This window comes from Drosophila miranda (assembly GCF_003369915.1).
Source record: "Drosophila miranda strain MSH22 chromosome Y unlocalized genomic scaffold, D.miranda_PacBio2.1 Contig_Y1_pilon, whole genome shotgun sequence".
Lineage (NCBI taxonomy): Eukaryota > Metazoa > Arthropoda > Insecta > Diptera > Drosophilidae > Drosophila > Drosophila miranda.
Genome location: NW_022881603.1, coordinates 53,671,356 through 53,743,444, shown reverse-complemented (window position 1 = coordinate 53,743,444; position 72,089 = coordinate 53,671,356). Strand labels below are relative to the sequence as shown.

Here is a 72,089-nt window from a genome sequence, read left to right as displayed (position 1 = left end):
ACCAGACCATAAGGGAGCACCGTATTGATGTAGCAGTCATAAGCGAGCAATACCGGAATCGCAACTCGGGAGAGTGGATTGCTGACTCGAGCAAGAAGGCAGCGATATGGAGCTGTGCGAGTCCCACACAGCAACTACTGCAAACATACGTCGGAGACGGATTCGCCAGAGCCCGGATAAATGGAGTGCACATATATAGCTGCTACCTGCCCCCGAGCCTCAGCCTACAGCAGGCGACGCAGGCACTGGAAAGGATTGCTGAAGATGCGCGGGAGAAACACCCTACGCTCATAGCCGGCGATTTCAACGCTTGGGCGACGGAGTGGGGATGCCCGAGAACGAACCCAAGGGGACAGGCGCTCTTAGAATGCTTTGCGACGTTGGATGCCGTACTGCTGAACACAGGCACACAGCAGACGTTCGGCAGAGCTGGAACGGGGTCTATAATAGACCTCACGTTCGTGAGCAGCAGCCTCAGCCGCAGGACAACGTGGGAAGTTAGTGGCTTATACACCGTGAGTGACCACCATGCCCTAATATGTGAAATCCAGGAAACGGGCGCACCTAACCCGTTCATTGGTAAGCAGATCGGTTATAAGACCGAAACGCTAGAGCCGGATATGGTCCGGGCCATGTTTGAGGACTACGAGACCAACGGTACGGCTGACGAGAGAGCAAGCCAACTGGCTATACATACGCTGGAAGCATGTGATGCCTCCATGCTAAGGAAAAGAAGAAGCCTAAACAACCGCAGGCCAACGTATTGGTGGAACGCTGCAATAGGTAGCGCCAGGCAGGAGTGCCAGCGGAAAAGACGACTATACCAGCGTTCGAGAGGTTCCCCGGAATTCGAGAGGCTCCAAGGAGAATATAAGGAAAGCAGACGCTGCTTGAAGAGGCAGATCAAGGATGCCAAGCGCAAATGCTTCGAAAAGCTCAGCGATGACGCAGATGCGAACCCTTGGGGCTACGCATACAGTCTGGTAATGAAGAGACTGCGAGTGTTCAGTCCCCCGCCGCCAATGTGTGCAGATCTGCTGGTTAACATAGTAGAAACCCTATTTCCAGAGAAAGTGGCAGCCCAGAGGGTGATGGATAGAATACCGCCACCTGAAATAGAAGCCACCACGGGAGCAGAAGTCCTCGAAGCTCTACAACGGATCAAGAACGGCAAAGCACCAGGACCTGATGGGGTCCCAAATGCCGTTCTCCGCACGGCTATTGAGACCAATCCACAAATGTACGTGGATTTATTCAATGCGTGCATGTCCGAAGGGACCTTCCCCAGACCATGGAAGCGACAGCGGCTAGTCCTCTTACCCAAGGGGAACAAGCCGACCGAGGAGCCATCATCCTATAGACCACTCTGCATGCTCGACACAGTGGGTAAGATCCTCGAGCGCATAATCCACACCAGGCTGGAGAAGGCAGTAACGCGTCAGCTCTCACCGAGACAGCACGGGTTTCGCAAAGGCAGGTCCACGGTGGACGCAATCGGCGAGGTATGTGAGATAGCAAAGCGAGCTATCGATGGCACCCGATGGATGTACGGGACCAAAGAGTATTGCATAGTGGCAACACTCGATGTCCAAAATGCATTCAACTCTGCCAATTGGGATCACATACTAGAAGAATTGAGAAACTTTCAAATACCGCCGTATCTGCAGAATATCATCGCGGACTACCTAAGAGACCGAGTGCTCATATATGAGACGGATAAAGGGACACGTGAGCACCAAATCACTGGAGGAGTTCCCCAAGGATCGGTCCTCGGCCCGCTGCTGTGGAACATCATGTATGATGGAATCCTCAAGATGGATATGCCAATGGGCGCCACGGTGATAGGCTTTGCCGACGACATAGCAATAGTCGTAGTGGCAAAACAGAAAGAAGCGGCGGAAGAAATCTGCAACGACGCGGTAGAGAGAGCCAGAACATGGCTATCAGGGAGGGATCTCTCATTAGCCACCCACGAAACGGAGGCGGTGCTCATAAGCAGCAGGAAAGTAGTGGAGACGGCCACGATCCGAGTAGGAGACTGCACTATTAGCTCCAGTCCAAGCCTGAAGTACCTGGGGGTCATGATTGACCACAGACTCAGCTTCAAGCATCACATGGCGTATGCAAGCAGCAAAGCAGGAAAGACGGCAGTGGCCCTATCCCGCATCATGGCCAACACCGGAGGCCCGAAACAGCCAAGGCGAAAGCTACTAGCGAGCGTAGTTGGCTCAACGCTAATGTACGCTGCACCAATATGGGTTGATGCAATGAAGCATAAAACATATGCCCGAGAATGCAACGCAGTCCAGAGGCTGTGTGCCCTGAGGGTGTGTTGCGCATTCAGAACGGTATCCCAAGACGCCGCACTTGTGGTAGCAGGAATGATTCCCATCCATCTGCTGGCAAGAGAAGCCGCAGGAATCAGGGCACAGCGAACCCTGGGGACTATGGACCAGGACACCAGAGGTGCCTTAAAGCAGCGCACAATCCTGCAATGGCAAGATTCGTGGGATAACAGCAGCAAAGGGCGATGGACCCATAGGCTAATCCCAGACCTGAAGAGTTGGCTGAACCGTAGCCATGGACAAGTGGAGTATCACCTGACACAACTGCTGACAGGACACGGTTGCTTTAAAGCCTACCTGCATAAGTTTAAGCACGAGGACGACCCCTTCTGCGTGGTCTGCGCAGGGGTCATCGAAGACGCAGAGCACTGCTTCTTCGAATGTCCAAGATTTCGGCACGAACGAGAGGATCTAAGCAACAAGCTTGGAAGAATGCCAGCGGTGTCAAACCTGGCAGAATGCCTGCTGGAGTCGGAAGGAAACTGGGCCTCGATTAGATTCATGGCCGTAACTATGGCTACCAAACTGCGTCGCGAAGAAAGAGCACGCAATGCAAGGAGATAAAGGATAAAGGAGATTATTAAGAGAAGAGCCCTACGGGCATCTCCCCCGGCGAAGTAATATCTCGCGACAGTACCGCCGGGATCCGGGATAGGTGTGGTTGGTTTTAGAGCGGTTAGAGTCCCTCACTTCGGCTTCGGCTGAGTCGGCATGAAGCTTTCCTGTAGTCACACAACAAAAAAAAAAAAAAAAAAAAAAAAAAAAAAACACACACACTCACATCCATTTCACTTTGGCGGCCGGACCCGTGTCGCCACAGTAATATGTGTGCCGTCTACTCCTGGCTCCCAGCTGGTGGCCGGACCAGTGCCACTGGTTCTCCAAGAGGGCAGCCACAGCCACAACGACGACGAGGAGGTGCTAATTGCACCTACTTCTGACGACTTCGGATGACGCCAATTTCGACGACCAGGGGGGACGACGGGGTCGGCCGGTATGCAACGCAATGTCTTTACAAGCATTGTGTTTTGCTATGCCGGCCGATGCTCAGCTGTTTCTTGTCTTCCCTGCAATTATAGAAAAAAAAGATATAGACATTATTTTAAATTGTTATGTTTATTGTAATATTGTAAACGTAAATCAATTGTACCTGTTTTGTCTCGTCTATGTTCCAGTGTAGTATCTCTTTTATTACCTGTTTTGCCGTCGTCTTCACTCCAGTCTACTACTTATCTGTATTGTTATTTCTGCAAGTGCTTGTCTCTTTTTATCTTAGTGTATTTCCTCTTATTTTCCACGCAAAGCACCTGCATTGTTTACTTTTTTCTCTTTATCTGTTCCTTAATTGACTACGTGTTGCAACACTGCACTTTCTGAATTTTCGATCTCATTTCTTTAACCCCTTTCCCCCCCCCCCCCCCACATTGTTATTTTCGTAATTAGTGCGGTTCTCCGACACCCCACTACAAAATTATTACAATCTGTGATAAAAATCTTCGGCGGCAACGGTGCTGACAATTGATTATCGGTTTCAAATCGACTTTCAAATCAGCATCAGTTGCCGCCACACCACCACCACTACGGCCTAAATTAAGCCAAAAATGCTAGTCTTCGCATAAATCAACTACGCCCCTATAAACTGCCCGCCCACATGTACATGCTACATTCCTAGTCGTCTGCCCTCAGCAGGCGGCAAGGGTAGTAGAGGGGACTGAAGACCACATACCGCGTCACAGCCAACAAAACATCAAGTTGACGAACTCACAGGGGATTGCAAATCAAATTTTTAAGTTAGGGAGAATTACAAAGGGAAGAGACAGCATACTTTCGAGCGAGGCCCCACATTACTTTCTTGACTCACACCACACACACACACACACACACTTGACACACTATTACACACACTTGACGAGTCCCCCCTCCCCCCTCTTGACAATTCGTACTTTTGGAGCCTTTTGCCCCGATCGTGGAGTGGTCTCGAGTCTGGGTCTCTGTCCAAATGGAAAGTCGCGTCGTGAACGTTGTGGAGTCGAGACGTGTTCGAGGTTTAGTTTAGTCCCTCCGTCAAAGTGCCGAATATTTTGTGTCTCTCTTTTTCCATTTTCTCTTTATCTATTCCTCAATTGACTACGTGTTGCAACACAGCATTTTCTGAATTTTCGATCTCATTTCTTTAACCCCTTCTTCCCACCCCCCCCCCCCCCCCCCCCCCATTGTTATTTTCGTAATTAGTGCGGTTCTCCGACACCCCACTACAAAATTATTACAATCTGTGATAAAAATCTTCGGCGGCAACGGTGCTGACAATTGATTATCGGTTTCAAATCGACTTTCAAATCAGCATCAGTTGCCGCCACACCACCACCACTACGGCCTAAATTGAGCCAAAAATGCTAGTCTTCGCATAAATCAACTACGCCCCCTATAAACTGCCCGCCCACATGTACATGCTACATTCCTAGTCGTCTGCCCTCAGCAGGCGGCAAGGGTAGTAGAGGGGACTGAAGACCACATACCGCATCACAGCCAACAAAACATCAAGTTGACGAGCTCACAGGGGATTGCAAATCAAATTTTTAAGTTAGGGAGAATTACAAAGGGAAGAGACAGCATACTTTCGAGCGAGGCCCCACTTTACTTTCTTGACTCACACCACACACACACACACACACACACTTGACACACGGGAGTTTGAGTTTCCAAGCGCGGTCGTGTTTGCAAGCGAGCTCCGAGTTTTCTACAAACAAAATCCGTATCACGCCTGGAATCAAAACAGAAGACGCATCAAGTCAGGCTTTCAGCGTCCCGTACTCACTGCGCATGGTGGCTGGCGGCGGAGACTTCCCAGTTGGTTGCAGGGGCAAACGCAGACGTGCAGATAGGCCAGGGGGGGGTGATCGTTGGTTTTGGCGCATTTCTCTATCCATCGTGTTGGTGGTAGGAAAATAAAAACAACTTTCACTCAAACCGCTTCACTTGCCTCGATTTATATTCACGGATCAGCTGATCGAGCAGAGGTGCTTACAGCACGGAGTTGCCGGACAGCGTAGGACAGTCATAGGGTTGCCAGATAGGGCCATCCAGTTTGAAAGTTGAGCGCCAACCGGAAAATCGCGCGGGCCCCAAATTTTAAATTTTAAATTTTAAATTTCTAATTTCAAAATCGAGTATTTGGCAGTTACAAATAGGAAGAATGGAGGAGGAGGAAAAGCGGGTCTTTGAGAGGAGAACTAGCCTGCAGCGTTCCCCACCACAGTGGCAGACGCCCCGAGGCATTTGGCCCAGGGAGCAGGCAGTTGAGAAGCCGGCCCAGCTAAGCCTTGGTACCGGAACTCCACTTAAGGCGCCCCTTAGAGTGCTGCCAGCACTGACTGTGTCTGCACCAGCAGAAGTCCCTGTCAATCCGTTTGACTTCAGCAGTGCTTCCACAGACAAAAGCTGTACAGGACCAAAGGCCGACGGAGATCTGCGGTCGATCCTGGCTTCGCTGGTAGAAAAGTCGACGGAATTGTCGAAGATGCTGAGGGACGCCCGTTATCTCAACAAGGAGATGAAAGAGTTGGCGCAGAACGTGGTGAGGATGCAAAAGTCCGCGCTTCACAGCTTCGACGCAAAGTTGCAGAGGAAGGAGAGGGTGGAGCGGCGTGATCAGGAGACGCAGTGCTCCCCTCAACACGATGCGCCGAAAAGGAAGCTGGACAAGCCGACGAGGAGCTCGCCGAAGAGGAGAAACAATATGAGTGGCCATCCCACGTTGCAGTCCCGCGAACAACCGGCAAGGAAGACCGAATCAGCTGCACCTACCGAAGGTGAATGGGAGAAGGTGAAGAGCAGAGCGCACGCCCGGAAGCCAAGGCCCCGTCCGGATGTTATTATCATCGAGCCAAAAGGGGAAATGACTTACGCGGAGATCCTTAACCTCGTCACCCGCAACCAGAGCGAGAAGATGAAGAAGGTCGGCGAGAGTTTGAGCAGAGTGAAGCGAACAGCCAAAGGTGCTCTTCTATTGGAGCTCAAAGACGCCTCGAAGGAGACCGCGCAGCTGTTTCGCGAGGACATAGGCACTGTCCTAGGAGGCAAGGCGGAGGCGCGAGCACTCACCCAGCAGACGAGGCTAGAGATGCTCGACTTGGATGAGATGGCTACCTCGGAGGCCGTGAGGAAGGCCTTCAGCGAGCAAATGGGGATTACACTCGATGTGGACGCCATTAAGAGTTTGCGCCCAGGCTATGGAAGAGCCCAGCGGGCTATTATTTGCCTGCCGGCGACCCTTGCGACGAAGGCGCTATCCGTTGGTAAGGTTAAAGTGGCATGGTCCGTCTGCCGCATACGGGAGCGAAATCTGCCGTTAAAGTGCTTCAGGTGCCTTGAGATCGGCCACGTTGCACTTAATTGCAAAAGCTCTGTAGACAGAAGCGGGTGGTGCTTCCGCTGTGGGTCTGAGGAGCACAAGATAAGCGACTGCCACAATGAGGCAAAATGCTTCCTCTGTGTCGGAAAGGGCAAGCCCCACTCACACGTAGCTGGTAGCCACAGGTGCCCCATGGCACCCAAAGAGAAGGCAAGTCAAAACGCTGGACATGGTTAGGTTTTACCAAATAAACCTAAACCATTGCGAGGCTGCCACAGATCTGCTCTCTCAGTCGGTGCGTGAAATGAGATCGGACGTTGCAATAATTAGCGAACCATACATTTCCCCCGAGGATGGATTCTGGGTCCAAAGCTCCTCAGGAAAAGCAGCAATATGGGCTTGCGGTAAGCCTCCTCTGCGGCCCTCAGTGTGCGCTGAGTTCCGACATTTCGTCAGGGCAAAACTGGGGAACTTATGGATTTACAGCTGCTATCTCCCCCAAGCTTGAGCCGTCATAGCTTCGCTGCGGCGATGGACGAATTGGCCGACGACGCCAGGCACCAAAGGCACAAACCAAATGTGATTGCTGGCGACTTCAATGCTTGGGCCCAGGAGTGGGGCAGTGACATCTCCAGAAGCAGCAGCTCGGACGCCATATACAAGGGACACGTACTGCTTGAGGCCTTCGCTGCGTTGGACGTAGCATTGTTGAATCAGGGGACCGCGAATACCTTCAACAGGGGTGGCTCTGGGTCAGTCATCGACCTTACATTCGCCTCTAGCAGCCTTTCCCCTCTGTCCACCTGGCGCCTGGGGAACCACTATACGGCCAGCGACCACGAGGCAGTGGTGTTCTCGATAGGCGGAGAAGGTGGTTGCAGACTGACCAGGGCAACGCAGACAAACCGGAGAGCAGCCTACAATCCCGAATCAATGCGGATTCCAAGGTTCTTGGAGGCGCTGAGGAATATGGAGGTCGGAGGCTCAGCTCAACAGATGGTCAACCAGCTTCTGGAGTCCCTACTGCTCGCATGCGATGCCAGTATGAGTCGCAAGAGGCCATTCAAGGGTAAGCAATCGCCGACCTATTGGTGGAATGACGAGATCCAGGAGGCCAGACGCACTTGCCTGTCAGCTAGAAGGCGATATCAACGGGCTCGCAGAAGGAGTGGCACTAGCTGGCCAAGGCTACAGGCGGAGTACTGCGGAGCTAGAAAAGCCCTAAAGAACGCCATCAAGGAGAGCAAGAGGGAGTGCTTCCTGCAGCTTTGCGACTCAGCCGAGAAGGATCCGTGGGGACGTGCCTACAAGACGGTAATGAAGCGAATTCATGGCAGCAACGCGGGGTCGCCGTCTGACCCAGACCAGTTGCGGACGATTGTTGAGGCATTGTTCCCATCCGGGGCTCACGGTCTTGCCAGCAGTGCCGTCGCACACCAGCCTGCATACTCGGTCGAACCGGTCACGGAGGACGAAATCGTCGCCCTGGCCCAAAGCTTAAAGGCCAAGAGGGCTCCAGGCCCTGATGGAATCCCCAACCGTGCGGTAAAACTGGCGATGGCATACAACCCGCACGAGTTTGCTAAGGCATTCACGCAGTGCCTGCGGGAAGGACTATTTCCGCCGCAGTGGAAGTTGCAACACCTGGTGCTCTTGCCAAAGCCAGGAAAGCCGCCGGACGATCCCTCCTCGTTTCGACCGATTTGCTTAATCGACTCGCTGGGGAAGACTCTGGAACAGATAAGACTAGACAACGCCGTCGAGGATGCTGGGGGACTTTCACCAAACCAATACGGCTTCAGGAGTGGGAGGTCAACGGTGGACGCCATAGGCAGGGTAGTTGACATAGCCTCCAAGGCAGTGGAGGGAACTCGATGGAAGGGCGGCAAGAAGGAATACTGCCTGATTGTCACCCTAGACATCAGGAACGCCTTCAATACGGTGAAGTGGGAGTGCATCCTGGACTCACTTAACCGGCGCGGTGTACCCCAATACCTTCAGGCAATCGTAAGGAGCTACTTCGCGGGAAGACTGCTGGAGTATAATACGGAGGCCGGAGCGCAGACTCACGGCATAACGGCAGGAGTTCCCCAAGGATCAGTGATGGGTCCCCTATTATGGAACATTGCCTACGATGGAGTCATGAGATTAGCTCTTCCAGGCGGATGTCAGCTAACCTGCTACGCAGATGATGTCGCCCTGACGGTGGTGGCCAAGCACCTGGACGTCGTCGAAGCAAATTGTGACACCGCAATCCAGCTGATTGCAGACTGGCTCCGCTCTGCGGGACTAGAGATAGCCGCTCATAAAACCGAGGCAGTATTGGTGAGCACCCGTTCGACTGTGGAGACCGCTCACATCAGGGTTGGCGACCAGAGACTATCGTCGAAACGAGCCATTCGGTATCTGGGCGTGATGATCGACACCAGGCTCAGTTTCCGTGAACACCTAAGCTACGTCCAGGAGAAAGCGGCAAACACGAGTCGGGCGCTGTTCCGAATACTGCTGAACACCCGTGGCCCGAAGCAGGAGAGGAGGATTCTGCTGACCAGTGTAGTCCGCTCAGCCATGACCTATGCAGCAGACGTATGGGCGGATGGAATTAAAGTTGCCAGCTACGCTAGGGGCGTAAAAGCCACTCATCGCCTCTGCGCGCTCCGGATCTGCTGCGGCTTTCGGACCATATCCGACGACGCTGCCCTAGTCCTGGCGGGTGTCCTTCCAATTGACCTTCTGGTGCTTGAGGAGAGGGCCGTGGCCGAGGCCATCCGGGCCGGCGCGGCAAGGAGAGACGCGCGCAAGCAGGCCCGTGAAGGAAGCCTCAGAGCATGGCAAAGCCGCTGGGACGACTCTGATAAAGGACGGTGGACACACCGCCTGATTCCGGATGTCCGATATTGGATCGGCAGGCGACACGGTGTGGTCAATTTCCATTCCACACAGCTTCTGAGCGGACACGGCTGCTTCAGCCATTACCTTTGGAGGTTCGGCCACGAGAACTCGCCGAACTGCTCGTGGTGCGGCGACGCCACTGAAGACGCTGAGCACATCATTTTTCAATGTGGGCGCTTCTCACTTATTAGGGAGGAGTTGTGGCGAGCCGCCGGCGGGCAGCTCACGCCGAACAACCTGATCGAGAAGATTGTGGAAGACCCCATGGTATGGTCGGCCTGGAGCAACTTTTCAGCCGGCGCCATGAAGGAGCTGCGTAGGTGCGAGCGCCGAAGGAACGAGAGTGGCTAGGAGGAACCATGGTCCCTGCGAAGCAATGCTTTGCGGCCGTCCCGCAGAGACCCGGAACTTCCTGCCGGTCTCTCCAACTCAATACAGCTCCCTGTCTAGCTTTAGTTAAGTCCCAGGCTTATAAAATTTAATAAAATTAAGAGTTAATACAGAAAAAAAAAAAAAAAAAAAAAAAAAAAAAAAAAAACACTTGACACACTATTACACACACTTGACGAGTCCCCCTCCCCCCTCTTGACAATTCGTACTTTTGGAGCCTTTTGCCCCGATCGTGGAGTGGTCTCGAGTCTGGGTCTCTGTCCAAATGGAAAGTCGTGTCGTGAACGTTGTGGAGTCGAGACGTGTTCGAGGTTTAGTTTAGTCCCTCCGTCAAAGTGCCGAATATTTTGTGTCTCTCTTTTTCCATTTTCCCTTTCCCCCCCCCCCCCCCCCCACCCTGCTGGCTGCGGGCCTATTTCGAGGTTACAAGTGTTTCGTTGCTGCAGTATTATATGTTTGTAAAGTTTATTGTGCCATCAAATGTACTAGTGTGTTTGAAGTGTCGTTTAAAGTTGATTTGTAAAACAAACACAAAAATGTACATAAATTAAATTAAGACATATACTGCCCAAAAAAAAAAAAAAAAAAAAATATTAATAAAGCAACGCGCTTGGTTGCTGGCGGCTCACACCCCAGCCTCTCAGGCCCTCCCCTGTTGGAGCACTGAGAGCCCTCAACCCAAAGCGGGTATATATTGAAAAAAAATCCAATAAAAAACTGTGTGAATAATTTGGCTTGACAAAAACTCCACTCGCGTCGGTCGAAAAATTTATTACCAAATCCAACCAAAGCCAATCCAGCGCAGCTATGCCACGCGGATCCACTGCCAGAAGAGGACGACGACGACGAGGACCACACGGCGTCACAGCCAGGGATCGCCCCAAATCAGCCATTTCCACTGCCAGCTCCGACAGCGCCGCCGACGGCGAAGCCAGCGCCGACAGCGCAGCGACCGGCACCGTGGCAAACGCAGCGATACTGAGACGCCAATCCACCGACTCCGCCACCTGGTTGGAGGCACTTCCTCCAATTCCTGGACCGGCTCCAGCCACCATTACCGGGTATGTGAGGACCACAAATGCCGACACCACCATCACGGCCACTCCGGCCACAAGCCCCATCCCCGACCCCGACCTGCCCTGCCCCAACAGCTGGGCGGCCATTCCCAATCTCACCAGCCAGGAGCAGTTCCAGATCGGCGACTGGGTGGAGACGGTCCATACCCAGGAACGCCAGCAGCAGCAGCAGCAGACCATCAGCAGCAGCAGCAGACCATCAGCAGCAGCAGCGGTAGTCGCCGGCTTGAGGCATTGGCGGCGTCGGCAGCGGCAGCGGCGTCAGCCAAAGCACCGCAATGTCAAGCCAAGCCAAGCCAAGCGGTACCAAGCGCGCCAATAATTCCGCTTCCCACACTCCAACACACACAGACACGTATCGATGCACCGTATGCCGATGCATCGTGTGGAGAGAGCCGGAAACAGCAAGGAGCGAGAGAAGGCGCAAAGAGAGAGCGGGTAACGACCTCGTACCAGCGACAGTACGAGAGGGCACTCGAGCAGCCTCTGCACGAACAGCAGCCAACAAAAGATTCGTGTTCGAGTGCCCGTTCGGGAGCGAGTTCGAACTCGAACCACAGCCATGGCACAAACCCCGCTCGATCGGCCACAGCAGCGGTTCCAAATGCAATGCACACAGCCAATACCACAACCACAAATACAATGATGACATACATCAGCACACAAACAGCGACATCAAACACAAAAACGACAACTACAATTACGTCGGCAGCCAGACGACGATGCCTGTTAACAGCAAAGTTAACAGGCGGACCCCCCCCACCACCGCCGCCAGAGGAACATCAGCAGCAGCAGCAAACACATCAACAACAACAACATCAGCCAACGGCAACAAACACAGCCAATACCGACGATATCCCATCCACCTCTGCTGCAGCAGCGGCCCGTTCGCCACTGAAGCGCGTCCGCGCCGAGGTGGATGATGATGACGATGATGATGACAGTGATGTCATGGTTGTTGAGTTTGATGACGACGATGACGACGATGACGACGACAATTTGGATGGCAATCATGCATCGGCCAAACGACGACTCCGGGAAAGTACCAACCAACAGGCAAGCAAATCCCATATCCCCCAAATTCAAAACCATCCCCATCATCACCAACAATCAAACCAGCAACAACATCAGCGGACAATTACACAAAATGCCCCTGCCCCTGCCCCCGCCCCTGCCCCTGCCCATGCCACTGCCAATGCTCCACCAGCTCTACCTCACTCACCTGCAAATGCAACTAGTAGTTGCGGCACAGGAACCCACAGCAGCAGCAGCGGCGGCGGCGTTGGGCTGCTCCAGCTGCCCTCAATGAGTATGCCCAATGCCAGACAAATTCGGATGCTGCAGCGACAGCACCAACCAACGACAATTATCCCCCCCCCCCCATCATTCTGCCACCTGTCCCCGACATTATGCCCATTCTGGACAAGCTGCAGAATGACCCGAGGGTGGGCAACAGTAGCTATCACACTAAGCTCATCAGCCGCAATGGTGTCCGTATCCAGGCCCGCGACATGGCTACCAGAGATGCCATCATGGCAATCCTGGGCGATGGCGGCGGCAACGAGGTGATGACTGGCCACTACACACACCAGCACAAGAGTGACCGTGGGCTACAGATCGTCGTGCGAGATCTCCACCACTCCACAAGCACCCAACTAATAACAAATCAGATGGCCGAACTGGGCTATTCAGTTAAATTTATTAGAGCCATTAAAGCGAGATCCGATGGACAGCCACTCGACCAGTTCGAGTTGGAGATAGCCCCCAAGCCGGATGAAAGCCACCACGATGTCCTCCAATTAACCCAGCTGGGCAACCAGTTAGTGATCGTTGAGAGGCAGGCCAAGCCGGTGGACCCAGCCCAGTGCCACAGATGTCAGGCTTTTGGGCACACCCGCACCTACTGCAGGCGTTCATTCGTCTGTATGAAGTGTGCGGGTGCCCACGCGTCCACGGCATGTGCCAAGCCAAGGGCAGACGCCCCTAAATGCGCCAATTGCCAGGGCGCCCACATCAGCGCCTACAAGGGATGTCCGGCATTCAAGGCAGCAAGGGGCCGCCTTCTGTCGCACCGAGTGGCCATGCAGGAGTTGCGTCGCAAGCGCAGCTCGCTTCTGCAGCCATTGCCAGAGCAGCAGCCACCAGAAAAAACCACACCAGCACATCCAGGGCGCCGACAGCAGCAGCAGCAACAGCCAGCTCAAACGCCAGCCAATCCCTGGCGCGGACAGCAGCAGCAGCAGGCAGCATGGACGCCACTCAATGTCTCCTCTCCTGGGCGACGAAGAGGATAACAACAACAACATCAGCAGAAGCAGAATCAGCAGCAGCCAATACAGTTAAAAAAACAGACGCCTGCTGCCTCTGGCCCACGCACTGGGCGACGACGTCCAGAGCAGCCATTGAGCCGTTCCCAGGCACCACAACAGCAGCAGCTACAGCAGCTGCAACAGCAGCCGCAGCGCGAACAACAACAGCGACAGCAGCAGCAGCAGCAGTTTGCCAACAACCGCTCCCGGCAGAAGATGCAGCCGAAACGCCAATCTTTCGAGGGATCCTGCAGCCAGGCACTGTTGGAGAATACGCAGAGGATGACGCGATTGGAAAAGAGGCTGGAAGTGATGATGTCACTACTCACCTCGCTCATCCAATCCCAGGCAGTGACGGCAACTCCAGCAGCTCCAGAAACATCGGAAAATCCACCAACAATGGCAGCAGCAACAGTGGTTGCCCCAGCTCCAGCAGCCAGGCGGTCAAAGAAACCACCACGATCAGAGCCACCACAAAAAACGTTAGGGCCAACGCCAGCCGCCATTCCAGAGACGGATCCTGAAATGGATGAAGAAAATGATGACGATGAGATGTGGACAGATGACGACTCCATGGATGACATTAAGGCCTACGCCCGCAACATGAGGTACCATCTTGACAACCAGATATCCTGGAACGCTGTGTACTAATTGGACACATCTCTGCCACTGCATTGGATTAAATGACAAATGCATATCACTCGCATGCCACAACAAAAATGAACAACGGACGCTGCCGCCATCAAAGCATTCAGAGTGCCATGTGTACCTGGAATGGAAATACACACATACACACAAACATCCATTACACTTGGGCGGCCGGACCTGTGCCGTTCGAGTTATGTGTGTCGTGTCCGCCATCGTCCTTAGTTGGTGGCCGGATCCAGTGCCATGGCATTCAGAGTGCCCTATGGTCCTGGAAAACGAAAAAAATCCATCAGCCACACATACGAAAAAAAAGGGCTCTCAAAATACCTACCGCCAGCCATTCAGACACACACACACAAACACCCATTACACTTGGGCGGCCGGACCTGTGCCGTTCGAGTTATGTGTGTCGTTGTCCGCCATTGCCCACAGCTGGTGGCCGGACCAGTGCCACTCGCTCTACATTAGGGCCACAATTGCCGACGCACACACACACTCACATCCATTACACTTGGGCGGCCGGACCTGTGCCGTTCGAGTTATGTGTGTCGTTGTCCGCCATTGCCCACAGCTGGTGGCCGGACCAGTGCCACTCGCTCTACATTAGGGCCACAATTGCCGACGCACACACACACTCACATCCATTTCACTTTGGCGGCCGGACCCGTGTCGCCACAGTAATATGTGTGCCGTCTACTCCTGGCTCCCAGCTGGTGGCCGGACCAGTGCCACTGGTTCTCCAAGAGGGCAGCCACAGCCACAACGACGACGAGGAGGTGCTAATTGCACCTACTTCTGACGACTTCGGATGACGCCAATTTCGACGACCAGGGGGACGACGGGGTCGGCCGGTATGCAACGCAATGTCTTTACAAGCATTGTGTTTTGCTATGCCGGCCGATGCTCCTCTGTTTCTTGTCTTCCCTGTAATTATAGAAAAAGATATAGACATTATTTTAAATTGTTATGTTTATTGTAATATTGTAAACGTAAATCAATTGTACCTGTTTTGTCTCGTCTTTGTTCCAGTGTAGTATCTCTTTTATTACCTGTTTTTCCGTCGTCTTCACTCCAGTCTACTACTTATCAGTATTGTTATTTCTGCAAGTGCTTGTCTCTTTTTTTTATTTTCCACGCAAAGCACCTGCATTGTTTACCTTTTTCTCTTTATCTGTTCCTCAATTGACTACGTGTTGCAACACTGCACTTTCTGAATTTTCGATCTAATTTCTTTAATTCTTTCTTTAATTTCCCCTTCTTCCCCCTCATTGTTATTTTCGTAATTAGTGCGGTTCTCCGACACCCCACTACAAAATTATTACAATCTGTGATAAAAATCTTCGGCGGCAACGGTGCTGACAATTGATTATCGGTTTCAAATCGACTTTCAAATCAGCATCAGTTGCCGCCACACCACCATCACTACGGCCTAAATTGAGCCAAAAATGCTAGTCTTCGCATAAATCAACTACGCCCCCTATAAACTGCCCGCCCACATGTACATGCTACATTCCTAGTCGTCTGCCCTCAGCAGGCGGCAAGGGTAGTAGAGGGGACTGAAGACCACATACCGCATCACAGCCAACAAAACATCAAGTTGACGAACTCACAGGGGATTGCAAATCAAATTTTTAAGTTAGGGAGAATTACAAAGGGAAGAAACAGCATACTTTCGAGCGAGGCCCCACTTTACTTTCTTGACTCACACCACACACACACACACACACACTTGACACACTATTACACACACTTGACGAGTCCCCCTCCCCCCTCTTTACAATTCGTACTTTTGGAGCCTTTTGCCCCGATCGTGGAGTGGTCTCGAGTCTGGGTCTCTGTCCAAATGGAAAGTCGTGTCGTGAACGTTGTGGAGTCGAGACGTGTTCGAGGTTTAGTTTAGTCCCTCCGTCAAAGTGCCGAATATTTTGTGTCTCTCTTTTTCCATTTTCCCTTTCCCCCCCCCCCCCCCCACCCTGCTGGCTGCGGGCCTATTTCGAGGTTACAAGTGTTTCGTTGCTGCAGTATTATATGTTTGTAAAGTTTATTGTGCCATCAAATGTACTAGTGTGTTTGAAGTGTCGTTTAAAGTTGATTTGTAAAACAAACACAAAAATGTACATAAATTAAATTAAGACATATACTGCCCAAAAAAAAAAAAAATAAAAATATTAATTAAGCAACGCGCTTGGTTGCTGGCGGCTCACACCCCAGCCTCTCAGCCCCTCCCCTGTTGGAGCACTGAGAGCCCTCAACCCAAAGCGGGTATATATTGAAAAAAAAAAAAAAAATACAAGAACTGTGTGAATAATTTGGCTTGACAAAAACTCCACTCGCGTCGGGGGAAAAATGTATTACCAAATCCAACCAAAGCCAATCCAGCGCAGCTATGCCACGCGGATCCACTGCCAGAAGAGGACGACGACGACGAGGACCACACGGCGTCAAAGCCAGGGATTGCCCCAAATCAGCCATTTGGGCAACTGCCAGCTCCGACAGCGCCGCCGACGGCGAAGCCAGCGCCGACAGCGCAGCGACCGGCACCGTGGCAAACGCAGCGAAACTGAGACGCCAATCCACCGACTCCGCCACCTGGTTGGAGGCACTTCCTCCAATTCCTGGACCGGCTCCAGCCACCATTACCGGGTATGTGAGGACCTCAAATGCCGACACCACCATCACGGCCACTCCGGCCACAAGCCCCATCCCCGACCCCGACCTGCCCTGCCCCAACAGCTGGGCGGCCATTCCCAATCTCACCAGCCAGGAGCAGTTCCAGATCGGCGACTGGGTGGAGGCGGTCCATACCCAGCAGCAGCAGCAGCAGACCATCAGCAGCAGCAGCGGTAGTCGCCGGCTTGAGGCATTGGCGGCAGCGGCGTCAGCCAAAGCACCGCAATGTCAAGCCAAGCCAAGCCAAGCGGTACCAAGCGCGCCAATAATTCCGCTTCCCACACTCCAACACACACAGACACGTATCGATGCACCGTATGCCGATGCATCGTGTGGAGAGAGCCGGAAACAGCAAGGAGCGAGAGAAGGCGCAAAGAGAGAGCGGGTAACGACCTCGTACCAGCGACAGTACGAGAGGGCACTCGAGCAGCCTCTGCACGAACAGCAGCCAACAAAAGATTCGTGTTCGAGTGCCCGTTCGGGAGCGAGTTCGAACTCGTGTCCAAATGCAATGCACACAGCCAATACCACAACCACAACCACAAATACAACGAGGGGGAACGTTGTGAGTTGCTGCGTACACCGCAACTCTACAGTTATACCCGATACTAAGTCAGTATGGCTCTCCTGCGGCAGACGCCGCTAATATTGAACCACACGACAAAGAGTGCGTGCGAGAGAGACAGAAAATCAGTCTGAGCGTGACGTCGGGCGCTGCGTGGCCACTGCAAATTGATTTCTTGCTTTTGGCTACAAAAATGATCCGATCTGATCCAGATTCAGCAATCTGATAGATATAGTCATTATCTATGATTCTGCGTTTTTAGTTTTCTCGAATGTGCAATATTGCGGATGCAACAGATTTTCGTTCTTTGTGGGGGCGGAAGGGGGTGGGGCGAAATTCTGAGATATACGTTTTATAGTGAGATCTAACAGAAGTGCGGATATCAAATTTGGTTACTCTAGCCTTAATAGTCTCTGAGATTTGTGGATGCCCCAGATTTTCGTCCTTTGCGGGGGCGGAAGGGGGTGTGGCGAAATTTGGACACGAAACGGTCAAGGTCAGATATCACAGGAGTGTGGATACCAAATTTGGTTGCTCTGGCTCTTATAGGTTCTGAGATCCTTGAACTCATATTTTGCAATTGGCAAAGCCGACCATGAAACCTGTGTGTTAGAGAGAGACAGAGCGAGAAAGAACGAAATTGTTTTCTTGATTCTGGCTATAATAATTATACGATCTGGTTGAGATTTTACACTCTAGAACATATAGTCATCCTCTACGATTCTGCATTTTTGGTTTTATCGTATCTTTAAAAATGTGGATGCCACAGATTTTCGTTCTTTGTGGGGGCGGAAGTGGGCGGGGCAAAGTTTTGAAATATTTTTGTAGCAGTGACATATCACAGATGTCTGGATCCAAAACATCGTTGCTCTAGCTCTTATAGTCTTTGAGCACTAGGCGCTGAAGGGGACGGACGGACGGACGGACGGACGGACGGACGGACAGACGGACGGACGGACGGACGGACGGACGGACGGACGGACGGACAGACGGACAGACAGACAGGGCTCAATCGACTCGGCTATTGATGCTGATCAAGAATATATATACTTTATGGGGTCGGAAACGGTTCCTTCTGGACGTTACACACATCCACTTTTACCACAAATCTAATATACCCCAATACTCATTTTGAGTATCGGGTATAACAATGATGACATACATCAGCACACAAACAGCGACATCAAACACAAAAACGACAACTACAATTACGTCGGCAGCCAGACGACGATGCCTGCTAACAGCAATGTTAACAGGCGGACCCCCCCCATCACCGCCGCCAGAGGAACATCAGCAGCAGCAGCAAACACATCAACAACAACAACATCAGCCAACGGCAACAAACACAGCCAATACCGATGATATCCCATCCACCTCTGCTGCAGCGGCCCGTTCGCCACTGAAGCGCGTCCGCGCCGAGGTGGATGATGATGACGATGATGATGACAGTGATGTTATGGTTGTTGAGTTTGATGACGACGATGACGACGACAATTTGGATGCCAATCATGCATCGGCCAAACGACGACTCCGGGAAAGTAACCAACAGGCAAGCAAATCCCATATCCCCCAAATTCAAAACCATCCCCATCATCACCAACAATCAAACCAGCAACAACATCAGCGGACAATTACACAAAATGCCCCTGCCCCTGCCCCGCCCCTGCCCCTGCCCCTGCCACTGCCAATGCTCCACTAGCTCTACCTCACTCACCTGCAAATGCAACTAGTAGTTGCGGCACAGGAACCCACAGCAGCAGCAGCGGCGGCGGCGTTGGGCTGCTCCAGCTGCCCTCCCTGAGTATGCCCAATGCCAGACAAATTCGGATGCTGCAGCGACAGCACCAACCAACGACAATTATTCCCCCCCTATCATTCTGCCAGCTGTCCCCGACATTATGCCCATTCTGGACAAGCTGCAGAATGACCCGAGGGTGGGCAACAGTAGCTATCACACCAAGCTCATCAGCCGCAATGGTGTCCGTATCCAGGCCCGCGACATGGCTACCAGAGATGCCATCATGGCAATCCTGGGCGATGGCGGCGGCAACGAGGCGATGACTGGCCACTACACACACCAGCACAAGAGTGACCGTGGGCTACGGATCGTCGTGCGAGATCTCCATCACTCCACAAGCACCCAACTAATAACAAATCAGATGGCCGAACTGGGCTATTCAGTTAAATTTATTAGAGCCATTAAAGCGAGATCCGATGGACAGCCACTCGACCAGTTCGAGTTGGAGATAGCCCCCAAGCCGGATGAAAGCCACCACGATGTCCTCCAATTAACCCAGCTGGGCAACCAGTTAGTGATCGTTGAGAGGCAGGCCAAGCCGGTGGACCCAGCCCAGTGCCACAGATGTCAGGCTTTTGGGCACACCCGCACCTACTGCAGGCGTTCATTCGTCTGTATGAAGTGTGCGGGTGCCCACGCGTCCACGGCATGTGCCAAGCCAAGGGCAGACGCCCCTAAATGCGCCAATTGCCAGGGCGCCCACATCAGCGCCTACAAGGGATGTCCGGCATTCAAGGCAGCAAGGGGCCGCCTTCTGTCGCACCGAGTGGCCATGCAGGAGTTGCGTCGCAAGCGCAGCTCGCTTCTGCAGCCATTGCCAGAGCAGCAGCCACCAGCAAAAACAACACCAGCACATCCAGGGCGCCGACAGCAGCTGCAGCAACAGCCAGCTCAAACGCCAGCCAATCCCTGGCGCGGACATCAGCAGCAGCAGGCAGCATGGACGCCACTCAATGTCTCCTCTCCTGGGCGACGAAGAGGACAACAACATCAGCAGAAGCAGCAGCAGCCAATACAGACAAAAAAAACAGACGCCTGCTGCCTCTGGCCCACGCACTGGGCGACGACGTCCAGAGCAGCCATTGAGCCGTTCCCAGGCACCACAACAGCAGCAGCTACAGCAGCTGCAACAGCAGCCGCAGCGCGAACAACAACAGCGACAGCAGCAGCAGCAGCAGCTTGCCAACAACCGCTCCCGGCAGAAGATGCAGCCGAAACGCCAATCTTTGGAGGGATCCTGCAGCCAGGCACTGTTGGAGAATACGCAGAGGATGACGCGATTGGAAAAGAGGCTGGAAGTGATGATGTCACTACTCACCTCGCTCATCCAATCCCAGGCAGTGACGGCAACTCCAGCAGTTCCAGAAACATCGGAAAATCCACCAACAATGGCAGCAGCAACAGTGGTTGCCCCAGCTCCAGCAGCCAGGCGGTCAAAGAAACCACCACGATCAGAGCCACCACAAAAAACGTTAGGGCCAACGCCAGCCGCCATTCCAGAGACGGATCCTGAAATGGATGAAGAAAATGATGACGATGAGATGTGGGCAGATGACGACTCCATGGATGACATTAGGGCCTACGCCCGCAACATGAGGTACCATCTTGACAACCAGATATCCTGGAACGCTGTGTACTAATTGGACACATCTCTGCCACTGCATTGGATTAAATGACAAATGCATATCACTCGCATGCCACAACAAAAATGAACAACGGACGCTGCCGCCATCAAAGCATTCAGAGTGCCATGTGTACCTGGAATGGAAATACACACACACACACAAACATCCATTACACTTGGGCGGCCGGACCTGTGCCGTTCGAGTAGGTGTGTCGTTGTCCGCCATTGCCCACAGCTGGTGGCCGGACCAGTGCCACTCGCTCTACATTAGGGCCACAATTGCCGACGCACACACACACTCACATCCATTACACTTGGGCGGCCGGACCTGTGCCGTTCGAGTTATGTGTGTCGTTGTCCGCCATTGCCCACAGCTGGTGGCCGGACCAGTGCCACTCGCTCTACATTAGGGCCACAATTGCCGACGCACACACACACAAACATCCATTACACTTGGGCGGCCGTGTGTGTCGCCACAGTAAAATGTGTGCCATCTACTCCTGGCTCCCAGCTGGTGGCCGGACCAGTGCCACTCGCTCTACATTAGGGCCACAATTGCCGACGCACACACACACACTCACAGATGAGGCACATTGTGTATTCTAGTGAGTGCGGTCGTGTTTTTAAATCGTTCCGTATAATTCAGTGGAAAACGTCGGAAGTTAGCCTGGAAAAGAGGCAAAGAGTAGTTAGCGCGAGCCATAGTAGTGCTGCGTTACTTACCTGCGCGGAACGCAAGTCCGCAAGCAGAGAAGCGGCCACCTGGCCAATAGTACTGGCCGAAATCCCAGTGGGACGCCGTCGGGGGGGGAAGGAACAGCAAGTAAGTGCCTGTTTTCCTATTCTTCTTCGCTGTGATTCTTGGCGCCACTTGTTGGTTGCTGCCTTCTTTTTGTTTTTGGGCAAAATTGGCCAAGCACACCGCAAGTGGTGTTGGATAACGACGGAAGAACAGCTGACTAAGGGCACGGAGCTAAGTGCTGGAAAACGACAGCGTCTGGCCAATAGAGGGCGCGGACACAGCAACCGGAGTTGCCAGATCAACGGCCAGATCGGAGATGAGCGATCAGCGGGAACAAGCTGCGGCTTGCAGCACTCCACTGACAAGCTCATTCGCCTGGGATGAGGAGAATCCCTTTCGCCGGAAAAATGCTCTGGCGCGATCGCCAAACCAGCTGGCGGAAGCAGTGGAGGAGCGCGCAAGATCCTCTCCTCCAACGCTGCAGCGCCCCCCAAGAGGAGCAAGCAGACCAGAAGGAGAGGGCCATGGCGCATTTGGCGAGCTTGGGCCAAAAGGCCAGAGAGTTGAGGAAGCTGATGGTGCTCCCAAAGAGGTCCATCACGAACCCAATGAGGGATCTGGTGGATGAGATCGAATATCTGCAGCGAGAGTTGGAATCGTGCTGGCAGGCGATCTCTGCGGAGCAGGCTGTAGCCAAGGTTACACAGCCGGCAGTGACGGAGAGGGCGGGAAAGAGGGCACGGCCAGAGCCCAGGAACACCACCCACCCGTCCCCGTCCCCGTCCCCAAGGCCGAAGAAGCCAAAACATGGACCCAAAAAGTAAAAAAAAACGGAGAAGAAGCCGCAGGAAGGCCAAATGAGGGACGCCGTAGCTCGCAAGGGACCGGAGGACGCCCCAAAGGATCGAGAGGTGGGGTGGGTGAAGGTCGTAGCTAGGCAAAGGCCAAAGCCAAAGCAGCAGGAACGACCAAGACCGCCACGCAGCGATGCAATAGTCATCGCCGCCACCAGCACTGTCTCATATGCAGACATTCTAAGGAAGGTCAAGACAGAGCCAAGTCTTAAAAAGCTAGGGCAATCGGTGCAAGGGGTGCGACGCACGGCAAAAGGAGAGCTGTTGCTGATGCTGGAAAAATCGGCGGACCCGAGAACCCACGAGATGCAGGCAGCAGTCAAGGAAGCGCTAGGAAGCACGGTTGAAGTAAGGAGTCTTACCGAAACTGTCATCTTGGAGGTAAGGGACATAGACGAAGTGTCCACCCAAGAGGAAGTCCTAGCGGAACTCAAAGCGCAGGCAGGGGTGGAAATCTGCGAGGCCGCAGCCATCTCCATCAGACCAGCCTATAGGAGCACGCAGACCCTGACTCTGAAAGTTCCACCGGCTATAGCAAAGCCCCTCCTGGAGAAAGGAAGAATTCGCCTGGGGTGGGGGTATTGCAGAATACGACCCAAGTCAACTCCCCGAAGATGCTACAAGTGCATGGAATTTGGCCACATCGCGCCTAATTGTAAGAGCAGCCAAGACTTCACGAAGTGCTGCTACAATTGCGCAGGAGCCGACCACCAGGCCAAAGATTGCAAAGACGAACCAAGTTGCATTCTTTGCAAGCGCCACCGGGTGAAGGACCCGAAGCACCAAACGACGAGTTCGAGGTGCCCGCAGTACGAAAAGGCGATGCAGCAAATGAAGGATAGATGAAAATCATCCAACTAAACCTCAACCACTGCGAGATGGCACAGCAGCTGCTGGACCAGACCATAAGGGAGCACCGTATTGATGTAGCAGTCATAAGCGAGCAATACCGGAATCGCAACTCGGGAGAGTGGATTGCTGACTCGAGCAAGAAGGCAGCGATATGGAGCTGTGCGAGTCCCACACAGCAACTACTGCAAACATACGTCGGAGACGGATTCGCCAGAGCCCGGATAAATGGAGTGCACATATATAGCTGCTACCTGCCCCCGAGCCTCAGCCTACAGCAGGCGACGCAGGCACTGGAAAGGATTGCTGAAGATGCGCGGGAGAAACACCCTACGCTCATAGCCGGCGATTTCAACGCTTGGGCGACGGAGTGGGGATGCCCGAGAACGAACCCAAGGGGACAGGCGCTCTTAGAATGCTTTGCGACGTTGGATGCCGTACTGCTGAACACAGGCACACAGCAGACGTTCGGCAGAGCTGGAACGGGGTCTATAATAGACCTCACGTTCGTGAGCAGCAGCCTCAGCCGCAGGACAACGTGGGAAGTTAGTGGCTTATACACCGTGAGTGACCACCATGCCCTAATATGTGAAATCCAGGAAACGGGCGCACCTAACCCGTTCATTGGTAAGCAGATCGGTTATAAGACCGAAACGCTAGAGCCGGATATGGTCCGGGCCATGTTTGAAGACTACGAGACCAACGGTACGGCTGACGAGAGAGCAAGCCAACTGGCTATACATACGCTGGAAGCATGTGATGCCTCCATGCTAAGGAAAAGAAGAAGTCTAAACAACCGCAGGCCAACGTATTGGTGGAGCGCTGCAATAGGTAGCGCCAGGCAGGAGTGCCAGCGGAAAAGACGACTATACCAGCGTTCGAGAGGTTCCCCGGAATTCGAGAGGCTCCAAGGAGAATATAAGGAAAGCAGACGCTGCTTGAAGAGGCAGATCAAGGATGCCAAGCGCAAATGCTTCGAAAAGCTCTGCGATGACGCAGATGCGAACCCTTGGGGCTACGCATACAGTCTGGTAATGAAGAGACTGCGAGTGTTCAGTCCCCCGCCGCCAATGTGTGCAGATCTGCTGGTTAACATAGTAGAAACCCTATTTCCAGAGAAAGTGGCAGCCCAGAGGGTGATGGATAGAATACCGCCACCTGAAATAGAAGCCACCACGGGAGCAGAAGTCCTCGAAGCTCTACAACGGATCAAGAACGGCAAAGCACCAGGACCTGATGGGGTCCCAAATGCCGTTCTCCGCACGGCTATTGAGACCAATCCACAAATGTACGTGGATTTATTCAATGCGTGCATGTCCGAAGGGACCTTCCCCAGACCATGGAAGCGACAGCGGCTAGTCCTCTTACCCAAGGGGAACAAGCCGACCGAGGAGCCATCATCCTATAGACCACTCTGCATGCTCGACACAGTGGGTAAGATCCTCGAGCGCATAATCCACACCAGGCTGGAGAAGGCAGTAACGCGTCAGCTCTCACCGAGACAGCACGGGTTTCGCAAAGGCAGGTCCACGGTGGACGCAATCGGCGAGGTATGTGAGATAGCAAAGCGAGCTATCGATGGCACCCGATGGATGTACGGGACCAAAGAGTATTGCATAGTGGCAACACTCGATGTCCAAAATGCATTCAACTCTGCCAATTGGGATCACATACTAGAAGAATTGAGAAACTTTCAAATACCGCCGTATCTGCAGAATATCATCGCGGACTACCTAAGAGACCGAGTGCTCATATATGAGACGGATAAAGGAACACGTGAGCACCAAATCACTGGAGGAGTTTGTAGTGTCCAACTATTCGAAAATCAAAAGAAAAAAAAAAAAAAGAAAGGAAAAGGTCGAACAAGGTACACTTTAGGTACACTTTCTAGAAAGATTCTTTTCATACCGCCCTCGCTAGCATAGCTCGAAGAAATTGGTGGAATGCAGGAGATCCAGAAGATCATCCGATTGCACAGTTATGTTAAAGCTTAAAGCTCAGCTTAGGCATGCAATAGGTACAGGCGAATAGACTTTATTCATGTGAAATCATTCCCCTGCATAGTTTCACTTACGGCACACGTATATATAGATTTTCGTGATTTTCGCAATCGCAGAGTGAATGGTGAAGACACGTGGAGTTACATAACTTCCAATTTTTCACTATTATCTAATCATCCGCTGTTTATATGGATTAATAAATCCGAAGAGTGGCGTTAGCTGAACTACCCGAGGGAAAAGTGAAAATAAAGTGAAATTCTTGAAAGAAGCAAAGGTACGTTAGTCCACCGTGGAAAGATAAGGTTCTGACACAGTTTTATTTAGGGATAGGAGTACTGGAAAATCTTAATACAGCCAAGCCGGCCAACCAATCTACGGTATCAACTACTAAAACAACCAAGCTGACCGTTTGGGAGTTAGCGCAGTGCACATCCACGGCGGCAAAGTGAAGGCTGAACCGTTGACGTTGGGCTAGCTCAATATCGGAAATCATTTACGGCTCGTGAAAGACCAACCACCATACACCACTGCTGGACGTCCGAATATCAGTTTGAACCTGCCGATCTCGTAAAAAAAAAAAGCCGGAGGACATAATCGTCACCAACCTACGAAAACTTACAAAGGATTGAGTAATTAGGCTAGCCTAAACCACATTGCCTCAGAACCACTCTTGCTGTCAGCAGATTTGTGTTTATTTTGATTCCCGTGTTTCTCAAATTAAATTTCAAGTGCAAGTTCCCGTTTGCCTTTATCACTATCACATAAAAATCTATACGCTGCTGCTCTAAGAACCAGCTGATTAGATCCACATATTCATATCTCGTTTATCATTGTGTTGATTAATGTAGTAACTAAATAGCTTCCTCCAATGAGTAAATTTGTAACGTAACTGACGATTTTGAAAACTGAGCAATATGAGTTCGGGATAATGTGTTTCTCTTTATATATATACATACATTTATACTGACCAACCTCTAAATTACACAGTGCATACAAATGAATCCGTCAAAGTCATCTTGGGCCCAACGATACACCGATGAGTTTAACCAATTACTGTGAGTACCACTAGTGGCTGAAACCACAATGTCTATACACCAATGCAGGCGTAAGTTTGTTGAAGTAGATATATATATACTGATTTGAAAGAATATTACCCCCCTCAAATGCTCAAATAATTAAGTTTTTTTTTGCTGATCCAAGAAGAAGGAAGTCTGTATATTTTTGTTTATTTGTAAATGTAAGGAATCGGATTATATCTGTAATTAATGTAAAAAAAAAAAAAAAAAAAATATATACATATATATCAATACAATCTCACATGGTTAGGGACATTTAACATAAAAATAAAAGGAATTTGCAATCATGAATATGTCTGCCTAAACTAAATATTATCTCCGTCCGTCAAGTACTTATGCTTATCTCCCTCAAAATGCACTAGAAGATGTTGGATCTTTGAATTGGGACAACGCCCGAATGTAAACGCGTTTGTCATGGTTGGGTGGGTAAAGACTAGGGACATATATCACCGCTGTTCCCTCCATCAGACAGAAGACGAACTACACTTTTTCTAAGCGTTTTCTAAATGCGTATCGGCGCAGAGTGGAAATAAGTTTTTGTTATTGGTTATTGATATTAACGTCGAGATCCTGCTTATTTTTTTTTTTTGAAGCGCATTATATTGATTTGTGTCAGGAAAACTGTGTAGCTAGGGGAGAAAGAACCCCGACCAATCCGACGAGCTGGACCCGAGCACAGCAAGAATGCGCGCATTCGAACCTAGCTTCCTATTAACATGAGGTCAGAAAAAACCATCTATTGGCCACGGTCGGAGCTAGAGCCTAAATAGGCTCTGGCCCTAACTCACTGGCAAAGACTGAACACTACACAAACATGGCGCCCAACGTGGGGCCCGAAAAGTTTTCTTTAAGTCCCATTTAAGCTCTACAAATCCATCCATTTATTTCACATTTGCTGCACAACAAGTTGTTTTGTATTCGGCTGGAATCGATCGGTGGACTTAGCGATTGCAATTCGGATACCGGATTGATCGACCCTGATAGATCTATGCTGAGCAAAATAAACAATCTTGACAGGAAACAATCTCAAAGTGTTTTGGATTTACGATGCTCTGGAGAATTTCGGACATCGTCCAGCAATTTGAGATGGTTGTAGATGAATAACAACAATAGTTACTTAGTTAAAATAGAGGAATGCGCTGGAGGAGAGTTTTCGTTTTGTTGTCTGTTTTCTTGTATTTTGAGATATTGATGAGCTAAGGAAAGACGGACATTAGGGGATAAGCAATTTGTTTCGAGAAAGTTTTTTGTGTTAGTGAATTAACAATAAATGGCTAAAATGCCTGTTACTCATAGTAATGAAAATCTCGATGGCATTCGCGAACAAAGCGATCCGTTTTGCTTTATTTGTAATGAAGTAATCTTGGTCTCTGAGTTAGTTGCAAGTACTCCGTGTAATCATAGATTTCATAAATGTTGTATAATAGAAGCAATCACGACCACACCGGCTTGTCCGATATGTGCGGCATGCTGCCTTATTTCGCAACTACGTTATGGTAACAATACCCTAGCAGCGGAACTTGGTGACGCAGCCGAAGAGGCAGAGACAGGAATCAAAGATATTTCAGCTACAGACTCAGGAGCCCATACTCTGAGAAGAATGGGAGGCCTTTATAAGAACCGAGGCAGAGGTAGGCCCATCAGTTCGAAAGGAGGCGTGACCACTAGATCAAAATCGCGACTTACAGATCCTAGTCGGTCAGAGCAGGAAGAAAATTTATTGGGAAAATCGCCAGACGACATAGTAAGGTACATACAGAATGCCTTAAGTGTTCAACAAGAAAATATGATAGATGACATGGTGGATATTTTGAATAAAAACATCGAAGAGACAATTCAGAGACAACTGGCTACACTCAATCTAAACATCGCCACACAAGCAGTGGAAAATGTGGAGACTGGGAATAGGCAGTCCGGCGTACGTGCTTCGTTAGCAGGAAACATCTCAAGTCACAGTAGTAGTAGAAGTAGGTCAAATGCACAGTTAGCACCTGCAAAGGCAGCTAACATAATTCAAAATTGGCGGCTAAAGTTTGACGGATCGAAGAATGGTATGAGGATGGAAGATTTTATATATCGAATACGCTCTTTAACTGAACAGAACTTAAATAATGATTATCAAGTACTTTGTGATCACCTGTATCTCTTGTTCGCTAATAAGGCCAGTGATTGGTTTTGGAAATTCCACCGTAACCATACCAATTTTTCTTGGGAAACCTTTTGTTTTGAATTTCGCAAACGATTTGAGGACGCTGAAACTGACCTTGACATATGGGAAAAGATAAGGAAACGCAGACAAGGCGAAAATGAAGTTTTTGATGATTATCAGTGCGCAATAGAGGATTTAGCAGATAGACTTCAACAAGGCATGTCCGAAAGTCAATTAGTCGAGTTGCTGATTAGGAATGGTAAACCAAGTTTGCACCATGAGCTACTTCATTTAAGAATATCAAATAGGTCACAATTACGTGTCGAAGTGCGAAAACATGAACAATTCTACAATGACATAAAAGCTTGTAAGCCACGAACTTTGCGTTCCTATATTAACGAGCTAACTGACGCGTACGAGAAACAAACTCAGGTAGAATCGAATGCGCCAGATCCAGAAGTCCTCGCGATTCAACGGAAGCCATCAAACCTAACCTGTTGGAACTGTGAAAAACCTGGTCATCGATTTGATGATTGTCTAGAGCAGCGCTCTATATTTTGTTATGGTTGTGGCGCTAAGGAAACTTTCAAGCCGAAATGTCCCAGATGTAATCCAGCGGGAAACCGGCCGGCGGGTGTGTCGATCGACAAAACCTGGACGCACCCGAAACTGTGAAGACTCCTAGTATACCCGTAAAATTGTCAAATGAAACAAAGGCAAAAACTAGTTTAGAAAATAAGTTAGAAGAAGCCAAACCCCATTTCTCTACTATTCCATTACATGTAAGGATAGCTAATTACAATAAGCTTCGCGATAAATTGTTTGGCGAGACTATAAATTCCAAAATCCAGCTGACCCAAAGAAGGTCGACGAAGCGATTAAGACAGTATTGGAAATCGATTCGCTCTGACAGAAAAAAACTGGTAGCCGCGATTTTTAGTAAAACTGATAACAGACTGTACACAGAAGTATGCATTGAAGGGAATAACTACACTGCGCTCCTAGACTCTGGAGCAACCCTGAGTTGTGTCGGAGGCAAGGCAGCACTGGAGTTCCTAGCGTTAGGAAAAACCAAAAAGTGCTCCGGCAACATACGAACTGCTAACGGAACGCCAAGTAAGGTTGTGGGCAAATTACAAACTCAAATTCCTTATCGAAAGAAAACAGCATGGTTAGATCTTTTTATTATCCCAGGTCTCAAACAAGATATTTATCTCGGGATAGACTTTTGGCATCAGTTTGGATTAACAGATAGCATCAGCAACGCGCAGGTTTCCGAGCTAGATGTGGGTGGAGAGACTCATGACCAAGAACTCCCCAAGTGGCATCTTTTGTCAAATGAACAACAAAGTCGCCTAAAGGCCGTTGTAGAAGTTTTTCCATCATTTGCCAAGCAAGGTTTAGGCAGAACAAATTTGATAACGCATAAAATAGAAGTCGGATCCGCAACACCCATCAAGCAAAGACATTGGCCAGTGTCACCAGCAATAGAGAAACTAATGTTTGCCGAAGTCGATCATATGTTAGCCCTAGACGTAATTGAAGAGTCTTCAAGTCCATGGAGCAGTAATTGCGTGTTGGTGCGGAAAGGGGAAAAGAACAGGCTTTGCTTAGATTCGCGTGAGGTAAATAAGGTCACTATAAAGGATGCTTATCCGTTACCTCATATAGACGGTATTTTGAGTCGATTGCCGCCAGCTAGGTTCATAACAGGCCTAGATATGAAGCACGCCTTTTGGCAGATACCACTCGACGAAAAGTCACGGCAATGTACGGCCTTCACAGTGCCAAACAGGCCACTATATCAATATAAAACAATGCCGTTCGGGCTCTGCAATGCTGCGCAAACCCTCTGTCGACTAATGGACCAGGTTATACCGGCCCATCTAAGAAAATGCGTCTTTGTATATTTAGATGACTTACTTGTGCTGTCAGAGGATTTCGAGTCACATTTGGTCACGCTTCAGGAAATTTCGGTTTGCCTAAAAAAGGCTAATCTGACTATTAATATTGAGAAGTCCAAGTTTTGTATGCGCGAAATAAAGTATTTGGGATTCATCATTCGAGAAGGACAAATTCTGACTGATCCAGGGAAAATAAAGGCCGTCAATGAGTTTCCTGTTCCTACATCTATAAAACAGTTGCGTCGGTTCTTAGGATTGTCTGGTTGGTATCGGCGATTTGTCGAAAATTATGCCACCATAAGCTTTCCACTGACGGAATTGTTAAAGAACAAAAAGTCTATAATTTGGAATGATGATGCCGAAAAAGCTTTCAATCTTCTAAAATCGCGTTTAACATCAGCTCCGATTTTGATTACCCCAGACTTCACAAGCCAATTTATCTTACTGTGTGATGCAAATACCTACGGGATAGGTTGTGTCCTGGCGCAAGAGCGTGAGGGAGTGGAACTCCCAATCGCGTATATGTCGGAAAAATTATCGAAAGCCCAAAGGAACTACACCGTTAGCGAACTGGAATGCTTAGCCGTTATCAAGGGTATAAAAAAATTTCGTGCCTATATAGAAGGTCAAGATTTTGTGGTAGTAACGGATCATGCGTCTTTAAAATGGTTGATGAAGCAGAAAGATCTTTCTGGAAGACTAGCGAGGTGGTCGATGAAATTACAATCATTCAATTTTTCTATTACACATAGGCGAGGGTCAGAAAACGTTGTTGCTGACGCCCTGTCTCGACGTAACCAACCTGCTATAGAAGAATTCGTTGCCAGTGGTCCCATGATTGATTTACAGTCAAGTCATTTTAAGTCGCCGGAATATCTTAGCGTGATTCAACGAGTACAAGAGAATCAGTCAAAACTGCTTGATTTAAAAGTTATTGATGGGTATGTCTATAAAAGAACCGAGTTCAATAGAGACAATGACGGACACGAGGAATCCTGGAAACTTTGGGTACCCTCCGCGATGATCCCCGAAGTATTGCAACAAGCACATGATGCGCCAAGCTCTGCACATTGTGGTATGGCTAAGACGGTAGAAAAACTCAAAAGGTATTTCTTCTGGCCCCGAATGGTAAGCCAAATTCGAGAGTACATCTCAGAATGCCATATTTGTCGATCTACTAAGAGTCCGAACAAAATGTTAAAACCTCCGATGGGCCGACCATTAACATCAGACCGCCCCTTTCAGTGCTTGTATATGGATCTACTAGGTCCGTACCCCCGTACTAAAAATGGAAACATTGGGTTGTTTATAGTGGTAGACCATAACACGAAATTCCATTTTCTTAGCCCTCTAAAGAAATTCACGGCGCCAAAAATGTGTGAATACCTGGAAAGCTCCATATTCTACACCTTTGGAGTGCCGGAAGTTGTTCTAACGGATAATGGTTCGCAGTTCAAATCAAGTTGTTTCGAAGCTTTTCTTACAAGTTTTGGCATTACACATCGGGGTACGGCTATACATTCTCCTCAGGCCAATGCTAGTGAACGATTAAACAGATCGGTTCTGGCAGCCATCCGCGCTTATATTGGAAGTGACCATTCCAATTGGGACGCTAATTTGAACGCTATCAATGGTGCACTTAGAGCAGCGGTGCATCGAAGTACTGGTTATTCACCATATTTCCTTGTTTTTGGTCAGAACATGATTCTGAACGGAGGAGATTATACCCTATTGCGAAACGTGGATCTGCTAAGCAACGACGTCCGATTAGAACACTCCGATCTGTTACAACTGGCAAGACAAGACGCTAAGAAAAACATAAAGAAATCACATGAGCTTAACGCGAAGAAATATAATCTACGGAGTAGGAACGTACAACTTAAAACGGGTGACGAGGTTTTTGCTCGTAACTTTACCCAGAGCAACGCGAGTAAGAAGTTTAGTTCGAAGTTAGCTCCGGTTTTCATTTCTGCAAAGGTTCTCAAAAAAAGAAGCCCATATTATTATGAGTTGGTGAACCCAGCAGGGAAAAAGATTGGAGTTTTCCATCTCAAAGATATTCAGGTGAAGAATAAATAACAGCATTTTTTTCAGATAATGTACCTTCGAGCAGGTCTTGTTTCATTATCTGTGGTTGTAGTGTCCAACTATTCGAAAAACAAAAGAAAGAAAAAAAAAAAAGAAAGGAAAAGGTCGAACAAGGTACACTTTAGGTACACTTTCTAGAAAGATACTTTTCATACCGCCCTCGCTAGCATAGCTCGAAGAAATTGGTGGAATGCAGGAGATCCAGAAGATCATCCGATTGCACAGTTATGTTAAAGCTTAAAGCTCAGCTTAGGCATGCAATAGGTACAGGCGAATAGACTTTATTCATGTGAAATCATTCCCCTGCATAGTTTCACTTACGGCACACGTATATATAGATTTTCGTGATTTTCGCAATCGCAGAGTGAATGGTGAAGACACGTGGAGTTACATAACTTCCAATTTTTCACTATTATCTAATCGTCCGCTGTTTATATGGATTAATAAATCCGAAGAGTGGCGTTAGCTGAACTACCCGAGGGAAAAGTGAAAATAAAGTGAAATTCTTGAAAGAAGCAAAGGTACGTTAGTCCACCGTGGAAAGATAAGGTTCTGACACAGTTTTATTTAGGGATAGGAGTACTGGAAAATCTTAATACAGCCAAGCCGGCCAACCAATCTACGGTATCAACTACTAAAACAACCAAGCTGACCGTTTGGGAGTTAGCGCAGTGCACATCCACGGCGGCAAAGTGAAGGCTGAACCGTTGACGTTGGGCTAGCTCAATATCGGAAATCATTTACGGCTCGTGAAAGACCAACCACCATACACCACTGCTGGACGTCCGAATATCAGTTTGAACCTGCCGATCTCGAAAAAAAAAAGCCGGAGGACATAATCGTCACCAACCTACGAAAACTTACAAAGGATTGAGTAATTAGGCTAGCCTAAACCACATTGCCTCAGAACCACTCTTGCTGTCAGCAGATTTGTGTTTATTTTGATTCCCGTGTTTCTCAAATTAAATTTCAAGTGCAAGTTCCCGTTTGCCTTTATCACTATCACATAAAAATCTATACGCTGCTGCTCTAAGAACCAGCTGATTAGATCCACATATTCATATCTCGTTTATCATTGTGTTGATTAATGTAGTAACTAAATAGCTTCCTCCAATGAGTAAATTTGTAACGTAACTGACGATTTTGAAAACTGAGCAATATGAGTTCGGGATAATGTGTTTCTCTTTATATATATACATACATTTATACTGACCAACCTCTAAATTACACAGTGCATACAAATGAATCCGTCAAAGTCATCTTGGGCCCAACGATACACCGATGAGTTTAACCAATTACTGTGAGTACCACTAGTGGCTGAAACCACAATGTCTATACACCAATGCAGGCGTAAGTTTGTTGAAGTAGATATATATATACTGATTTGAAAGAATATTACCCCCCTCAAATGCTCAAATAATTAAGTTTTTTTTTTGCTGATCCAAGAAGAAGGAAGTCTGTATATTTTTGTTTATTTGTAAATGTAAGGAATCGGATTATATCTGTAATTAATGTAAAAAAAAAAAAAAAAAAAATAAATATATATATATATATCAATACAATCTCACATGGTTAGGGACATTTAACATAAAAATAAAAGGAATTTGCAATCATGAATATGTCTGCCTAAACTAAATATTATCTCCGTCCGTCAAGTACTTATGCTTATCTCCCTCAAAATGCACTAGAAGATGTTGGATCTTTGAATTGGGACAACGCCCGAATGTAAACGCGTTTGTCATGGTTGGGTGGGTAAAGACTAGGGACATATATCACCGCTGTTCCCTCCATCAGACAGAAGACGAACTACACTTTTTCTAAGCGTTTTCTAAATGCGTATCGGCGCAGAGTGGAAATAAGTTTTTGTTATTGGTTATTGATATTAACGTCGAGATCCTGCTTATTTTTTTTTTTTTAAGCGCATTATATTTATTTGTGTCAGGAAAACTGTGTAGCTAGGGGAGAAAGAACCCCGACCAATCCGACGAGCTGGACCCGAGCACAGCAAGAATGCGCGCATTCGAACCTAGCTTCCTATTAACATGAGGTCAGAAAAAACCATCTATTGGCCACGGTCGGAGCTAGAGCCTAAATAGGCTCTGGCCCTAACTCACTGGCAAAGACTGAACACTACAAGTTCCCCAAGGATCGGTCCTCGGCCCGCTGCTGTGGAACATCATGTATGATGGAATCCTCAAGATGGATATGCCAATGGGCGCCACGGTGATAGGCTTTGCCGACGACATAGCAATAGTCGTAGTGGCAAAACAGAAAGAAGCGGCGGAAGAAATCTGCAACGACGCGGTAGAGAGAGCCAGAACATGGCTATCAGGGAGGGATCTCTCATTAGCCACCCACGAAACGGAGGCGGTGCTCATAAGCAGCAGGAAAGTAGTGGAGACGGCCACGATCCGAGTAGGAGACTGCACTATTAGCTCCAGTCCAAGCCTGAAGTACCTGGGGGTCATGATTGACTACAGACTCAGCTTCAAGCATCACATGGCGTATGCAAGCAGCAAAGCAGGAAAGACGGCAGTGGCCCTATCCCGCATCATGGCCAACACCGGAGGCCCGAAACAGCCAAGGCGAAAGCTACTAGCGAGCGTAGTTGGCTCAACGCTAATGTACGCTGCACCAATATGGGTTGATGCAATGAAGCATAAAACATATGCCCTAGAATGCAACGCAGTCCAGAGGCTGTGTGCCCTGAGGGTGTGTTGCGCATTCAGAACGGTATCCCAAGACGCCGCACTTGTGGTAGCAGGAATGATTCCCATCCATCTGCTGGCAAGAGAAGCAGCAGGAATCAGGGCACAGCGAACCCTGGGGACTATGGACCAGGACACCAGAGGTGCCTTAAAGCAGCGCACAATCCTGCAATGGCAAGATTCGTGGGATAACAGCAGCAAAGGGCGATGGACCCATAGGCTAATCCCAGACCTGAAGAGTTGGCTGAACCGTAGCCATGGACAAGTGGAGTATCACCTGACACAACTGCTGACAGGACACGGTTGCTTTAAAGCCTACCTGCATAAGTTTAAGCACGAGGACGACCCCTTCTGCGTGGTCTGCGCAGGGGTCATCGAAGACGCAGAGCACTGCTTCTTCGAATGTCCAAGATTTCGGCACGAACGAGAGGATCTAAGCAACAAGCTTGGAAGAATGCCAGCGGTGTCAAACCTGGCAGAATGCCTGCTGGAGTCGGAAGGAAACTGGGCCTCGATTAGATTCATGGCCGTAACTATGGCTACCAAACTGCGTCGCGAAGAAAGAGCACGCAATGCAAGGAGATAAAGGATAAAGGAGATTATTAAGAGAAGAGGCCTTCGGGCATCTCCCCCGGCGAAGTAATATCTCGCGACAGTACCGCCGGGATCCGGGATAGGTGTGGTTGGTTTTAGAGCGGTTAGAGTCCCTCACTTCGGCTTCGGCTGAGTCGGCATGAAGCTCTCCTGTAGTCACACAACAAAAAAAAAAAAAAAAAAAAAAAAAAAAAAAACACACACACTCACATCCATTTCACTTTGGCGGCCGGACCCGTGTCGCCACAGTAATATGTGTGCCGTCTACTCCTGGCTCCCAGCTGGTGGCCGGACCAGTGCCACTGGTTCTCCAAGAGGGCAGCCACAGCCACAACGACGACGAGGAGGTGCTAATTGCACCTACTTCTGACGACTTCGGATGACGCCAATTTCGACGACCAGGGGGGACGACGGGGTCAGCCGGTATGCAACGCAATGTCTTTACAAGCATTGTGTTTTGCTATGCCGGCCGATGCTCAGCTGTTTCTTGTCTTCCCTGTAATTATAGAAAAAGATATAGACATTATTTTAAATTATTATGTTTATTGTAATATTGTAAACGTAAATCAATTGTACCTGTTTTGTCTCGTCTTTGTTCCAGTGTAGTATCTCTTTTATTACCTGTTTTTCCGTCGTCTTCACTCCAGTCTACTACTTATCTGTATTGTTATTTCTGCAAGTGCTTATCTCTTTTCATTTAGTGCATTTCCTCTTATTTTCCACGCAAAGCACCTGCATTGTTTACCTTTTTCTCTTTATCTTTACTTACCACGCTAGCTTCCAAACAAACCAATCAAAACCTGCAAATAAAATACAATCAAAATCAGCCAAAACAGATATAGACTCGCTTACCAAATTCAACGCAAACCTCCAAATAAACCAATTGAACCTGCAAATAAAATACAATTAAAATCAGTCAAAACACAAATTAATTTACTTACCACGCTAGCTTCCAAACAAACCAATCAAAACCTGCAAATAAAACACAATGAAAATCAGCCAAAACATAAATAGACTCGCTTACCAAATACAACGCAAACCTCCAAATATAACCAATTGAACCTGCAAATAAAATACAATTAAAATCAGTCAAAACACAAATTAATTTACTTACCACGCTAGCTTCCAAACAAACCAATCAAAACCTGCAAATAAAATACAATCAAAATCAGCCAAAACAGAAATAAACTGACTTACCAAATTCAACGCAAACCTCTAAATAAATTAATTTAGCATGCAAATAAAATGTAGCTGAAATTAACCAAAGGAAAAGCACAAATAGACTTACTTACCAAACTCAACGCAAACCTCCCAATGGACCAATCGAACCTGTAAATAGAAAATAATTAAAATCAGTCAAAACAAAGGTTAAAAATCCAATAAATATAACAACACAAATTACCTAACTGGATTCCTGACACTTGATCACCAAACCTACAAAAAATAAACCTGAAAATAAAATAATATTAAAATCAGCCAGGAGTTTCATATCATCCACAGAATGAAGCATATGCGCCGCCGTTCTTCTTAGAGTTGCATCGGTTGGATTCGGCCAGGAAAAGAGGGACGAGGCGATGCCGCGCTTGCGTTGCCGATGCTTGGAGGTCTCCCTGTCGTCCATACCTCCGTTTCGCACCGGATGAGGGGTCCAGGAGCGGCGTCACAAAATTTTTATGTCTAAGCCAGAAAAAAGAAAACACAAGCCGATCTTAACTTAACTTTTGTTTACAAGAGCAAATTGATAACTGTCTAGTATTTTTCGGTATCTTTTTATCAATGTTACCGTAATGTTAAAAAAATACCTAAATGTTAAATGTTTCCATAAATAATGTTATATGTTACTATTGAGTAATAAGAACATTAATAAAGAAAGCTTCAGGTCACTCTAAAGTGCCCTGAGCCAACCAAAAAAAAAAAAAAAAACGGGCATGTGTTCGCTGTGCAGATTGCGGCATAGTGGCAGGAGCGGCAACTGTGTTGGTGTTGGCTGTATTTGTTGTCCGTTTCTGCTGCCTCTGTTGTTGCTGCCGCAGCTCGTGCTGCCTCAAATGCTCCCAGACAATAGCCTCTAGCTCCTCCAGTGTCTGCCTTTTCTTCTTCGGCTTCCCAATTGGCAGCCGCTGCTGCCGCTGCTGGTGATGGCGGCCCCGTCGTCTGGCCTGCTTCCTCTCACCCTCACCCTCATCGTCACTCCCACTGTCGATGAGGGCGCGGCGTCGTTTTGGTGTTGGTGGGATTGACGGCATTTGTGCAGGCCAGCATTGGCCCGGATCGACCCGCTGCTCGAGCTCGAACCAGGTTCGACTCGCAACAGGTTCGATCCGGTCGTGTGTGTGTGTGTGGCGGCCCGTTGGCCCGCTCCTTCTCGACGGCTTGCCGGCTCTCCTCCGTCCTCTCCCTCTCCGTTACTCTCGAACTATTTTGTATGTCCGAGAGCGTGAGAGGCGGGAAAAGTGGTGTCTTGTTGGGCCTTTCTTTTGTGTTTGTCGCCTTTCTTTGGGTATTATTGGCAGGGGGGGGGGGGGGGAATGGCAATGCAAGTGGCGGGAATGGCTGTGTCTGTGTGTGTATTGGCGGCGTCTGCGTACTCACGATCGGTGCAGTCTGTGTTGGCGTTGTTATTGCTGCTGCTGATGCAGCCACCGTCGCTGTGGCGTCGGCGCTCTGCATTGGCTGGGGCGTTGGTGTTGGCGCCTGCGCAGAGGGCTCTGCTGTTGCTGCTGCTATTGGCGGTGTTGGTGTTGGTGTTGTTGGCTGCTGCTGCTGCTGCTAGGGCGCCTCTGCGGGCCGCTCTGCCGCCGTCGCTGTGGCGTCTGGTTGACCCTCGTCTGGCCATTCCTCTCGTCATAGTTGTTGTTAGTTTGTGTATTGGCGATTTGCTGTCTGTTTGTTGTTTTCCCTTACTGAAAAGTCTCTTGTGTGTGTGTGTTTGTGTTTAATGTATTTATTGGCACTTTCTGTCTCTTTACACAGTTTGTCTCTCGTTAGGTTTGTGTTTTTATAACTTAATGTTATTTATTGGCGTTTAAAATTAATCACATTTATTGGGGAGCAGAAAGTTTGTCGAGTGGAGGGAGCGGGGGCACGGCACCACAAAAAAGAAAACAAAGCACAACAGCAAGACAACGGAAAAACGGCGACACGAAAAAACGACACGAAACGGTTTTGGCACGTCCGACGATCGCGACCTCTCGAGCGGGTGGACGAGATGAGAGTGGCGGACGAGGTTCATGGTGGTACTCTCACATGTCCGCCAACTCCCATACTCTCCCCCTCAACTCGACTGACCCGATTGCCGATCGTCATTTACCGGTGCTCTCACCCCCGGTTCCACTTTCACTCACCCCAATATTGAGTGAGATGAAAGTGGTCCGAGGGCAGCAGCACCGATAAGTAGGCAATGGAGAATTGGAATAGCCGTTTGTTTTAGTGGCTGTGTGTGTTGTCGTTGTCGTTGGTTAGCGGCCAGTGTCTTATGTTTGTGCTGTGTGTAGTGGCTGCTCTGTTGTTGGGGGATGGGGGGGGGGGGGGGGGGGGGAATAAATGCCTGCTCCCGTATAACCGCCCGGATACTGTAAACTTCCGGATCTTTCGATCCGGGCGCGTGACGCTCCGAAGAGTCGACCGCATAGCATCATATGGGCGGTTGAAATGGCTTTATTGGGCTTTATTGGCAGAGTGGCGGAGGTTGGCAGTGTTAATTTTGCTCCTGCTCAACCGCATTTGGCATTTAGTGGCATTTGAAGTGGGTAGGGGATGGGGAGGAATTGGCTGGGCATAAATTGCCGAATTTGCGACCGATAACACACTGGGCATTGATAAATGCATTTTAAATTTGAAATGGCTTTTTGGTGTGTTATCGGTCATAGTCTGGTATTTGCGTGGTATTTTTGGTAATACCACGTGTCAAGGGGAATTATGGGAATGGCAGATAGGTTGGGAAGAAGAGTAAGAAGGTAAAACTAATTAGAAAACTACGAAAAATATACAATTATCTACAGAAAACTACATTAATTAACAAAAACTTATTCCTAATATCACAGGCAAGTACTAAAACTATGGACAAACTATCTACGGACATGCAAAAACTACAGAAACAACAGGATTGACATCTACAACAAATACATTGATGCAGACGAGGTAAAATAAACGATAATTGACATACATTTACAACATATAAACATATTAATTATATTTATTTTATTTCTAACAGGAGGACAACTACAACGAAGCACCGGCCGGCATAACAAACGCAATGCGAACATTACGCCGTATACCGGCCGGCTCTGTTGTCCCCCTGTGTGTTGTTTATTGGCTGGCTGGTTGTGAGTATTGGCGTGCATCGTGGGCGATGGCGAGCGGCTCTGGTCCGGCCGCCCACGTTGCATCTGTCTGTTGGTTTGGTGCAGCAGACCGAGTGGCACTGGTCCGGCCACCCGAAGATGCATTGTCCAGTGTGTTGGCATTGGCATCGAAAAGTGATGCCAACGAATCGTGATATTGGCCGCATCCAAGTGGCTGCTGGTCCGGCCACCAGGATACGTTGTCGATTGTATTGTTGTTGGCCGCATCCGAGTGGCTGCTGGTCCGGCCACCCAGGATGCGTTGTCAGGAGAATTGGCCTGGCCTCCTCGGCCACGTTCGTCGTCAATTTGTAACGGCGTTTTGAGTGGCTGGTGGTCCGGCCACCCAGTTGAGGAGGTGTTTGCTTTGGCGTGTGATTTTAATTTGTGTTTATTTGCAGGTACTTGTCGGCGTTTGGATGCTGTTGCTGGCGACCCTTGTCTGGTTTGTGTTGGCGTCAGAGGCGTTTGCAGGTGAGTATATGTGTTTATTGGCAGCCTCTCTCCTGATTCTCCTTCTTCTTTTGCAGGATTTGCTGGCGTCCGCCGGCCCAACACCAGGCCATCCCGCCCTCACATAATTGGCATGAGAGACGGGTGCGACCCAGTGGAGCGGCAACAGGCGCCAGCAATTGCGTCGTCGTTGGAAATGGCAGCTGTATGTTTGGAGTGGCGTGACGTCACGGCCATGGTCAGGCGGCAGCGTCATCAGAAAGGGGCCTCCTTTTCCTTCCCTTTGGCAGGAATTGTCAGTGTTGATGGCGAGGCAGCTTCCTGCTGGGCAGCTCTGTCTGGTGATTGGCAGGTAAGTGTGGATTTCATGTGTTTTGGCCGTTTTTCGTGTTGGCATGGCCATGGCATTCAGAGGGCCCTATGGTCCTGGAAAAGGAAAAAAATCCATCAGCCACACATACGAAAAAAAAGGGCTCTCAAAATACCTACCGCCCGCCATTCAGACACACACACACTCACATCCATTACACTTGGGCGGCCGGACCTGTGCCGTTCGAGTTATGTGTGTCGTTGTCCGCCATTGCCCACAGCTGGTGGCCGGACCAGTGCCACTCGCTCTACATTAGGGCCACAATTGCCGACGCACACACACACTCACATCCATTTCACTTTGGCGGCCGGACCCGTGTCGCCACAGTAATATGTGTGCCGTCTACTCCTGGCTCCCAGCTGGTGGCCGGACCAGTGCCACTGGTTCTCCAAGAGGGCAGCCACAGCCACAACGACGACGAGGAGGTGCTAATTGCACCTACTTCTGACGACTTCGGATGACGCCAATTTCGACGACCAGGGGGGACGACGGGGTCGGCCGGTATGCAACGCAATGTCTTTACAAGCATTGTGTTTTGCTATGCCGGCCGATGCTCCGCTGTTTCTTGTCTTCCCTGTAATTATAGAAAAAGATATAGACATTATTTTAAATTGTTATGTTTATTGTAATATTGTAAACGTAAATCAATTGTACCTGTTTTGTCTCGTCTTTGTTCCAGTGTAGTATCTCTTTTATTACCTGTTTTTCCGTCGTCTTCACTCCAGTCTACTACTTATCATTATTGTTATTTCTGCAAGTGCTTGTCTCTTCTCCGACACCCCACTACAAAATTATTACAATCTGTGATAAAAATCTTCGGCGGCAACGGTGCTGACAATTGATTATCGGTTTCAAATCGACTTTCAAATCAGCATCAGTTGCCGCCACACCACCATCACTACGGCCTAAATTGAGCCAAAAATGCTAGTCTTCGCATAAATCAACTACGCCCCCTATAAACTGCCCGCCCACATGTACATGCTACATTCCTAGTCGTCTGCCCTCAGCAGGCGGCAAGGGTAGTAGAGGGGACTGAAGACCACATACCGCATCACAGCCAACAAAACATCAAGTTGACGAACTCACAGGGGACTGCAAATCAAATTTTTAAGTTAGGGAGAATTACAAAGGGAAGAGACAGCATACTTTCGAGCGAGGCCCCACTTTACTTTCTTGACTCACACCACACACACACACACACACACTTGACACACTATTACACACACTTGACGAGTCCCCCCTTCCCCTCTTGACAATTCGTACTTTTGGAGCCTTTTGCCCCGATCGTGGAGTGGTCTCGAGTCTGGGTCTCTGTCCAAATGGAAAGTCGTGTCGTGAACTTTGTGGAGTCGAGACGTGTTCGAGGTTTAGTTTAGTCCCTCCGTCAAAGTGCCGAATATTTTGTGTCTCTCTATTTCCATTTTCCCTTCCCCCCCCCCCCCCCCCCCCCCCCCCCCTGCTGGCAGCGGGCCTATTTCGAGGTTACAAGTGTTTCGTTGCTGCAGTATTATATGTTTGTAAAGTTTATTGTGCCATCAAATGTACTAGTGTGTTTGAAGTGTCGTTTAAAGTTGATTTGTAAAACAAACACAAAAATGAACATAAATTAAATTAAGACATATACTGCCCAAAAAAAAAAAAAAAAAAATATTAATAAAGCAACGCGCTTGGTTGCTGGCGGCTCACACCCCAGCCTCTCAGCCCCTCCCCTGTTGGAGCACTGAGAGCCCTCAACCCTAAGCGGGTATATACTGAAAAAAAAAAATAAATAAAAAAACTGTGTGAATAATTTGGCTTGACAAAAACTCCACTCGCGTCGGTCGAAAAATTTATTACCAAATCCAACCAAAGCCAATCCAGCGCAGCTATGCCACGCGGATCCACTGCCAGAAGAGGACGACGACGACGAGGACCACACGGCGTCACAGCCAGGGATTGCCCCAAATCAGCCATTTCCACTGCCAGCTCCGACAGCGCAGCGACCGGCACCGTGTCAAACGCAGCGATACTGAGACGCCAATCCACCGACTCCGCCACCTGGTTGGAGGCACTTCCTCCAATTCCTGGACCGGCTCCAGCCACCATTACCGGGTATGTGAGGACCACAAATGCCGACACCACCATCACGGCCACTCCGGCCACAAGCCCCATCCCCGACCCCGACCTGCCCTGCCCCAACAGCTGGGCGGCCATTCCCAATCTCCCCACCCAGGAGCAGTTCCAGACCGGCGACTGGGTGGAGGCGGTCCATACCCAGCAGCAGCAGCAGCAGACCATCAGCAGCAGCAGCGGTAGTCGCCGGCTTGACGCATTGGCGGCAGCGGAAGCGGCAGCGGCGTCAGCCAAAGCACCGCAATGTCAAGCCAAGCCAAGCCAAGCGGTACCAAGCGCGCCAATAATTCCACTTCCCACACTCCAACACACACAGACACGTATCGATGCACCGTATGCCGATGCATCGTGTGGAGAGAGCCGGAAACAGCAAGGAGCGAGAGAAGGCGCAAAGAGAGAGCGGGTAACGACCTCGTACCAGCGACAGTACGAGAGGGCACTCGAGCAGCCTCTGCACGAACAGCAGCCAACAAAAGATTCGTGTTCGAGTGCCCGTTCGGGAGCGAGTTCGAACTCGTGTCCAAATGCAATGCACACAGCCAATACCACAACCACAACCACAAATACAACGAGGGGGAACGTTGTGAGTTGCTGCATACACCGCAACTCTACAGTTATACCCGATACTAAGTCAGTATGGCTCTCCTGCGGCAGACGCCGCTAATATTGAACCACACGACAAAGAGTGCGTGCGAGAGAGGCAGAAAATCAGTCTGAGCGTGACGTCGGGCGCTGCGTGGCCACTGCAAATTGATTTCTTGCTTTTGGCTACAAAAATGATCCGATCTGATCCAGATTCAGCAATCTGATAGATATAGTCATTATCTATGATTCTGCGTTTTTAGTTTTCTCGAATGTGCAATATTGTGGATGCAACAGATTTTCGTTCTTTGTGGGGGCGGAAGGGGGTGGGGCGAAATTCTGAGATATACGTTTTATAGTGAGATCTAACAGAAGTGCGGATACCAAATTTGGTTACTCTAGCCTTAATAGTCTCTGAGATTTGTGGATGCCCCAGATTTTCGTCCTTTGCGGGGGCGGAAGGGGGTGTGGCGAAATTTGGACACGAAACGGTCAAGGTCAGATATCACAGGAGTGTGGATACCAAATTTGGTTGCTCTGGCTCTTATAGGTTCTGAGATCCTTGAACTCATATTTTGCAATTGGCAAAGCCGGCCATGAAACCTGTGTGTTAGAGAGAGACAGAGCGAGAAAGAACGAAATTGTTTTCTTGATTCTGGCTATAATAATTATACGATCTGGTTGAGATTTTACACTCTAGAACATATAGTCATCCTCTACGATTCTGCATTTTTGGTTTTATCGTATCTTTAAAAATGTGGATGCCACAGATTTTCGTCCTTTGTGGGGGCGGAAGTGGGCGGGGCAAAGTTTTGAAATATTTTTGTAGCAGTGACATATCACAGATGTCTGGATCCAAAACATCGTTGCTCTAGCTCTTATAGTCTTTGAGCACTAGGCGCTGAAGGGGACGGACGGACGGACGGACGGACGGACGGACGGACAGACGGACGGACGGACGGACAGACGGACAGACAGACAGGGCTCAATCGACTCGGCTATTGATGCTGATCAAGAATATATATACTTTATGGGGTCGGAAACGATTCCTTCTGGACGTTACACACATCCACTTTTACCACAAATCTAATATACCCCAATACTCATTTTGAGTATCGGGTATAACAATGATGACGTACATCAGCACACAATCAGCGACATCAAACACAAAAACGACAACTACAATTACGTCGGCAGCCAGACGACGATGCCTGCTAACAGCAATGTTAACAGGCGGAATGATCGTTGAGAGGCAGGCCAAGCCGGTGGACCCAGCCCAGTGCCACAGATGTCAGGCTTTTGGGCACACCCGCACCTACTGCAGGCGTTCATTCGTCTGTATGAAGTGTGCGGGTGCCCACGCGTCCACGGCATGTGCCAAGCCAAGGGCAGACGCCCCTAAATGCGCCAATTGCCAGGGCGCCCACATCAGCGCCTACAAGGGATGTCCGGCATTCAAGGCAGCAAGGGGCCGCCTTCTGTCGCGTCGAGTGGCCATGCAGGAGTTGCGTCGCAAGCGCAGCTCGCTTCTGCAGCCATTGCCAGAGCAGCAGCCACCAGCAAAAACAACACCAGCACATCCAGGGCGCCGACAGCAGCAGCAGCAACAGCCAGCTCAAACGCCAGCCAATCCCTGGCGCGGACAGCAGCAGCAGCAGGCAGCATGGACGCCACTCAATGTCTCCTCTCCTGGGCGACGAAGAGGACAACAACATCAGCAGAAGCAGCAGCAGCCAATACAGACAAAAAAACAGACGCCTGCTGCCTCTGGCCCACGCACTGGGCGGCGCCGTCCAGAGCAGCCATTCAGCCGTTCCCAGGCACCACAACAGCAGCAGCTACAGCATCTGCAACAGCAGCCGCAGCGCGAACAACAACAGCGACAGCAGCAGCAGCAGCAGCTTGCCAACAACCGCTCCCGGCAGAAGATGCAGCCGAAACGCCAATCTTTGGAGGGATCCTGCAGCCAGGCACTGTTGGAGAATACGCAGAGGATGACGCGATTGGAAAAGAGGCTGGAAGTGATGATGTCACTACTCACCTCGCTCATCCAATCCCAGGCAGTGACGGCAACTCCAGCAGTTCCAGAAACATCGGAAAATCCACCAACAATGGCAGCAGCAACAGTGGTTGCCCCAGCTCCAGCAGCCAGGCGGTCAAAGAAACCACCACGATCAGAGCCACCACGAAAAACGTTAGGGCCAACGCCAGCCGCCATTCCAGAGACGGATCTTGAAATGGATGAAGAAAATGATGACGATGAGATGTGGGCAGATGACGACTCCATGGATGACATTAGGGCCTACGCCCGCAACATGAGGTACCATCTTGACAACCAGATATCCTGGAACGCTGTGTACTAATTGGACACATCTCTGCCACTGCATTGGATTAAATGACAAATGCATATCACTCGCATGCCACAACAAAAATGAACAACGGACGCTGCCGCCATCAAAGCATTCAGAGTGCCATGTGTACCTGGAATGGAAATACACACACACACACAAACATCCATTACACTTGGGCGGCCGGACCTGTGCCGTTCGAGTAGGTGTGTCGTTGTCCGCCATTGCCCACAGCTGGTGGCCGGACCAGTGCCACTCGCTCTACATTAGGGCCACAATTGCCGACGCACACACACACTCACATCCATTACACTTGGGCGGCCGGACCTGTGCCGTTCGAGTTATGTGTGTCGTTGTCCGCCATTGCCCACAGCTGGTGGCCGGACCAGTGCCACTCGCTCTACATTAGGGCCACAATTGCCGACGCACACACACACAAACATCCATTACACTTGGGCGGCCGTGTGTGTCGCCACAGTAAAATGTGTGCCATCTACTCCTGGCTCCCAGCTGGTGGCCGGACCAGTGCCACTCGTTCTACATTAGGGCCACAATTGCCGACGCACACACACACACTCACAGATGAGGCACATTGTGTATTCTAGTGAGTGCGGTCGTGTTTTTAAATCGTTCCGTATAATTCAGTGGAAAACGTCGGAAGTTAGCCTGGAAAAGAGGCAAAGAGTAGTTAGCGCGAGCCATAGTAGTGCTGCGTTACTTACCTGCGCGGAACGCAAGTCCGCAAGCAGAGAAGCGGCCACCTGGCCAATAGTACTGGCCGAAATCCCAGTGGGACGCCGTCGAGCCCTAGGCCGAAGGGGGGGGAAGGAACAGCAAGTAAGTGCCTGTTTTCCTATTCTTCTTCGCTGTGATTCTTGGCGCCACTTGTTGGTTGCTGCCTTCTTTTTGTTTTTGGGCAAAATTGGCCAAGCACACCGCAAGTGGTGTTGGATAACGACGGAAGAACAGCTGACTAAGGGCACGGAGCTAAGTGCTGGAAAACGACAGCGTCTGGCCAATAGAGGGCGCGGTCACAGCAACCGGAGTTGCCAGATCAACGGCCAGATCGGAGATGAGCGATCAGCGGGAACAAGCTGCGGCTTGCAGCACTCCACTGACAAGCTCATTCGCCTGGGATGAGGAGAATCCCTTTCGCCGGAAAAATGCTCTGGCGCGATCGCCAAACCAGCTGGCGGAAGCAGTGGAGGAGCGCGCAAGATCCTCTCCTCCAACGCTGCAGCGCCCCCCAAGAGGAGCAAGCAGACCAGAAGGAGAGGGCCATGGCGCATTTGGCGAGCTTGGGCCAAAAGGCCAGAGAGTTGAGGAAGCTGATGGTGCTCCCAAAGAGGTCCATCACGAAGGAAGGGACCTTCCCCAGACCATGGAAGCGACAGCGGCTAGTCCTCTTACCCAAGGGGAACAAGCCGACCGAGGAGCCATCATCCTATAGACCACTCTGCATGCTCGACACAGTGGGTAAGATCCTCGAGCGCATAATCCACACCAGGCTGGAGAAGGCAGTAACGCGTCAGCTCTCACCGAGACAGCACGGGTTTCGCAAAGGCAGGTCCACGGTGGACGCAATCGGCGAGGTATGTGAGATAGCAAAGCGAGCTATCGATGGCACCCGATGGATGTACGGGACCAAAGAGTATTGCATAGTGGCAACACTCGATGTCCAAAATGCATTCAACTCTGCCAATTGGGATCACATACTAGAAGAATTGAGAAACTTTCAAATACCGCCGTATCTGCAGAATATCATCGCGGACTACCTAAGAGACCGAGTGCTCATATATGAGACGGATAAAGGGACACGTGAGCACCAAATCACTGGAGGAGTTCCCCAAGGATCGGTCCTCGGCCCGCTGCTGTGGAACATCATGTATGATGGAATCCTCAAGATGGATATGCCAATGGGCGCCACGGTGATAGGCTTTGCCGACGACATAGCAATAGTCGTAGTGGCAAAACAGAAAGAAGCGGCGGAAGAAATCTGCAACGACGCGGTAGAGAGAGCCAGAACATGGCTATCAGGGAGGGATCTCTCATTAGCCACCCACGAAACGGAGGCGGTGCTCATAAGCAGCAGGAAAGTAGTGGAGACGGCCACGATCCGAGTAGGAGACTGCACAATTAGCTCCAGTCCAAGCCTGAAGTACCTGGGGGTCATGATTGACTACAGACTCAGCTTCAAGCATCACATGGCGTATGCAAGCAGCAAAGCAGGAAAGACGGCAGTGGCCCTATCCCGCATCATGGCCAACACCGGAGGCCCGAAACAGCCAAGGCGAAAGCTACTAGCGAGCGTAGTTGGCTCAACGCTAATGTACGCTGCACCAATATGGGTTGATGCAATGAAGCATAAAACATATGCCCGAGAATGCAACGCAGTCCAGAGGCTGTGTGCCCTGAGGGTGTGTTGCGCATTCAGAACGGTATCCCAAGACGCCGCACTTGTGGTAGCAGGAATGATTCCCATCCATCTGCTGGCAAGAGAAGCCGTAGGAATCAGGGCACAGCGAACCCTGGGGACTACGGACCAGGACACCAGAGGTGCCTTAAGGCAGCGCACAATCCTGCAATGGCAAGATTCGTGGGATAACAGCAGCAAAGGGCGATGGACCCATAGGCTAATCCCAGACCTGAAGAGTTGGCTGAACCGTAGCCATGGACAAGTGGAGTATCACCTGACACAACTGCTGACAGGACACGGTTGCTTTAAAGCCTACCTGCATAAGTTTAAGCACGAGGACGACCCCTTCTGCGTGGTCTGCGCAGGGGTCATCGAAGACGCAGAGCACTGCTTCTTCGAATGTCCAAGATTTCGGCACGAACGAGAGGATCTAAGCAACAAGCTTGGAAGAATGCCAGCGGTGTCAAACCTGGCAGAATGCCTGCTGGAGTCGGAAGGAAACTGGGCCTCGATTAGATTCATGGCAGTAACTATGGCTACCAAACTGCGTCGCGAAGAAAAAGCACGCAATGCAAGGAGATAAAGGATAAAGGAGATTATTAAGAGAAGAGCCCTACGGGCATCTCCCCCCGGCGAAGTAATATCTCGCGACAGTACCGCCGGGATCCGGGATAGGGGTGGTTGGTTTTAGAGCGGTTAGAGTCCCTCACTTCGGCTTCGGCTGAGTCGGCATGAAGCTTTCCTGTAGTCACACAACAAAAAAAAAAAAAAAAAAAAAAAACACACACACACACTCACATACATTTCACTTTGGCGGCCGGACCCGTGTCGCCACAGTAATATGTGTGCCGTCTACTCCTGGCTCCCAGCTGGTGGCCGGACCAGTGCCACTGGTTCTCCAAGAGGGCAGCCACAGCCACAACGACGACGAGGAGGTGCTAATTGCACCTACTTCTGACGACTTCGGATGACGCCAATTTCGACGACCAGGGGGGACGACGGGGTCGGCCGGTATGCAACGCAATGTCTTTACAAGCATTGTGTTTTGCTATGCCGGCCGATGCTCAGCTGTTTCTTGTCTTCCCTGTAATTATAGAAAAAGATATAGACATTATTTTAAATTGTTATGTTTATTGTAATATTGTTAACGTAAATCAATTGTACCTGTTTTGTCTCGTCTTTGTTCCAGTGTAGTATCTCTTTTATTACCTGTTTTTCCGTCGTCTTCACTCCAGTCTACTACTTATCTGTATTGTTATTTCTGCAAGTGCTTGTCTCTTTTCATTTAGTGTATTTCCTTTTATTTTCCACGCAAAGCACCTGCATTGTTTACCTTTTTCTCTTTATCTTTACTTACCACGCTAGCTTCCAAACAAACCAATCAAAACCTGCAAATAAAATACAATCAAAATCAGCCAAAACAGATATAGACTCGCTTACCAAATTCAACGCAAACCTCCAAATAAACAAATTGAACCTGCAAATAAAATACAATTAAAATCAGTCAAAACACAAATTAATTTACTTACCACGCTAGCTTCCAAACAAACCAATCAAAACCTGCAAATAAAACACAATGAAAATCAGCCAAAACATAAATAGACTCGCTTACCAAATACAACGCAAACCTCCAAATATAACCAATTGAACCTGCAAATAAAATACAATTAAAATCAGTCAAAACACAAATTAATTTACTTACCACGCTAGCTTCCAAACAAACCAATCAAAACCTGCAAATAAAATACAATCAAAATCAGCCAAAACAGAAATAAACTGACTTACCAAATTCAACGCAAACCTCTAAATAAATTAATTTAGCCTGCAAATAAAATGTAGCTAAAATTAACCAAAGGAAAAGCACAAATAGACTTACTTACCAAACTCAACGCAAACCTCCCAATGGACCAATCGAACCTGTAAATAGAAAATAATTAAAATCAGTCAAAACAAAGGTTAAAAATCCAATAAATATAACAACACAAATTACCTAACTGGATTCCTGACACTTGATCACCAAACCTACAAAACATAAACCTGAAAATAAAATAATATTAAAATCAGCCAGGAGTTTCATATCATCCACAGAATGAAGCATATGCGCCGCCGTTCTTCTTAGAGTTGCATCGGTTGGATTCGGCCAGGAAAAGAGGGACGAGGCGATGCCGCGCTTGCGTTGCCGATGCTTGGAGGTCTCCCTGTCGTCCATACCTCCGTTTCGCACCGGATGAGGGGTCCAGGAGCGGCCTCACAAAATTTTTATGTCTAAGCCAGAAAAAAGAAAACACAAGCCGATCTTAACTTAACTTTAACCTAAATGTTAAATGTTTCCATAAATATTGTTATATGTTACTATTGAGTAATAAGAACATTAATAAAGCAAGCTTCAGGTCACTCTAAAGTGCCCTGAGCCAACCAAAACAAAAAAAAAAAAAACAGGGGCATGTGTTCGCTGTGCAGATTGCGGCATAGTGGCAGGAGCGGCAACTGTGTTGGTGTTGGCTGTATTTGTTGTCCGTTTCTGCTGCCTCTGTTGTTGCTGCCGCAGCTCGTGCTGCCTCAACTGCTCCCGGACAATAGCCTCTAGCTCCTCCAGTGTCTGCCTTTTCTTCTTCGGCTTCCCAATTGGCGGCCGCTGCTGCCGCTGCTGGTGATGGCGGCCCCGTCGTCTGGCCTGCTTCCTCTCACCCTCACCCTCATCGACACTCCCACTGTCGATGAGGGCGCGGCGTCGTTTTGGTGTTGGTGGGATTGGTGGTATTTGTGCAGGCTGGGCATTGGCCCGGATCGACCCGCTGCTCGAGCTCGAACCAGGTTCGACTCGCAACAGGTTCGATCCGGTCGTGTGTGTGTGTGTGGCTGCCCGTTGGCCGTTTTGGCGCTCCGCTATTCCGCGTCGGCTTGCCGGCTCTCCTCCGTCTTCTCCCTCTCCCGTTACTCTCGAACAGTTTTGTATGTCCGAGAGCGTGAGAGGCGGGAAAAGTGGCGTCTTTTCGGCCTTTCCCTTTGTGTTTGGCGGGATTTTGGGATTTGGCGGGGTTGCGGGATTTGCAGTTGGTATTGGCGCTGCTGTTGCTGCTGATGTGATGGGGCTCGAGGGGGGAGTGGCTGTGGCCGTGGATATATCGGCCATGGCAATGGCTGGGTACTCACTCGCTGGGTGGCTGTGGCGTCGGCGCTCTGCATTGGCTGGGGCGTTGGTATTGGCGCCTGCGCCGAGGGCTCTGCTGCTGCTGCTGCTATTGGCGGTGTTGGTGTTGGTGTTGTTGGCTGCTGCTGCTGCTGCTAGGGCGCCTCTGCGGTCCGCTCTGCCGCCGTCGCTGTGGCGTCTGTTCGACCCTCGTCTGGCCGCGAGTGGCTCTGGTCCGGCCACCCAGGATGCGTTGTCAGTAGTATTGGCCTGGCCTCCTCGGCCACGTTCATCGTCGGTTTGTAGTTGCGTTTTGAATGGCTGCTGGTCCGGCCACCCAGATGAGGAGGTGTTTGTTTTGGCTTTGATTTTAATTCGTGTTTATTTGCAGGTACTGTCGGCGTTTGGATGTTATTTGTGGCGACCCTTGTCTGGTTTGTGTTGGCGTAAAACAGCAGGTGAGTATTTTGTGTTTTGGCAGTCTGTTTCTCCCTCCTGTTTCTTCTTCCTTTTGCAGGATTTGCTGGCGTCCGGCGGCTCAACACCAGGCCATCCCGCCCTCACATAATTGGCATGAGAGACGGGTGTAACCCAGTGGAGCGGCAACAGGCGCCAGCATCTGCGTCGTCGTTGGAATTGGCAGCTGTTGGTTCGGAGTGGCGTCATCAGAAGAGGCCTCCTTTTCCGCCCCTTTGGCAGAAAATTGATGATGTTGATGGCGAGGCAGCTTCTTGTTGGTCAGCTCTGTCTGGTGATTGGCAGGTGAGAGTGAATTTCTTGTGTTTTGGCAGTTTTTCGTGTTGGCGTGAATTGACTGTTTTTCTTTGTGTTTTAGTGGCTGGCCTCTGGACTTTTGTTGGATTGGCGGTAGTGCTGCTGATGAGGCCTCCAAATTTCGCCCATTATGCCTCGAGAGAATTGCAGGAGTGGCGAGGCAGCTGCTGGAGGGGCAGCTCTGTCAGTTTAATAGCAGGTGAGTATGTTTAATGGTCATTTGCAGGTTGTTGTTAATTGTGTTTAATTATTGTCTATTTTAAGGTGGCATTGGCATTAAACTTCTGCTATTTGTCGCAATCAGTAGACGCCGTATAATCCGTCGCTTTCAAAGTCGCCACTGGATTGTCCATTTAGGAACCTACGTAGGTCATCGTAAGGCTCTTCGTCGGTCCATTGGCTGTCGTCGTCCATGTCCATATCCGGCTCACCGTCCGATATGGCTACTGCTGCTGCTGTATTGGCGGCTATTGGGACTGCGGCTGCTGTTGCTGCAGCCAATTTGGTGAGTTGCTCTGCCATCTGTTCGATCCTCCTTTCCAACTCTGTTATACGCTGTACGTATAATTGCAGGTTTTGAGCGCAGCTGCCATCGCACTGGGCGTCTGGCCGCTGCTGCTGCTGGTGTTGGCGTGGCGTCGGAGCATCATTCGCGATCGGCTACATCGGCTGGACCCTCTGGTGTTGGCGCCCCCTGGTCGATGGCTGGGGATGTTGGTCGCCATACCGATGCTGCTGCCGATGCTGCCGACCCGGTTGTTGTTGGCGTTGCTGCTGCGGGTTATGGAGTGGCTGTGGATGTGGCTGCTGCTGGCGGCGTTGGATTGGCTGTTGTCGGTGTGGTGTTGGCTGCTGCTGCTGCCGTCGATGCTCCTCCTCCCTGGCGAGCCTGTGGGCCAGGAGCCGCTGCCTGGCTGCCTTGTAGGCGCTGCAGCCCTTGTAGGCGCTGATGTGGGCGCCCTGGCAGTTGGCGCACTTGGGAGCAACGTTCCTTGGCTTGCTGCACTCCGTCGTCAGATGTCCACCCGCGCATTTCATGCAGACAGCAGCTCGTCTACAGTATGCGCGGGTGTGGCCAAACACCTGGCATCGATGGCACTGGGCGGGGTCACGGGAGACTCCAAGTCTCTCAACCGTGATGGGCCTCCCACCCAGGCGTCGCAGCTTCAACACCCCGCATTGGCCACGGTCCGGTTTGGGGGCGATATCAGCCTCGAAGAGGTTGAATTGGCGGCTGCGATCAAATCGATCGGTGATCACCCTTACAAACCGAACCGTGAACCCCTCATTCAGCATGCTGCTGCGAATCCAATCCGGCGGCGTGGAGTGGGAGAGTCCTCGGATGAGGATCCTCAAGCCACGTTCCTGGCTGGGCTGATGCCCGAATTCGCCGTGCCGGATGTCATCGTCGGTGGTAGTGGCAGGGGTGTTTGTGATGGTGATGGCGGTGGTGGTGTTGGTGTTTGTATTGGCGGGTGTATTTGTATTTGTATTGGCGTCATTATTATCTCTATTGTTAATTGTGGTATTGTCTGTGTGAATGGCTGGTGATTGTCTATGTATTGGCTGTTGTCGATGTTGGTGATGGCTGTGGGTCTGGCTATTGGCAATTATAGTAGTGGCAGGGGCAGGGGCAGGGGCAGGGGCATGTGTTGGCTGTGCAGATTGCGGCATAGTGGCAGGATCGGCAACTGTGTTGGTGTTGGCTGCATGTGCCGTCCGTTTCTGCTGCTTCTGCTGTTGCTCCCTCAGCTCGTGCTGCCTCAGCTGCTCCTGGACAATAGCCTCCAGCTCCTCCATTGTCTGCCTTTTCTTCTTCGGCTTCCTAATTGGCGGCCGCTGCTGGTGATGGCGGCCCCGTCTTCTGGCCTGCTTCCTCTCACCCTCATCCTCATCTTCGCTCCCACTGTCGATGAGGGCGCGGCGTCGTTTTGGTGTTGGTGGGATTGGCTGTGATTGTGGTTGTGATTGTGGTTGTGTAGTTGCTGCTGTTTGTCGTAGTATTGGTGCTGACTGGGCTATGGCTCGGATCGACCCGCTGCTCGAACTCGAACCAAGTTCGACACGCAACGGGTTCGATCCGGTCGTGTGTGTGTGTGTGTGGCGGCCCGTTGTCCGTTTTGGCGCTCCGCTCTTGCGCGTCGGCTAGCCGGCTCTCCTCCGTCTTATCCCTCTCCCGTTACTCCCGAACGGTTTTGTATGTCCGAGAGCGTGAGAGGCGGGAAAAGCGGCAGCGAGAGCGGCGTCCCATCGGCCCTTCCCTTTGCGTTTGGCGCGGTTTTTGTGATGTGTCTCGAGGGGGGAGTGGCTGTGGCCGTGGATATATCGGCCATGGCAATGGCTGGGTACTCACTCGATGGAAGGCTGTGGCGTCGGCGCTCTGCATTGGCTGGGGCGTTGGTGTTGGCGCCTGCGCCGAGGGCTCTGCTGCTGCTGCTGCTATTGGCGGTGTTTGTGTTGGTGTTGTTGGCTGCTGCTGCTGCTGCTAGGGCGCCTCTGCGGGCCGCTCTGCCGCCGTCGCTGTGGCGTCTGGTTGACCCTCGTCTGGCCATTCCTCTGGTCATGGCTGGCTGTTGGTTTGTGTGTTGGCGATCTGCTGCCTGTTTGTTGTTTTTAATTGAAAAGTCTCTTGTGTGTGTGTGTTTGTGTTAAATGTATTTATTGGCACTTTTATTCTCTTTTTGGTTTGTGATGTGGACGGGAGCAAAAGTTTGTCAAGGTAAGTAATGGGTGTGGTGGAGGAAGGGCGGCACGGCACACGACAGACACCACAAAAAGAAAACAGGGCAACACAGAAAAAAAACGTCAATGGCGACACGGCACAGATCGATAGATCATGTTCACCGAAAAGGGAATCTTTCCCATAGGCGATGGCCTTTTGGATGTAGATGCCGAACGCTTTAACGGATTGCTCGTGTCGCATGACATCAACGAGATCTACGAGGTGGAACAGACGCCGTTTGCCAGGGGCAAATTCGCCGCCGTTCGCCGTGCCATTCACAAGAACACGGGCTCCCATTTCGCGGCAAAGTTCTTGAAGCGACGCCGACGCGCACAGAGCAGCGACAAGGAGATCAAACACGAGATCGCCGTCCTAATACTCTGCGAGGGCGAGGAGAACATTGTCAATCTGAATGCGGTGCACGAGACCCGTTCGGACACAGCCCTGCTGCTGGAACTGGCCACTGGTGGCGAGCTGCAGACCATACTGGACAACGAGGAGTGCCTGACAGAGGCCCAGGCCCGCCACTGCATGCGAGAGGTGCTGAAGGCTCTCAAGTTTCTCCACGACCGATCCATTGCCCACCTGGACCTCAAGCCACAGAACATTTTGCTCGCCGGCGAGCGTATAGAAGATGGCCTCAAGCTCTGTGACTTTGGGATCTCGCGCGTTGTGTGCGAGGGCATCAATGTCCGCGAGATGGCCGGCACACCCGACTACGTGGCCCCCGAGGTGCTCCAGTACGAGCCACTCTCCCTGCTGACGGACATCTGGTCCGTGGGCGTTCTCACCTATGTCTTGCTCTCCGGCTTCTCGCCCTTTGGCGGGAACACCAAGCAGGAGACCTTCCTCAATATCTCGCAGTGTGCGCTCACCTTTCCGGACAACCTATTCGGTGGCGTCTCGCCAGTGGCCATCGATTTCATACGCCGCGCATTGCGAATTAAGCCAAACGATCGCATGAGTGCCGCTGGATGCCTGGAACATGTCTGGCTGAAGGATGAGAGCTCGATGGATAGACAAATGTATCTGCAGGCTCAGAGCGATGCTGAAGAGGAAGAGGAAGAGGAGGAGGAAGAAGACGACCTTGAGGATGAGGAAGTGGAGGAGCCAGTGGCCGAGGAGAAGGCAGAGGAGCAGGAACAGCAACAGCAGTCACAGGAACAACAAAAGCAACAGAAGCCAAGCAGTGGCAGCAACAAACCCACGCACAATGGCCACCATCGGGCCCACAGCAATGGGAGCAGTAGCAGCATCTCAAAAATACCCATTGCCACGGGGAAGCTCCTGGGAAGCCCCATAAGCAGCACCAGCACCAGCACCAGCACCAGCACAGAGACAACGACAGCCATACACACGCTGACCAGCAATGGACACGGACAGAGCAACACGGTCTGCCTGTCCGCCAAGCCCACTCAGATCGTGACACCCACACGTCGAGCCTCCGACTCGGACAAGGAGAACACATACACGGCGACATTTGTGAAGAAGCCCCCGGTGCAGGCCACCATCCAGCTGGGCAGCAACGGCCTCGACGAGTTCGCCACAGTGGTGGCCACCCTGACACTCTTTCCCGATGCGCCCACCACACCGAAAGTGATCCGCAAGGCACCCACGGGAGAGTCCCATGGATCGGCCACCTCGGTGAAGGCTCTTGTCAAGAAGTTTCAGCTGGAGGAGACGCTAGTCTGCCCCGGACACAGCAGCACCAGCAGCCACAACGGCCACAGTCCCGTCAACGGGTGCGGCGGCAGTAGCGGGAGCAGCAACGGCAACAATATGCGACGCAGTGCAGGGGGAAACAGCAGCAACATCAGCTACTCGGCAGCAGCCGCGACAGCAGCACGAATGAACAGCATTCGCCGCGCCTCCGACCCGCTGATGGCCGTCTAAAAGACCCAGCCACAGAACAGCGGCGCCAACAGCAATAGTTCCAGCAGCAACAGCAACAATCCCAGCCCAGGCAGCAGTCCCAGCTCGGGCAGCACGGCCACCCTGCTCCTGAATAGCCATCGCCTGGCGTCCGCGTCCGCGTCCGGGCCAGCCAGCACGGTCGCCAGCACCGCTGTAGCCTCAAGCAGCAGCACCAAAGCTACTGCCACTGCCCACCATCTGCACCACCACCACATGCACCACGAAAACACGAAAAACGGCCAAAACACATGAAATCCACACTTACCTGCCAATCACCAGACAGAGCTGCCCAGCAGGAAGCTGCCTCGCCATCAACACTGACAATTCCTGCCAAAGGGAAGGAAAAGGAGGCCCCTTTCTGATGACGCTGCCGCCTGACCATGGCCGTGACGTCACGCCACTCCAAACATACAGCTGCCATTTCCAACGACGACGCAGATGCTGGCGCCTGTTGCCGCTCCACTGGGTCGCACCCGTCTCTCATGCCAATTATGTGAGGGCGGGATGGCCTGGTGTTGAGCCGGCGGACGCCAGCAAATCCTGCAAAAGAAGAAGGAGAATCAGGAGAGAGGCTGCCAATAAACACATATACTCACCTGCAAACGCCTCTCACGCCAACACAAACCAGACAAGGGTCGCCAGCAACAGCATCCAAACGCCGACAAGTACCTGCAAATAAACACAAATTAAAATCACACGCCAAAGCAAACACCTCCTCAACTGGGTGGCCGGACCACCAGCCACTCAAAACGCCGTTACAAATTGACGACGAACGTGGCCGAGGAGGCCAGGCCAATTCTACTGACAACGCATCCTGGGTGGCCGGACCAGCAGCCACTCGGATGCGGCCAACAACAATACAATCGACAACGTATCCTGGTGGCCGGACCAGCAGCCACTTGGATGCGGCCAATATCACGATTCGTTGGCATCACTTTTCGATGCCAATGCCAACACACTGGACAATGCATCTTCGGGTGGCCGGACCAGTGCCACTCGGTCTGCTGCACCAAACCAACAGACAGATGCAACGTGGGCGGCCGGACCAGAGCCGCTCGCCATCGCCCACGATGCACGCCAATACTCACAACCAGCCAGCCAATAAACAACACGGGGACAACAGAGCCGGCCGGTATACGGCGTAATGTTCGCATTGCGTTTGTTATGCCGGCCGGTGCTTCGTTGTAGTTGTCCTCCTGTTAGAAATAAAATAAATATAATTAATATGTTTATATGTTGTAAATGTATGTCAATTATCGTTTATTTTACCTCGTCTGCATCAATGTATTTGTTGTAGATGTCAATCCTGTTGTTTCTGTAGTTTTTGCATGTCCGTAGATAGTTTGTCCATAGTTTTAGTACTTGCCTGTGATATTAGGAATAAGTTTTTGTTAATTAATGTAGTTTTCTGTAGATAATTGTATATTTTTCGTAGTTTTCTAATTAGTTTTACCTTCTTACTTTTCTTCCCAACCTATCTGCCATTCCCATAATTCCCCTTGACACGTGGTATTACCAAAAATACCACGCAAATACCAGACTATGACCGATAACACACCAAAAAGCCATTTCAAATTTAAAATGCATTTATCAATGCCCAGTGTGTTATCGGTCGCAAATTCGGCAATTTATGCCCAGCCAATTCCTCCCCACCCCCTACCCACTTCAAATGCCACTAAATGCCAAATGCGGTTGAGCAGGAGCAAAATTAACACTGCCAACCTCCGCCACTCTGCCAAACGCCCCAATAAAGCCATTTCAACCGCCCATATGATGCTATGCGGTCGACTCTTCGGAGCGTCACGCGCCCGGATCGAAAGATCCGGAAGTTTACAGTATCCGGGCGGTTATACGGGAGCAGGCATTTATCCCCCCCCCATCCTATCCCATCCCCCAACAACAGAGCAGCCACTACACACAGCACAAACATAATACACTGGCCGCTAACCAACGACAACGACAACACACACAGCCACTAAAACAAACGGCTATTCCAATTCTCCATTGCCTACTTATCGGTGCTGCTGCCCTCGGACCACTTTCATCTCACTCAATATTGGGGTGAGTGAAAGTGGAACCGGGGGTGAGAGCACCGGTAAATGACGATCGGCGATCGGGTCAGTCGAGTTGAGGGGGAGAGTATGGGAGTTGGCGGACATGTGAGAGTACCACCATGAACCTCGTCCGCCACTCTCATCTCGTCCACCCGCTCGAGAGGTCGCGATCGTCGGACGTGCCAGAACCGTTTCGTGTCGTTTTTTTCGTGTCGCCGTTTTTCCGTTGTCTTGCTGTTGTGCTTTGTTTTCTTTTTTGTGGTGTCTGTCGTGTGCCGTGCCGTGCCGTGCCGTGCCCCCGCTCCCTCCACTCGACAAACTTTCTGCTCCCCAATAAATGTGATTAATTTTAAACGCCAATAAATAACATTAAGTTATAAAAACACAAACCTAACGAGAGACAAACTGTGTAAAGAGACAGAAAGTGCCAATAAATACATTAAACACAAACACACACACACAAGAGACTTTTCAGTAAGGGAAAACAACAAACAGACAGCGGAAGTTTGTTTTCAGTTTGTGAATGTAAGGAGAAATACTATTTAATGAATAATTTTAAAAGTGAAACTTTTAACAATTACGCACAAATAAATTTAAAGAAGACCTGTTTCACCAATTTACTTAATGGCTTTAAAGCCAACTGCACTAAATAAAGGGGAAAAAACAAAGAAATAGACATCATTCAGGATGGTGCCATATTAGTTTCAGGCAAAAATATCGTAGACAATACTACTTTGTTAGGATCGTATCTCCTTATATTCAACAACACAATTGTAATAAATAATATAACCCACATAAATGATAAGGGTAAAATTCTAAGATATATATCGCATCATAGATATAGCGATTTTGAATTAGTTGATTATATACAATCGAATGATAAGCAATTTTCTTTTGATAATGTTAATATTTTAAATCCCCTTATAACATTAGGTAATACGGCCTTACCATTGACAACATTATTCTTAATCATTTTGATATTGATAATGTTATTTTACTTCGGCTATAAATTAACCAAATTTGTACTTATTAAATCAATAAGAATACCGTCAGAAGAAATAGTGGAAAGCAACATTCAAATACTGTCAGAAGAAATTAGAGCTCTATCAGAACTTCAAAATGTATCGGGACGAAACATTTAAGAATGGGGGGAGTTAACGTACCCAATTCTATTGAGCTCTTATACGAGTTGTAAACAATCTTTGGCTTTCCAAAACGAAAATAATTTCAATCTTGGGCCTCCGCCTAATTGATTTCTAAGATGTACAATCTCAAGGGCTCCCGCCGCAATCCCAATCTTTGACACTCGCCTAAATGGAAAACCAATGTTTGCCCACACCCGGCTTCTCATAAACAATCTCACTCCCGGCTTTCTGCAGATCCTGCACTTTAGGCATTTTACAGTTCTCTCTTTGGATGACGAAATCCAATACTCGGGATGGCGAAATCAATTGAAATGTTTATAGAAAAACTATTCCCGAAAGGGATCAACGATGCAAAGATCAGAAAGTTCAAGTCAGTCTTGATCCAGAAGCGACACCGCAAAGTCGAGCTAAAAATTAAGATCGCGCAAACCCTTTGCCCGGAATCCTTTGTGACCCTCTACTTAAATCTATATCAGTGAAGTTAGAAATAAAATAAAAACTTTTTTAAAACACAATCCGCTACCGCAGTTATTTAATTTGTACAAGATTTTCAGCTGTAGAATGTAGAATATTTCAGCCTGTACAAGATTTTCAGCTGTAGAAGCCTGTACAAGATTTTTAGCTGTAGTGTTCAATTTTTGTTTGTTGTTTGATTGATTTTTGAATTGATTGTTGTTGTTTGATTGATTTTGTTGTTCTGAAGGCTTGATCCACCGGTGACCAGGGACGCAGGATGGCTCTAAGCTATAGTATTTATTGTACGAGTAATAATCAACTAGCACAGAACTAGCATTTAACCCGTATTTAGAGCAGACTGTAAGTTTAAGCTAGTCTGAAATTGTTTTTATTAACATACGAATAATGAAATTGAACAAAACCCTTAATAATTTGTTGTCAGTAAGTAAGTAGTATATAATGGTTATATAGACAGTAAATATTGTATAAACGAATATCTTTACTATATGTACCATTTTGTACCAGAGTAAATATTTTGTAATTGCAAATGTTAGATTTATGCATTCTTGAATTTTCATTTCTTTTTCTTTTCGTTATAATAGTTTTATTATCTTTAATTGGTTTTCTGTTTTCGTTTTGTTTTTTTTTTGCATTTGATATGATTCGGCTCAAAATGTGTGTGTTGTTTACGCACATATTATGGTTAATGGTTCTTAATCTTGTTCGTTACTCTTTTATTACCCTTTTTTTATATCTTTTGTTTTATAAATAAATCTTTAGCTAAGCTGAGGAGCGTAGCGTATCGGATCAAATCAATCAAAAGTTGATGGGTCTAAGGGGATAGCTAACGAGGCAGTCAATGGCGGACGGACAGACGGACGGACGGACAGACGGACGGACGGACAGACGGACAGACAGACATGGCTCAATCGACTCGGCTATTGATGCTGATCAAGAATATATATACTTTATAGGGTCGGAAGGCCGTCAGCCATCGGGTGCTACAGGGGGACAAACGGATGACGGGTTGGCTCGCACAACTGTGAACTCGGAACTGAGGCGCAGCCGCTCCGGTTAGTAATACCCGGTGCGGTCTGCGTCTCACACCCCCCCCTAGGACACAGAGGGTTGCGAGCGAACCGTCACCCGCCGTAACTGTGCACACCGGTGGAAGTGCGACTATACTCTCCCCGTGAGGGCGGCTGGAAACAGGTCCTAGCACGGTCATGTCTCTGCTATGATACTGGCGAATGGTAGTCGGGCGGAGAGAAGAAAACTCTCAGTGAAATTACCCCAATCCAAGGTGACACTGTTATATGCCGAGGGATGCATGGCCGGGGGGGTGCCCGGTCGCTAATATGCGGACTCTGGATACCTGCCGACCTCCAGTTTAAATCAGGCTTCCCGGGGCAAGCGGGCTATGCCTCGGGTGACCCTCCCCTTCCCGCCTACTCGTGGGAACTACTATGCCAAATAATAAACATATAAAAACCAACAAAGCCGCAAAGGAGCTCGGTACTCCTCTTAAAGTACCGGAGGGACAAGCCAATCCCTCTGCACCAGCGCCTGGGAAACCGGGTCCAAAGAAGACGGGGAAGGAGACTGAGTCGGTCCACCTTCTTCCGGCAGCAGCCGCAGCGAGGGGGGGCCCGAAAAGCCAATCGGGTCCTTCCAAGTCGGTTGGCTCCAAGGGCGAAGCGGATACCGGGGTGGCTGCCAAGCAGAGCGTAATCGCGGCTGGTAAGCGCACCGGGACCGAAGAACCCATGGGAGCCCCGGCGGGCAGCGTCTCTGCACCACGGGGTGGAAAGCCGTCGTACCAGGACAGGAGACGAGCGGCTTTCATCCTGTCCAACGAAGACCCGAACTTCAAGGCGTCAGCCGAAGGAAAGGAGCAGAGGCTGTGGGCCTGCTCAATCCTTCCACTGTTCCAGCCAGCCAAAGCCGGAAAGGGCGCAGCCAAGGCCGCCAACAAGCGGCAACGCTCAGCGGAGGACCCCGCAAATCAGCCAGGCCAAGCCCAGCAAGCCAAGCGGGTGAAGACCCACCTCACGAACCGGTCGTTCGCTGAGGTGGCGAGGGGCAGGACCCTGATCGGTGTCCTGGACAGGGGCGCCGAGGACGGCCATGTCCCTCGCGATAAGTGGCACCTGGTGGAGAACGAGCTCCAGGACCGGTTCCTACTGGAACTGGAGGAGAACGGCGGACCACCGCCAAAGTGTGAGGACGCAGGGTGGCATCAAGGCAAGGTGAAAGCCATCGCCTGCCAAGACGCTCGCTCTGCGGCCTTCTACATGAAGGCGGTGGCGGCCCTAAAAAAGGTCTATCCAGGGGCGAAACTGGAGGCCGTGAAGTGGGAAGATGTCCCTAGTCGCCCGAGAGCCAGAGCGTGGGTCTCGGCTAAGCCTGCAGAGCCTGAGAAGATCCTCAGGTTACTGCAGGTCTGCAACCCCCACCTTCCTACAGCCGATTGGAAGGTGGCAAAGGTGGAGGATATCCAAGGGCAGAGGCGCCAGGTTATCCTCGTCCTAAATGAGGAATCCATTGATCTCCTCGCAAAGTCGGACGGTGTAGTGGATTATGGCTACAAGAAGGTCACCATATCCACTTACAAGTCCGATCGCAAGGGCAGGCAAGTGGAGGTCGAGCCAGACCCGGAGCTGCCGGAGATCCCGAAAGAGAGGGCCTCGTGCGAGGAAGACAACCCGGCGTCGGATGCGGCGTCCATGATGTCGGACGATATCTTGGACGACTACGCGTTCGACGAGAGCGACCTAGCCAGAGGTCTCAGCCACATCGTTGTCGGGGAGGAGCCGGAGTCCCCTGACAGCGATCTAGAAGTAACAATGGTGGAGGCGAGCCTCAGGAATGTCGTTGACGCTCCTGCAGATAAACCTCCACCATTGTAAGGCAGCATGCGCTGCTCTACTGCTCCACCTGGCCAAGGATGGAGCCGACATAGTCCTCATTCAGGAGCCCTGGATCCTCGGAAACAGGGTCTCCGGTCTGAGGACTTCTGACTACAAGCTATATGTAGCTGAAACCGCAGGTAAAATTCGTACCTGCATTCTTGCAAAAAGAGAGTTGCACCTATTTTTGCTCCCAAATTTCAGCAATGAAGACCACACCGCAGTGAGCCTCGAAGGCCAGGAGCGCTCACTGAGGATCTGCTCCGCATACATGGGGCATGAACAACCAGACCCCCCTCCACACGCGCCTCTCCGGGCTCTAATCGCAGACTGCTCGGCCAAGGACATCGGCCTAATTGTGGGGTGCGATGCCAATGCACATCACTGTCAGTGGGGAAGCACTGACACAAACGAAAGGGGTGAGTACCTTTTCAGTTACTTACTGACCACTCAGATGGTCTTACTAAACCGGGGTAGTGATCCCACCTTTATCATTAAAAACCGCAAGGAGGTCCTGGACCTCACGCTTGCCTCTCATGAGATACAGCGTAACATTGTATCCTGGAGGGTCCTGGAAGAGCACTCCTTCTCGGACCACAGGTACGTGGAAACTGTCTTCTCCTTCTCAGTACCGAAGCCAGTCCGATTCCGAAACATCAGGCGGACAAACTGGACTCGGTACTCTGATTACCTCTGTCGTGTTCTCCCTGAGCCCCCATCTGAGGAGGAGTTCTCCACGGAGGCCACGACTCGTCTTCTTAAGATCTTTACCGACGCCTGCAATAAGGCGCTCGACAAAGCATGCCCCTCTGGCAAGAACAGAGGCCGGAAGAAACCTGAATGGTGGAATCCGAAACTGGGTGAACTCCGGAAAGCCTCCCGGAGACTCTTCAATAAAGCTAAGGCTGAAAACGTTGAGCAAAACTGGGCCGAATACAAGGCCAGTCTGTCAACCTACAACAAAGAACTTAGAAAAGCCAAACGCGCCTCCTGGCGTAAGTTCTGCAGCGAAATCGAGAGTAACTCAGAAGCCTCACGCTTGCGCAGAGTTCTCTCGAAGACAACACCCACCCTGGGCTACTTGAAGAACACCGACCAGTCGTGGACTACGTCCAGCGAGGAGTCGCTAAATCTTCTCCTAAATACCCACTTCCCTGGCTGCGATGAAAACAGACCCAACTACCTCGCGCCTCCTTCTGTCGCCTCAAATGCCATCTTGGGACTGCTAAGCCAGGAAAACATTTCCTGGGCGATCAGAAGCTTTAAACCCTACAAGTCCGCGGGGCCAGACGGCATTTTCCCTGCCCAACTGATTCACGCGGGACATAAAGCCATTAACTGGCTCAAAATAATTTACGAGGGAATCTTCTCCCACGGGTGCATTCCTGACACCTGGCTTCAGACCAAAGTCGTATTCATACCCAAGGCAGGCAAGCCCTCGCACACTGCCCCAAAAGATTTCAGACCCATAAGTCTATCGTCTTTTCTTCTAAAGGCGATGGAGCGGCTCCTGGGGCTGCATCTAACGGCGTGCATTCCGTCCAGTCTGATCTCAGACTCCCAGCATGCCTATCGGAAGGGAAGATCCACCGAAACGGCCCTATACTCGATCACATCGATCATCGAAGCATCCCTTAATTTTAAGGAGTACACCCTAGTAGCCTTCCTCGACATAGAAGGCGCCTTTAACAACATCCTTCCGACCGCCATCACGGGCGCACTGACGGATCTGGGCGTTGACTCCAGGACGGTGAGCCTGATCGATCAGATGCTACAATGCAGGACGGTTGAGGCATCACTGGGGACGTCAACGTGTACCAGATTTGTCAGCAGAGGCACACCGCAGGGCGGAGTCCTCTCGCCCCTCCTATGGAACGTGGCAGTGAACACACTGCTGCGGGAGATAGAGGGGGGTGGCTGCCGTGTGGTGGCGTACGCGGACGATGTTGCCATAGCATTCTCCGGAAAATTTCCGCAGACATTGTGTGAGTGCATGACAAGTACTCTCACGAAAATGTCGAAATGGGCAGACAAATGCGGGTTAGGCGTCAACCCGTCTAAAACGGAACTGGTGCTTTTCACTAGGAAGTACAAAGTTCCGGTACTGATTCCCCAAGACTATGTGGGGAAACGCTAGTCTTCAGCAACAACGCCAAGTATCTTGGCCTAATCCTCGATAAAAAGCTCGATTGGAAATTGAGCATAGAGGATAGAGTAAAGAAGGCCACAGTGGCCCTCTATACCTGCAGGAAAGCCATCGGACTAAAATGGGGAATGACCCCCTATATAGTTCGGTGGCTCTACACCGCCATCATACGACCAATCATGCTCTATGGAGTGGTGGTATGGTGGCCAGCCTTGGACAGAAGGACATGCCTCAATAAACTCAGCAGAGTTCAACGCATGGCAGAGCTATGCATAACTGGCGGGCTACGCACTGCTCCAGGGGAAGCCCTGGATACTGTGCTGGACCTCCTCCCTGTGGATCTCATGGGAAAGAAGGTGGCAACACTTTCCGCCCTCAGAATGAGAGAAGCCAGACTGTGGAAAGCATCCGCGGTTGGGCACTCGGGAATCCTGATGAGACTCCCGCAATTACCAGAGAGGACAGATTACTGTATCCCCAGTGATCACCTCTCGACGCCCTTCCAGGTATCAATCCCATCTAGGGAGGACTGGGAGATGGGCGAACCAGGACCTGCAAATGCGGTCCACTTCTACACTGATGGCTCAAAGCTAGACGGCCGCGTGGGAGGCGGAGTCTACTGCAGCGAGCTGAACATCAGTCATTGCTTCAGGCTCCCGGATCACTGTAGTGTGTTCCAAGCGGAGGTTGAAGCCATCAAGGAGGCCATTTCGATTGTCTCCAAATTACTTCTAGATACGCACTTAGTGTGCGTCTTCTCGGACAGCCAAGCAGCTATCAAAGCTCTAGGCTCAATATCGTCGAACTCAGCGACTGTAAATGACTGCCGCAGGTCTCTGCACGAGATCGCAGAGCAGTTAAATCTCTTCCTTATATGGGTCCCCGGCCACAGGGACATCGAGGGGAATGACGCCGCCGACGAGCTAGCCAGGCCAGGTACTACGATTCCTCTCCTACCGGAGAGGGAGCAAGTAGCGATGCCCTTGGCTACCTGCAGGCTCCTAAAGCACGAATTGTTCGAGCAAAATGCCAATAGGAGATGGCAGCAAACCGTTTCCTGTAAAGTCTCAAGATTGATATGGCCATATCGATCGAAGAAGCGCTCAGCAGAGCTGTATAAACTTAGCAGAGCACAGTGCTCTGCAGTTACTAGAGCCATTACGGGACACTGGCAGATCGGCACTCACGCGTCTAGACTGTCAATCCCTCATAACGACTTCTGCAGGAGTTGTCGCGACGAGGAGGAGGAGGAATCGGTCCCCCACTTCTTCTGCCACTGCCCAGCCCTTGGAAATCGTCGTCTTCGTATTCTCGGGGCCGCTTTCCTCACGGACATTTCGGACCTGTCCGTAATCAAACCAGGGACCTTGTCCAAATACATCCAAAACACCGGATGGGACTGCCCTTAACCTGCAGTAGTATGCTCTCACGGTTCGGGCAACGCGAAGGGGCACATGCCCATGCGGCAACACAACGGACCTTTTATAGGTCCAAGTGAGCTTGGGGGCGGGAGGCTCTTATCCCCCCCCTCCCGGCTACCGCCTTAACCTAACCTAACCTAGGGTCGGAAACGATTCCTTCTGGACGTTACACACATCCACTTTTACCACAAATCTAATATACCCCAATACTCATTTTGAGTATCGGGTATAAAAAGTGAGATAAAAAGGAAACAAACCGGAGCTTAGGGTGTGCAAAAATAAATACATTATACAATACAAATAAAAATACAAATACAATACAAAATACAAATAAATACAAAAGCTAATCAAGACAATTCAAAAATACAAAAAAAAACCAAAAAAACCAAAGTTTTTAAACAAAACCAACCAAACCAAAGCACAAAGAAAGTGAAACTATCAGCTAAACCAAAGAAGGAAGACCCCCAGAAGACCCAGTTAAACAAAGAAATTTAAGAAGGAAGACCCGTTCGAAGCCCTGTCAGCCAAATCAAGAAGGAAGACCCGTTCGAAGATCTGTCAGCCAAACTAAGAAGGACGACCCCTACCGGATAGTTCGTGAGAAAAAGTTGTATTAATAAATATATAAGTTCAATTAGGTTATATTAGATTATAAAAACAAACATATAAGAAAAATGTAAGGTGGATCAACTAACTTTAGATTTTGAAAAACTAAAAATGATTAACTCACAAACAAGGACCGATCTCACTGCAGATCTGGTCAAACAATTGATAGCACTTCAAATTTCACAAGTACAGGAGCAAATTGTAAATTTAAAACAACAAATAGAAATAGAAATAGAAACTAAATCCGATCAGGTATCAGATTATCAGGCAGAAACAATAGACGAGACAATAAAAGATGACACCACATTAAAGGTAATAGAATCCCTACCAATTTTCAATGGTGGATTAAACCAATACGTAGGATGGAGGGAAGCTGCAGAAACTGCAGTGAAGTTATATAAGAAAGGAAGTAAGCAATATTATATTGCCTTAACAGTTTTGAGAAACAAAATAACAGGACCAGCACATGACGCACTGACCAACCACGGGACAGTTTTAAATTTTGATGCCATACTTTCACGACTTGACTTTGTTTACAGTGACAAGAGACCAATTTACATAATAGAACAGGAGTTAAGCGTTCTCCGACAAGGGAACCTTTCAATAATAGATTTCTATAACGAGGTTAACAAGAAAATTACCTTGTTAATAAATAAGACAATAATGACTCACGGAAAGGCCAGTGAAATCACGAAAGAATCAAAGAAGAAAATTAGAGACAATGCCTTACGCATTTTTGTCACTGGCCTAAACGGCGGCCTTGCAGAAATCCTATTTTCATTGAATCCCCCAAATTTACCGAATGCCTTGGCAAAGGTACAGGAATTGCAATCAAATAACATTCGGGCCCAATTTGCCTACCAATTCAGTGGCTCCAGAAATTCAGGGAATAATAACTACAATACATTAAGATTCAACCAACGACAACCAAGGACTAATAGTTCACCATTCGACCAAAAAAGGGATCTTCAGAGGAATAACATGTCATGGGGACAACCCTATTTCTTGGGTAATAGACAACAAAATCAGGCCCCAGAACTAATGGATGTAGACGAATCGATACAAATCAAGAACCGACAGAACAGCAATCAATTCAGGGGAAATAATAATAATAGAAATTATCGGGAGAATACTAACGGTTATTATAGGAGAAATAATAACAATTATAACCAAGCTCAGCATTTTAGGGCAAACGTAGTACCGAATAATCAGTCTAACGAAAATCAGGCGCAGAAACGAAAGCCAAACGAAATGTCGGAACAACCGGCTAATAAAGCAATGCGGATAAATAACATTGAGGAGGACCATTTTTTAGATCAGCCCCCGAAGTAGGTCTGCCCTACTTAAAAAGAGTAGATAAAAAAATAAACAGAGAATTAAAAGTTTTGATAGATACGGGAGCAACTTCCTGTTATATAAAAAAGGGAATTTACGAAAATAAAAAAGAATTATCAATTTATAAGAAAGTTGCTACAGTGAATGGGTTTTCAATAATTAAATATTTCCATAATATAACTATTTTCAACACAAAACAAGTGTTTTATGAAATAGATGGAATGGAGGCAGATTTACTAATAGGATTTAACCTATTAAAGAAAATCGGAGCTGTTATTGATACAGGAAAGGGGACTTTAAGTTATAAAGACAATGAGGAGAAACTAATATATGACGAGGTCCTTTCTTTAAACAAATTAACCTTTATAGAAGGAAAAACCATCCTTCCGTTGAAGGAATATATAATAAAAAAATATTTTGAAGAAGAAAAAGAAATGAAAAGTGATTCAGTAAAGGTAGAAGGAAGTTTATATAGCTTGGGATCAAAAAATCCTGAGCACGCCGACGAAGAATTATCCGTCAATAGTTTGGGGTTCAAATATCCTGAACCCGCCGTCGTTGAATTATCCGACATCCAAAGTTTTAATAGTTTGGGATTAAAATATCCTGAGCACGCCGTCGTTGAATTATCCGACACTAAAAGTTCGAATAGTTTGGGATTAAAGAATCCTGAACACGCCGTCGAACAATATAAAAGTTTGGGATGCAAAAATCCTGAACGCGCCGTCGTAGAAATATCCGACATTCAAAATTATGCAAATTCTGAATTGAAAAAAATGAAATTGTATAACACAATAACCTACAAAGAGGACAATTTAGAAAATCTCAGAGAGAAAATGGTATCTATCATCGAAGAAGGCCATGCCAATATAAATTTACAGTTACCGTTTAGAACGGATATAAAAGGAGAGATTAACACTGAACATGATAGACCGGTATATGGCAAGCAGTATCCATACGCTTATTCGGTTAACGATTTCGTTAATAACGAAATAAGTAAAATGATAGATGAAGGTATAATCAGACCTAGTAAAAGCCCATATAATTCACCGGTAATAGTAGTACCAAAGAAGGGAGTAAATGAGGACGGAACTCCTAAACATAGATTAGTAATAGACTTTAAGAAACTTAATGAAAACACCATACCGGATAGATACCCTATGCAAGATCCTTCAGTAATCCTTGCCAATTTAGGTAAGGCAAAGTATTTCTCGGCCATTGATTTAGAGTCAGGTTTCTATCAGATTTTAATGAGGGAATCAGATATTGAAAAAACATCTTTTTCCATAAATAACGGCAAATATGAATTTCTAAGAATGCCTATGGGATTGACGAACGCTCCCAGAATTTTCCAAAGGGCAATGGACGATATACTTAGAGAACAAGTTGGGAAAACTTGTCACGTCTATATGGACGATATAATAATATTTTCAAAAACTATAGAACAACATTATAAAGATCTAATTCATATAATACAGATATTGCAATACGCTAACATGAAAATTTCCCTAGAAAAGTCTAAATTCTTTCAATTGGAAACCAAATTTCTGGGATACATTGTTTCCCAAAATTTCATTAAAACAGATCCAGTCAAAATCTCCACAATACAAAACTATCCAATTCCTAAAAATACCAGAGAGCTACGTAGCTTCTTAGGACTAACAGGGTATTACAGAAAATTTGTCCGAAATTATGCTACAATTGCCAAACCATTAACAAAATATCTGAGTGGAGTAAATGGGAAAGTTTCACGAAGGGCATCCAAGAAAACATTAATACAGCTGGATGAACCAGCAATGGGAGCATTTAATAATTTAAAGGACAGTTTAATAGCACATATTGAATTAGTACAACCAGATTACAATAAAAAATTCACATTAACCACAGATGCATCGGACATAGCAATAGGTGCAGTTTTGTCGCAAGATGGGAATCCCATAACATTTATTTCTAAAACTATAAGTAAAACCGAGCAATTATATGCTACTAATAAAAAGGAATTATTAGCTATTGTATGGGCATTACAAAATTTGCGAAATTATTTATACGGAGTGAGTGGAATTGAAATACATACAGATCACCAACCTTTGTCCTTTGCAATGTCGCAAAAAAATCCAAATGTTGAAATGAAACGTTGGTATTACTTCATAGAAAGTTTCACACCAAAAATCATTTATAAGCCAGGCTCAACTAACGTAGTAGCGGACGTTTTATCTCGGATTAAAATAAATCATATGACAGATAGTGATGTCGACCAGACAGAATCAGAATCAGACATAAATACTCAGCATTCAGCAGAGAGTAGTTTTGAAAACGTCATTCAAGAGACTAGCAAGCCTCTTAACCAATTTAAACAGCAGCTACTATTAGCGCAAGGGAGATTCACAGTTCATGAGTTAGTAAAAGTTTATGAAAATACCCGACATATTATTGAATTTGATACGGTTGACAATCTGCTAATCATTTTAAAGGAATTTATTCAGCCTCACTTAACCACAGGAATACACTGCACTTTAGAAGATTTATACCTTATCCAAAATAAGCTAAAGGAAAACTTCATAAATAAATTTCTCTTCACGAGAAAGTTCCTCCAAGATGTAGTAAATTCAGAAGATAAAGCTATAATTATAGAAAAAACACATTGCAGAGCCCATAGAGGACTAGACGAAAATTACAAACAAATAACTAAGTTGTATTATTGGCCAAACCTGCACAAAAAATTAAAAGAATATATAAAAAATTGTTAGATCTGTAACAAAAACAAATATCACAGACACCCTGTAAAAATTCCAATTGGGGAAGCTCCCATTCCAGCAAAAGAAGGAGATCAATTACATTTAGACATATACTATGCCCAAAACCTAACATTCATAACTTGTATAGATTCTTATTCCAAGTACTTGGTGGTCAAGGAAATTCAAAGTAAATTAAACATTGTAAATTGTAAATTACCTTATTGTAAATAAGGTAATGGAAATTTTGCAACACTTTCCGTTAGCAACGTCTTTAATGACTGACAACGAACCAAGCTTTACTTCAGCACAATTTAGATCATTCATACAAAGAAGTAACTTAACTATTTATTATGCTGATCCCAGACATAGCACCTCAAATGGTCAGGTAGAAAGGGTACATTCCACACTAACAGAAATAGCGCGGTGCATCAAGGATGAACTAAATCTAACAGATTATTCAGAAATAATAATAAGGGCGGCACTGAA

At 49.1% G+C, this 72,089-nt stretch overlaps 2 protein-coding genes and 3 long non-coding RNA genes across 5 annotated transcripts; 4 read left to right on the top strand and 1 right to left on the bottom strand.

Annotated features, from left to right (window-relative positions):
• Positions 1-10,549: 10,549 nt before the first annotated feature.
• LOC117191053 lies at positions 10,550-11,838 on the top strand. The gene is made up of 2 exons (XM_033396023.1): positions 10,550-10,665; positions 10,770-11,838. The coding sequence occupies exon 2, from the start codon at positions 10,786-10,788 to the stop codon at positions 11,374-11,376; it is 591 nt and encodes a 196-aa protein (XP_033251914.1). The 5' UTR covers positions 10,550-10,665; positions 10,770-10,785; the 3' UTR covers positions 11,377-11,838.
• Positions 11,839-25,017: 13,179 nt separating this feature from the next.
• On the top strand, positions 25,018-26,013 carry LOC117190611. Its single transcript, XR_004473768.1, has 2 exons — positions 25,018-25,387; positions 25,438-26,013. It is a non-coding gene; the product is annotated as an uncharacterized LOC117190611 (long non-coding RNA).
• Positions 26,014-32,419: 6,406 nt separating this feature from the next.
• Positions 32,420-33,475, top strand: LOC117190612. Its single transcript, XR_004473769.1, has 2 exons — positions 32,420-32,851; positions 32,902-33,475. It is a non-coding gene; the product is annotated as an uncharacterized LOC117190612 (long non-coding RNA).
• A 16,564-nt stretch (positions 33,476-50,039) lies between these two features.
• LOC117191257 lies at positions 50,040-50,495 on the bottom strand. The gene is made up of 3 exons (XR_004473982.1): positions 50,247-50,495; positions 50,137-50,173; positions 50,040-50,078 (listed from the first exon to the last, which is right to left on the bottom strand). It is a non-coding gene; the product is annotated as an uncharacterized LOC117191257 (long non-coding RNA).
• Positions 50,496-54,930: 4,435 nt separating this feature from the next.
• LOC117191258 (death-associated protein kinase related-like) lies at positions 54,931-56,790 on the top strand. Its single transcript, XM_033396175.1, has one exon. The coding sequence runs from the start codon at positions 54,997-54,999 to the stop codon at positions 56,773-56,775; it is 1,779 nt and encodes a 592-aa protein (XP_033252066.1). The 5' UTR covers positions 54,931-54,996; the 3' UTR covers positions 56,776-56,790.
• The last annotated feature ends 15,299 nt before the right edge of the window (positions 56,791-72,089 follow it).

What these genes read in the sequence shown, in the direction of transcription:
- LOC117191258 (XM_033396175.1), top strand. Translation starts at nt 54,997, where the DNA reads ATGTTCACCGAAAAGGGAATCTTTCCCATAGGCGATGGCCTTTTGGAT.
- LOC117191053 (XM_033396023.1), top strand. Translation starts at nt 10,786, where the DNA reads ATGCCACGCGGATCCACTGCCAGAAGAGGACGACGACGACGAGGACCA.